This window comes from Lytechinus variegatus, chromosome 10 (assembly GCF_018143015.1).
Source record: "Lytechinus variegatus isolate NC3 chromosome 10, Lvar_3.0, whole genome shotgun sequence".
Classification (NCBI taxonomy): domain Eukaryota; kingdom Metazoa; phylum Echinodermata; class Echinoidea; order Temnopleuroida; family Toxopneustidae; genus Lytechinus; species Lytechinus variegatus.
The window spans coordinates 33,109,585-33,179,344 of NC_054749.1; the positions used below are offsets into that span (position 1 = coordinate 33,109,585).

The 69,760-nt window shown below is 35.4% G+C and overlaps 3 protein-coding genes and 2 long non-coding RNA genes across 7 annotated transcripts; all 5 read right to left on the bottom strand.

Annotated features, from left to right (window-relative positions):
• Positions 1–318: 318 nt before the first annotated feature.
• Positions 319–33,547, bottom strand: LOC121422674 (protein tweety homolog 1-B-like). 3 transcript variants are annotated; one of them, XM_041617836.1, is made up of 15 exons: positions 33,109–33,546; positions 29,578–29,753; positions 20,930–21,041; positions 18,271–18,515; positions 17,522–17,617; positions 16,840–16,912; positions 15,881–15,956; positions 13,308–13,363; positions 9,897–9,989; positions 8,902–9,035; positions 8,000–8,101; positions 6,664–6,837; positions 3,862–3,906; positions 2,441–2,564; positions 319–778 (listed from the first exon to the last, which is right to left on the bottom strand). In XM_041617836.1, the coding sequence occupies exons 1-15, from the start codon at positions 33,253–33,255 to the stop codon at positions 668–670; spliced, it is 1,764 nt and encodes a 587-aa protein (XP_041473770.1). In that variant the 5' UTR covers positions 33,256–33,546; the 3' UTR covers positions 319–667. The 3 variants fall into 3 exon arrangements, with proteins under 3 accessions (XP_041473770.1, XP_041473772.1, XP_041473773.1); XM_041617838.1 differs by lacking the exon at positions 3,862–3,906 and having other exon boundaries at positions 33,109–33,544; XM_041617839.1 differs by lacking the exon at positions 2,441–2,564 and having other exon boundaries at positions 625–778; positions 33,109–33,547.
• Positions 18,961–19,991, bottom strand: LOC121422676. The gene is made up of 2 exons (XR_005971178.1): positions 19,458–19,991; positions 18,961–19,421 (listed from the first exon to the last, which is right to left on the bottom strand). It is a non-coding gene; the product is annotated as an uncharacterized LOC121422676 (long non-coding RNA).
• A 4,459-nt stretch (positions 33,548–38,006) lies between the features above and the next one.
• LOC121422641 (mediator of RNA polymerase II transcription subunit 7-A-like) lies at positions 38,007–40,997 on the bottom strand. Its single transcript, XM_041617801.1, has 2 exons — positions 40,851–40,997; positions 38,007–38,961 (listed from the first exon to the last, which is right to left on the bottom strand). The coding sequence occupies exon 2, from the start codon at positions 38,954–38,956 to the stop codon at positions 38,252–38,254; it is 705 nt and encodes a 234-aa protein (XP_041473735.1). The 5' UTR covers positions 38,957–38,961; positions 40,851–40,997; the 3' UTR covers positions 38,007–38,251.
• Positions 40,998–43,960: 2,963 nt separating this feature from the next.
• LOC121423319 lies at positions 43,961–46,266 on the bottom strand. The gene is made up of 3 exons (XR_005971264.1): positions 46,230–46,266; positions 44,684–44,783; positions 43,961–44,071 (listed from the first exon to the last, which is right to left on the bottom strand). It is a non-coding gene; the product is annotated as an uncharacterized LOC121423319 (long non-coding RNA).
• Positions 46,267–54,845: 8,579 nt separating this feature from the next.
• Positions 54,846–63,476, bottom strand: LOC121422820 (ras-related C3 botulinum toxin substrate 1-like). Its single transcript, XM_041618030.1, has 6 exons — positions 63,277–63,476; positions 58,948–59,019; positions 58,126–58,243; positions 57,193–57,255; positions 55,809–55,943; positions 54,846–55,467 (listed from the first exon to the last, which is right to left on the bottom strand). Exons 1-6 carry the CDS (start codon positions 63,309–63,311, stop codon positions 55,309–55,311), a joined length of 582 nt encoding a protein of 193 aa, XP_041473964.1. The 5' UTR covers positions 63,312–63,476; the 3' UTR covers positions 54,846–55,308.
• Between the last annotated feature and the right edge of the window lie 6,284 nt (positions 63,477–69,760).

Genomic DNA, 69,760 nt, shown 5'->3' on the forward strand with positions numbered 1-69,760 from the left:
CTGATAAAAGGATGCTACCAGATACACATCCAATTCAATTGCTTCTTCTTTCAGACACATTGAAAAGATTTATCTTTGAAACAAATTAATTCTGTTGATGCAATTGTATAGGGATCTGAAGAAAATGCTTATGACTGCAATTGAAGTCTTTATCCCTAGACTCTACAGATGAGGAGACTTTTGTCTGTTATACAAAGCATTACCACATGAGTTTGAAGAAGAACAGACTTATGTCTGACAGACAAACTATCATACTGAAGTCTCGAGATTAGCAGGTACAGGTGTTTTATAAGAGCTTGCACATGAAAATTCTTATGTCTGCCGTAGAAACCACCGCCAATGGACTTGGAACATAGGCAGACAGTTCTAAAAACCCATTGTAACATGAGTTTAGAGATGATTGACTAATGTCTGCCACAGAAGAGAAAGATAAAGAGATGTAAGTTGACGCACAGATTCGCATCTGTTAAAGAACAGACTTTTGTCTGATGACAAACAGACTCATGTCTGAAATCATTGTCCTTGGAGTTGAACAGACTTATCTGTCGACACACAGACTTATGTCTTTTGAGGAGCAGACATTTATCTGATGACAAACAGACACATGTCTGAAATCAATTGTCCCTGTAGTTAGAGCAGACTTTTATGTCTGCCATAGAAGCCATTGTCAGACGAGACTTGCAGATCCAGCTGATAACCTATTTTGATTGGATGATTCTTCCCTTGATGATCTATCAGGTGTTCGTCTGTTCCCATCTCTCCTCATGGCCATGGTATACTGTAATATTAATTATAAATCACATTATCAAAGTCATCTAAAAATTCATGTCTTGAATAAAATACAATTCCCTGACTTGTAACAAGAACAAATTCAGCTTTTAGCTTAAAATTTCAATGATTTTTTAATCTCTATAAACCAATATATCTATCTTTACATGCAAATCGATCATTTAAAAATGTTAACTTCCTGCATGGTTGACGCAGTGTCAGAGTTTTGGTTACTTGAAAATCACAGACAAAAACTACAAATAAAAAAATTATTCATTTAAATCTCTCCCATTTAAGTCAAATATTACTGAAAACATAAAATTAAATTGATTAAATTGATTTGATTTCATACTAGTAGCGGTATCATTATTCAAATACTACTTGATTCATGTGGAGTTGCCGTTTCAGATGTAAATTTCCATTTTGATAACTACTTTACATTACTTTTAATTAAAACCTAACTTTCAAGAGAATAAACTTTGAAGAAGAAAAGTAGATCAAAAGTATGATCAAAACCATGAAACACCATAATTAAATAATGAAAGCAACTATAACAAAATTGAAATTAAAGAGAAACTAGTAATATTAATAAATTTAGATAAGACAGCAATATAGACACACACCACAAACAGACGAAGACATATATTAAATATGTAGAGTATACACAAAGCAAAGAAAAGACAAACATCAAACAATATGTAGGATACACTCTTCCAAAGAGCAATTACTATGCTCGATAGGTACCCTGGCCTAATTCGATCTCAACTACACTGCTTCAACAAAACAGCCATTGAGCTGAAACGAACTTCATCATATTTGGGTAAAATTCACAAGCGCACTCAATCCAAATAATCAACACACTCAGATTTCTGTAAATTTTGATTGCATGTTTCGTTTATTTAATTTGCCCTTACCTCAATTAAGATCTAAACTTAAATTATTTCAGTTCAATACATTTTGTGCTATTACCCCCAAAGTAGGGAGAAAACTATTGTAAATTCTCCACCAACTGCACGACAAAGAAATTAATATTTTCAAGATAGAATAATCCCAAAGCCCTAAGCGGAACCCTTCCAAAATGCTTATTGCTGTAAGGAATGAAATGAAGCCTATATCAATTTGGTATAACAGTGTTCTTATTTGCAGCCATCAGGTCTTTTGGTTAAATTGCCTCTTGATATCAGAAAATTATACATTGTCATGGTTTGAGGAATGCCACATTCACTTTCCTGTAATTATATCCCAACACATTTTGACTGGTCATGGTTTCAGATGAGGCTGATTTCTTAAATTACCTGGGGTGGTATTCTGAAAGTTGTCCTAAATATTCTTGTACCTTTTCTTGTAACTCAGCAAGTGAAGTAAGTGAAAGAAAGATGTTCTATTCAACTCGGCGTTATCTTGCACCATAATACCTATTCGCTATTGGTATACCATCAATCCATTACTGAAGGTGTGCATTATTTATATACTATCTCACCGGCCAAAAATAAGACTCGTGTACAGTGACGATACAGAAACAATTACACAACAGATAAAACAACACAATATAGGAATACTGAAGTTCACTGAGTAACATGCATACAACACACCCAAGATACAAGATAAAAAGACAAATATAAAGCTTAAGATTATGATAAAAAGGGTGTTTTGATGAAGGGATAGAACTCACAGTGGGAGGGGGTGTGTCATAGTTCCCTCTTGAAGGTGTTACTGTGTCTTCCAAATAACTATCTCTCTGATGTGATACGTAGGATGTACGGCCGGAGGGACGGGTGTTCACCATATCAAAGGGACTGTATGTAGACGAGAGATAAACGAGAGTCATCAAACCTACCCCATATGACCATGGTGATAATCATTCACAACTTTTGCAGATCGATATGTATCTGTTTTAGAGCATTTACAGACGCAGACAAAAAATTAGCAATTTGATGTCTAACCTTGCAAATATAACCTCGCTAGTATGATTTACTTTTCTGAAAAATAAGTCATTTTCTGATATTTTTCAGTGGACAAAAACTTTTCAACTCTTTACCTTTAAATCATAATGCAGTCAAGAACAAATGAATCATAAAATCTTGCAATCTTGGCACTTTCAATTGTATTATTAAATCATTATCAATACGTCATCTTGAGAAACTCTTCCCCTTTGAAATCATGATGCAGTTAAAGAGCAAAATCAATCATTGAATCACTGTACTTTCATTTTTAGTATTGAATAATAATAATCAATATATCTTTTTGAGTACTTTTATTCATTGCTCAAAATCATAATGCAGTCAAGAGCAAGCAAATTCAAGCACGAAATCACATCGTCATAATTCAGCACTTCAACTTTGAGAGCTGAACATTCTATTTGCAGTGTGCCATATTAGTTGTCAATGCATGATGGGGGATTAGTTAGTTATGTTGTGTTAATGATAATGATTAGTTATTCTTCGATCAGGGAGCCGCTATATCCTTTGATTGAAGGGTCGTTTGGTCCTGCGATGATTGGTTGCCACCTCCCATTGTGATATGAACAAGATGCAAAAATAAAATGATAAGCATGCACAAATATCACAATGACTAAGATTGCTACACCAATGGTAGAGTGGAATGAAAGATGAAATGAATAAAAGAAATAAGATGAATATCAAGAGGAACAAACAAGGTCTCACATTGCATCCATAATAAAACAAATCAAAACAGGAGACTAGATTGAAACTACTTGACTCTTGACATAATGATGATCAACTATCACCTTTCAACATCCATGTATCTTGTCGAAAGAATTGAAAAAGTTCCCTTAATTGTACGCACGTACAATATATCTAGTGAAAAGTTACTGACAGCATGATACAACTATGCAGTTTTTTTTCTTTGCACACTCTAAAATGTTAGGGTGAAATATTAAGTAAAAATCATGTACTGGGGGTAAATCTTCATGTGACAGTCATGCTGCATGCATGTTGCCCTCTTTTTTAAAATTTCTACTGCATCTTCAAAGGACCAAATAATAATCCTTTTTATTATTCCTACAGCCAAGAGCCAAGTAGTTTTGCTAGTCTGTGTGATGTCGGGATGCAACATTTTAACTGGGATACTTGCGGTTCGTATCTGTGATACCGGGGAGGGGATGGAATCGACCTGTTGCTGAATAGGGGGTTACAATACAATATCACAATGAAATGAATTATTTCATGTTTACACACCAATGATGACACTTATAATGTGGTTCTTGGTCAAGCTCTCCCAGTGGGCAACTCCACCGGTGACTGGCAAGTTAACCCTAAACATTCATGTTTGACGTTTGAGTTGTCCTCAGGAGAACTTGCCATATGGTGAGACTTGCCCTCCAGAAAGCTAGCCTCTGGGGTAGCTATGCTCCAGGAGGGGGGGGGGGTCTTAACTTGGAAATCTTATCTCAGGCCCCATGACCCACAGGCTTGTGATCAATTGCAAATATGAAGAGCAGTTTTAATTAGTTCCTGCTTTAATATTTTGAATGAATTGCACTGTAACAATGATCTTGCTATAAAGCCATTGCTATTTAGTGATCAATTGTGTCATGGATCCCAGGAGAAATTTACTGTTTATAAATTGTATACAGAAAGGGGAAATCCAATCTTGAAAGCAAACATCTAGCAAGATTCCAGAAAATTGTTTTGATTGCAAAACACTGGACTTTAAATTTACTTGGAGCAGATTCCTTGGTGAATGATATTTATGCAAGTATATAATAGCAGTAATTTTTTTTTCAAACTGACAGAATGGGTAGAGCCCGAGTGGTGAATTTAGTAATTTTTCTCAGGTTTCAAATAATACCAAGTTGGTCTCGAATAAAGCATGCATATCAAAATGAATCCATGTTTTTTAACTAGTTGAAATAAAATTCAAATGACAAATACTGAGATAGGTCAAACTCTAAAGGCAGTATGAATTGACACTCTAATCACCAATTTAATTTTTTCCATATATGAAAAAAGAGGACGAGGTCAAAACGCCATAAGATTTGCACAAAATTTGATCCAAACAATCGCAAGCTTTCTTAAATTTGAAATCATTTTCTTGAACCATTAACTATTCATTTTTGCTTTATGTTTTCCTGCTTTCACAAAAAAATTAAATCAACATGCTACCAAGATTGAATTCCCCAGCATGACAGCAATGGTACAAGACCTTTAAGTCTAGACAGAAATCAATATCTCATATGAAAACATTTGCCAACCTTCCACAAACACAGATGTTAGTCCCATATTCCAATGTCTACAATGATACATTGCCAAACTTGTTGTTCAAAATCAAAATTTAATCCGGTCACCGAATCTTGATTTAAGGTTTACTTTAATTTCAATTCTATTTTATAAAACAAGAGATATATCAAGTAGATGTTGGTTATGGGCCATCACACCCTAAACTTGTCCACCCCATGGCATAGCCATTTTCTATAACAAGATGGAAAGCATTTGTTAGTATGACATATCACAGCTGCGTTCACAAAACATTATTTGAATTTTCTGATTATTAATGTCAAATTATGCCTTGTCTTGAAATTTTGGTTAAAATTGTGAACAATTTCATAAAAATAAAGTTTCTTTTTCATTAAGAAGTCTCAGATTTACCACATGCACATATAACTTAATGAGCACTCATCTGTCACTTCATAGGAAAAAAATTCAGGCATATTTATTTTTACAAATCATCATGATCAAAGAATAAAGCATTTTATTTGTTGAAACTTTGTTAGATGAAAGATGTTCGAAAAAACAATGTCCGAAAATGGAGAAAAAAAAGAGAATGATTTGATTATATATCTGCTAATTCATGAAAAGAGTGACAGATATATTACATGTTGACCTATCAAGGTTAATTTGAGTTATGGCAATGATAAAACATAAATTCTCACAAAAACAATTTGTAATGGATAACTGAAATAACAAAAACGATGAATAATGGATTATTGCAATAATGGACACATGAATTATAGTAAGTATTATGTACACTGAGCATGGAAGTACTGAATTAAGGAAAATATATACGCGATATACTATGAAAATAACAGAGAAAGGAATAAAAATGGGGCAAAAATGGTTTCAGTTACTATACATCACATCAGATAAACAAAAATTTATAGATATGTGGCCAACTTTCTTTTCTTTTCTTTTTCTTACTAAAGCTGCAACCACAACAGATCTTTTCAAACTTGGTGATCAGACGAAGCAGTATTGTTCAATCTCTTTTCATTAGTCATGCCGTCCACTTATATAATAAATATTTTGTCATCCTTATTTATATGATCAGTCTCTTATTTAGCTTTGCTGGTGTATCGAGGGTAAATGATGCGATTTTTTCTATATTTTAAAAAAAATATCACATAAATACTTGCAATCACTAGCAATTAAGCAACTTCATAAGCTGAGGGGGGGAATTACATAGATTATGCAATAATTATAACAAGGGTCATATAATAATCAGAAGAGATATTCAAAGCAATGGATTAAAATGCTTTTTCCAAAACAAGCCTTGGGGTGTTAATTCAGATATCATCCATTTGAATATATGGTCTGGTGGTTGATATTGCAAAGAATATATGGAATTGCTAGGATATAATAAAAATACAATATCTAGCATCAATATATAAACATGGGCTTGATGTGAAGTATCAGGATCATTTGTAGTAGATTTGGTAATAATCATGACAGAAAGCAATGAATACATGACTATTGCAGTACTCAACATCAAATTATTTGGCCAAACAAACAAAAGAATATGGTTGCTATCTTTCTCAAATGCTGAGATACAACAGAGGTTTTGGTCGTCTGCCTGGTTTGGATTTGAACCTACAATCATTGAGGCAAACGATTTATCAACTGATGCCACTCCCAATAATGAGAATGATGAGATACCTACCCAAAACCATGTTGTGAATGGGGTCTGGTAGTGGTCGGTGAGATGGGGGCAAGAGGAGGGGGCGTGACCCTAGCCGGCTCATCTTGATTTCTTCTTCTAAATCTCTCCAACGTCGCCGTCGAGGTTGGTGGAGGAAGGAAAGGATCTTCCTGGTCTACCTCGTAATTGATCTTCCTGCAAATAGATTTATAAAATTCATAAAAATATCAAAACTATTTGATCACATGATGTTTGAAAGAATGCATGGTGGTATGAATAATCATGAAAGTTGTTTACGGTACAACGTGTGTTAGGTCCTGGTAAAGGACTTTGATGAGTGAATAGAGGTAGAAGTCTAATGGACAAGGGAGAAAGTGGAGGTTAGATCATAATAATATAATATACTCAGCAAGGTAGACACACAGGCCCGTATTCTGAAGTCTGAAGGTTTAACTTAAACTCACGCTTAAAGTTGTGGTTTAAGTATGGATAGCCAATTGTTAATACATATTCACTAACAGTAGAGATATAATATTTCAGCTCACTGGCTCTCAAATCATTCATAGTTGTCTAGGAAGTATAAATCGATGATTGTCTTTACCATTGAAGAATCAGGAAACAGCACAGTAAATATAAGTAACATACAACTTAATAAAATTTTGACACATTTGGCTTCCCATAATTTTAGCACAGAGTTAGACCATGGTCTAAGTTAAACCTGACTTCAGAATATGGGCCACGGGGTAGACATCTCCCATTTTAATATTAATAATACTTATATTCATGAAGGCTTTCTATAGATTTCCTATGGTTACCATGTTTGAAATACATTTATGATTTAATTGCCAAATAGAGTACCGAAGTGATGATGTCACAAAAACCCTTTTTTTTTTGCATTTCAGCGTTTTGATACCATGTATTGTTAGGCATGATGAAAAACCCCAACTTCCAAAATTTGGTGAGAATCGTTCCATGGGGGCATTAGATATGACCTCATGAATACAATGACTTCAATGGGGCTACTTATGTATTCATGAGGTAATTTCTTGGGGCCCAATGGACCAATTCCCACCATATTTGGTTTGTGGGGGGTTTTCATCATGCTCTATCAAAGTATGGTATAAAAAACGATGAAATGCAAATAGTGACAATTGAAGACGTCACATTTTGTTACTCTATACAGTAATTTCCACTAGTATTATACTCCTTAAATGTCTGGATGATATAAACTAAAACACACATGCATTGTGAAAAAAAAGTACATCAGTATATTAGTTTATTGTTAATCATTTTTTAATAGAGTTTTTGCTTTAGTAATATGGTGATAAATACAAACCAGAACCTTGAACGTACATACCTTCTTGCTATCCTGGCTGCTAATGTAGATGACATACACAGTATCAATGTCATCAGCAGGCCAAGGACTATGCCACTTATTAATAAGAATCCAACACCAGCTCTGTAACAATAGATAAGATAGAAAGGTACATAAAGATAAAGGCTGTACTGGGGCCTGTTGCACAAAACTTTTCACCTGAGAAAGCTCTGGTAAAAACTTAAAACTAAGGTTATTCTGATTTCTGCCGTTAACTTTAACACAGGGCAAAAACTCTGGTAAAAACAACCTGAGTTTTCTCTGGTAAAAAGTTTCATGCAACGGGCCCCTGGTCACAAGTAAGACAGTTCTTATTGGGCTTTTCCACAAAATAATCACACTTTTGCATACTTTTCCTTATATTTCAATAACTCATTACATTTTCAAGTTATGATAAGAGCATTACAACCTATCATTTGTACTAGAAAACAGAGAAATATATAGAATTTATAAGCGCCTCTTGAATGTAGATTGGTCAAACATAACAATATAATTTCCCTTTGAAATAAATAATTGATAAACCTGGCATGAAATAGTTCCCTAGTCATATGAATATCAGAGGATGGTTCCATTTCCAAGAGGGACTAGACACAACATTTTTGGTTTGTAACTTTCTACTTCCCTTTTGCAATTACAAACTTTCTACTTCCCTTTTGCAATTGCGATGAAAATGAATTGACCCGATTTCCTGATTAAAAGTTTGTTAGATAAATAGGCTTCCAAACCATCTCAATCACGTTCATTACAAACTCATCTTGTAGTATTAATGCTAAAAGGGGGTGCCAATGGTGAATATTTTGCTAACCACTGAACCATAAAAAAAGATGAGTTATTGGGCAGAACAGAGATTTCGAGAAATCCACCGACACATACAATGAACTCACATTGTATTGTAACATATGCCATGCAGGGCTGTAATGTAATCTTTGTGAATGCCAGTACAGTCCACCAGTGCTGTTACTTGCTGTGTATTCCCGGTTACATCAGTCAATGTTACTTCAATCGCATCAATATATGTCTGAAACAAAACAAACAGGCGAGTTATAATGAAAATATTTTGTATTTAGAGTCAAAGTTTATGCAGTGAATTGAAAAATAAACAGTGAGGACTAAGATTAAGATTAAAAATAATATTTTGGCCAGATGTGGCAAGGTCTAAATATACCCACTGCAAGTCACACAGAGAAGAGGCATGAAAATGAGGATTTTTCCTAAAATATAAAAATACTACAACTTCAATTCAATTTAATTCAAAATTTTTTTCAATCCATCAATCATAAAAATAGAGGTATATCATATGTAAATTTGATAAAAACATGGGATTGGGGAGTCCCTGGAATCATAAAAAAAAAAACTTGTGGGTGGGGCACCACCATGATACAATTAAATACAAATCAATACTAAGACATACATAAAGAGTAAACAACATTGAAATACAATGCAAAAAACAAAACAATGGGCTAATATAGGGAAAATAAAAACACAAGAAGTAATAATTATAAATGATAGTGACCTACAGTGTGCTATCATTAGAATATAAACAAATATGGGGAGTACCTATATCATCTTGGGCCCGTTGCAAAAAGAGTTGCAATCAATCGCAACTCTAAAAATCAATCGCAACTTGATTTTCAACCAATCAACAGCACGCATTTGGGACTTGCGATTGATTTTTTTACTTGCGTTTAAACGCAACTCTTTCTGCAACGGACCCCGGCCAACAATGAAGAATCAAAACATTAACAGAAACTTCACATATACAAGGAAACCCTAGCATGAAGGATGGCTAGTTCATCTCTGGATGAGGGTGATAGAGGCCCTCCGGGATCCAAGACCCGTTCTAAGACAGAGGACTGCCAGAGTACCAAATACTACATACCTGTGAAGATGGGGAATATTCTTTGACCATGTTTTCCAGTGATGTGACTGATTTATGAGCCGTGGCAAGATCATTGTTTGCTTCAGTGATTGACTGCATAGACAATATAAATAAAAATACATTTATTCTCTATTCTAGGAATATCTCAATCAAAATATCATGAGTTTATATACAAGATAAAATATAGAAATCATTCTAAGGAAAAAAGTTTGCTTCTGTGATTGACTGCATAGATAATAAAAATTAAAATACATTTTGCATTGTAAATACACTTTTTTTAAATATCTCAATTGAAATATTATGAGTTTATTTACAATATCAAAAATAGACATTATTCTTATTATTCTTAATAACAAGGAAATTATTTATCTACCAGTTCATCAATTCTCCCTTCAGTTGTTTTTAAACGGACATTCATCTTTGTATTATCTTAAGAACTATATTTCAAGCACACATAAGTACATATACTAACAGTAGTAACAACCATTGTGAAAAACAAACAATAGAAACCCCAAAGTGAAGATGAAATGTTCTATCAATAAATAGAATAAAATAAAAACTGTAAACCAAAGTTGTTTACAGTGATATATTGTAAACAAAATCAGGAAGGGTAAACTTGCTGGCATTCAATATCATTTACATGTAGTTGAGTTTTTATTCAGTTTTCATGTCACATATAGAGAACTCGCTATCATTTATCACACATTTAGTTCCTTATTTGTATCCCTGTTTAAAATGAAAATGAAACTAGCTGCTCTCCGAAACCAAGGTCATAACTGTCAGTTCCTTGTTTCATATTCAACAATAAATTTATTACAGATGAATGATATATAATGTATAGACAATGTTCAATTCTTTCAAAGGGCAATGAGTCTATGTCTTGAATCATATATTACTATACCTATAAAGCTGCTAATTCAGTTTTCATCATAGTCATTTAGGAAAGACAGATATGGTCAGAGCTTAGTCAGCCAAGAGGTTTATTTATCAAGATGTCTATAATCGCTAGAGGGTATTCATTTGTCTCGCAATCTACTATGGTCAACAAGGAAATTCGTGATCACTCTCGCAAAAAGTGTTCACTGGCTTTCTAGGAAATTCGTGATCACTCTCGCAAAAAGTGTTCACTAGCTTACAAGTTCACGAGCTTTCGAGTGCCGCTGCAACTCTTTATCAAGTGACACGGATTGTCCGATATCGTACTCTATTTATACTAACCTCCAAGACCGTACGCACAAACGCGAGAACAATAGGTGGGCACTGATCCGTTGTGTGATTGGACAGGAGTTATGCAAATAAGCCGGGGGTATATGCAAATACGCCGTGGGTCGGCAATATGCAGTAACGGTTACCCACGCCGTTTTATCAAGAATACTTTCAAGAAAAAACAACCACCAAGGGATCAGAAGGTTTTCAAGACTTGTACAGTCTTGCCATACATCGATGGCCTTTCACAACAACTTAAACGCCGATTAGAAGGTCACGATATCCGAACGGTTTTCCGCTCGGTCACCACCTTACGCAAACAGCTTGTACGCCCCAAAGACCCTATCCCTGATCACAGACGTGATGGCGTAGTATACAATATTCCTTGCCAGGGATGTGACGGGTCTTACATCGGAGAGACAGCCCGACCGATACTTGAAAGCATTTCTGAACACAAGCGCGATGTTTGGTTACAGCGAACCAATACATCCGCGGTGGCAGAACATGCTTGGGAGAAGCAACACCACCCAGATTGGGAGGGTGTACATTGCATTGCCAAAGAAAGACATTGGTATACACGCAGGATTAAGGAGGCTATTAGTATACGTCTTTGTCCTAACAATTTCAACAGAGACAGCGGGATCGACATCCCCGATTTCTGGATGCGAACCATCCGACAGCACAATACCCCCTTACCTGGCAGTGCACGCCGACCCGATCGTTCCCGGCCCTGATCGAGGGACCGCTCAGCCAGTCAACCCCCGCCCACGGGAAACTAGCGAGCCCGCCAATTTTGGTCTCATTTGCATATTGCCGACCCACGGCGTATTTGCATATACCCCCGGCTTATTTGCATAACTCCTGACCAATCACACAACGGATCAGTGCCCACCTATTGTTCTCGCGTTTGTGCGTACGGTCTTGGAGGTTAGTATAAATAGAGTACGATATCGCACAATCCGTGTCACTTGATAAAGAGTTGCAGCGGCACTCGAAAGCTCATGAACTTGTAAGCTAGTGAACACTTTTTGTGAGAGTGATCACGAATTTCCTAGAAAGCCAGTGAACACTTTTTGCGAGAGTGATCACGAATTTCCTTGTTGACCATAGTAGATTGCGAGACAAATGAATACCCTCTAGCGATTATTTCAATCCGCAATAATGAACCTATTTAGTAAGATGTCTATACTTGTGTAAATAATAAATCATCCCTAATATCCAAACAATGATATCATATGAACCTCTTCAAAGAATATATCTACCAAAACTTAAACAGGCTTTTTTGTCAACTTTCTTTATGGCATATTTTACAAACTTGTACATATATCGTATTAAATTACATATAGCAATATTCAACCTGTGTGAGCTATAGTAACATGATACTTTGTAAACAAAGTACGGGTTTTCCCACTTGTGTGAACTATCTCTATGCCATTACAATGTGATACTAAGCTATGAACAATAGCAGGATACATGAACAACCTTCCTCTTCCTTCTGTGAAACGTGTAACCCTGATTACCTTTCTATTTTCTATGAAACCGTTATTGTTTCTTCTAATACTAACCACTTGAAGCATCAATGTGAAGAATGACGCACAAGTGTCTTGACTCTACTGTAACTACATATATGTATGTACACTAGATAAAGTCAATTGTATTTAATGTCTTCTTGGAATTATACAATTGCATTAATGTCATCTTGGAATCTTAAAAAAAAATGTTGGTATCATAAATCATTTTTATGTATACCTCTGATGGCCTATCAAAAATCTCTTTTGATTACGTGAGATATTGGAATACTTCATGGAAATCGACGTTTATGTTAATATCAAAGCAAGTATTAGCACCTACATGTACTCAAGAAAAGTTACATCAATGGTTTCCTCGCATACAGGATTCCAGAGTGGCTTTCCTGTATCCCCCATGGAATGAAAGATAGTGGTGTATTATCACTATCTGGGGTCAGTCTGGAAATCTCCCTCTCTCTCTTTATTTTGATGTACGGTTCTGCTTGAAAAAAATATTGGGCCAAACCACAAAATAAAGACAAACTCAAAGCCATGTTTTGCTCCAAAACAGAATAATCTCTCATGTTATTCAAAGAACTCTGTGTTTCTTTGATGTAAGATGCTGTTGTTGGAAATACATTTTTTATGCATTGTGAGAAATAAATCAGACAAAAATTTATCCTGAATGTATACTTACTGAGCTAAATGGATTAATGATGTTATCTGTGCACTTCAAGTAGTAATCAAGAACATCTAAAAAAAAAAGAAATATGAAAACATGTATAATATAATCAATCAATTAGTGAACAGGATGTTTCATGATTCCAGGGGGAAAATAAAGCAGTGCCAGGTTATTTAGATAGAGGGAGGGAAGACATACATTAAATTTTGTTGTGGTTGTTCTCAATTGAATTATAAGGGTATATCCTTCACCTCTTCTTTCCCCCCTCTCTTTCTCTTTTTTCCTCTCCCACCCCCACCCCCTCTCATTTTCACTACATGAAAAATCTCAGGGGGACCACCTTCCTCCATGGTGCTGCTGCCCCTGGCTGCTATTACAACACTGTGTTCTGTTATACTTATGCAGCCAAGAACATAAAATGTATAAAAATCTTATCATTTGAAAAAATAGGTGAATGATAAACCTAAAATGGAAAAGCCTCAATATTTGAGCTATCACTAAACTGCGACAAATCACACAATCTAGCTGCATGCATAACGATTTTCTATTATATAGTTCAATTTCTGGTTCAATAAACTCTTGATTATAAATCAGTTCCAAGGGTGATATTTGTCTACACAAGCTGACATCATACACCAAACTAATAAAAACAAGAGACAGGAAAAAAGCTGCAATGGTTTGTCTAATCAGGGTGTATCAAAACAGACCATGGTAACTACCTGTAGTTGTATTAACCGAGATCAAATAACAAGTACAGCTATTATAGCCTCATAAAGGATCATTTCACGTACACAATTTTTGTCACAAAGTACTTTTAAAGGGGTACTCCATGCCTAGTACTGTTCACCAAAATAATGCAAAACCTTAAAGTGATATAACTTGGTTATTCCTTGTTTGATTTTATTCAAATTTTCATTTATTTTGTTTGTCTGATTTCCTCATATTAAAGCTATAATTCAAATCAGGAGAAATGTTTGGGCCAAACATTTGTGTGTAGTCCCATTCATTTTTGATACAGCACACTCTAATTCTTTGGTGTATTACACATTCTACATGTATAAGTAACATGTCAATAGCTCTGAAGCATTTGAAATCTCATGACCAAGGTTCCAATAACACACAATGCAATTGCTTAGCAATTATTCCTATGCTTGATCATCATGATTGATGGTCAAATTTATCCTGGAATCATTGCTGAGCTTTGTGTTACAGGCTCCAAGAAAAGATTAATCGTTTATCTTAAAAAAAAAAGATAATTAAAAAATGATGAACAAGACAAATAATAGCAGATGAAGTGACACGAGAAGATTGAAAACACTGAACAATACATATATGTGTAATTACACCCACATAGAACTTTCCTTTCTATTACATACATGGAGGGACTGTCATCATGTATTCCCACTTGAATAGAAACTAGGCCTATTTCATTTCTAATAGATCACACAAAATGTCTCATGACCATTTCTCATTCACATGTAAATCAGTATAACACGTTACTGTGAAGGCTTTCACTCCACACAATAGAAATGACTATTGTTAACCACAATAATAGAAGAGATAATATACATTGTATGAGTCACATCCTAAAGGAGGGGGGGGGGGTGCAGTGCAATAAAAACAGTCTGAATGTATCCGGATTAAATCATCACATTAATCTTGGGAATTTTCATCAATAACATCATATGAAACTTATTTGTTAACCAATCTAATCACGAGTCACCTCAATTACTATTTGAATGTCTTTTTTTTCAGTATAAAACCTTGGATTCACTTGAACCCTAACCCACTAGCTGGTGTGCTTCAATAGCTGCTGAGCACACTCAAGACCATACACATTTTCAAGTAGATATGAAGAAATCTCATCATCAGGGGGACATTTCACAAAAATTATAACAAATTTGCATTAACAGTTAAAAGCTACTGAAATATTTCGATCTGATTGGCTGATAGTAAACTTGTTACAGAATAGTGCCAGGACTTTAGACATGAGCACAAACATCAACGACGGGGCATCCAATAAAATAATTGATCTCTAAAACATTGGACTTCTCTGTTGTTGAACTGCTGGAGCCATTATAGCATTACAACATTCTACATGTGGGGGCGTCATGGTATAGTGGTTGCGAATCTCATCTTTCAACAAAAGGGGCATGGGTTCGACTCTCAGCCACGGCGTGTTTTACCTTCAACAAGAAATTTATCCATATTGTGCTGCACTCAACCTGGGTAAAGTGAATGGATACCGGGCAGGATTGATTCCTTGAATGCACCAAGCACCTTTAGCAGCTGGAGCTACAGCCGGGGTAATATATAGTGCGCAATTCAATAGGAAAGTATATAAATCGGTGCCTCATAAATGCTACATGTATTTATTATTATATGAACTAGAAAACAAAGACATATCAAAGTCCACAATATGGGGGCCGGATACATATATCTTATGGACTTGCAGTTCAACGGGGAAACATGAAAACTAATAAAAATGCATGGCATCAAGCACAAGATAAAAAAAATCAATTACCGGTACGTGGACGACTGACAAATGAAATAACATAAATCATGAGCACTAAAATGATATTACTCACCAGGTGATATTAGTGATGTCTTACCAGCTTCTGTCATGATATACTGATCAGGAGCAACACAGAGGTCACCAAGACCCTAGTAAATAACAAGAATCATTGGAAAACTTATAGTTGCAGAATCAAATATCAAAATTCGTTAAATTATTTTATTGTAGGATCTATTAATTATATTGCACAATGCATAGTCATACATATATTTCTGTTGGGTATCTTTTGTGGTGAATGTATAACATTAAAGGTAAATGCTAGTTTTGGTAACGATATCAAAATGAGTTCGTACAGAATCCAATGAAATGACCACAAAAGTGTCTGTATAAATAAAACGCATGTGCCAAAGGATTCTGGAAGAAATTGTGTAATTTCTGAGAAATCAGCAAATAAGCACAGGATTCGGGTAGAGCGTCGGGCCAGACGCTCTAAGCAATAATTATACATTGTCCCACGTGCGCATATCTGTGTTGGGGATCTTCGGTGTGAACACTTTTCAGCATAGATTTCAAGATTTCACAAAGTTCAGTTAATGTAACTGTACCAGATCTAGATCCTCAATGATATACTGACAATTAAGCCTTGTTTTAGACTTTCTCATGAAATCAGTGTTTACTGCAACTACTGGAATTTCTCTTTAAGAAGTTTGAACTACATTGTACTGAGAAATGAGCAAATAAGCATAGCATTCTAGTCAGTTGTAGGGTCTTTATTCAGGCAATAAAAGTCCCACGTGTACTTATCTGTGTTGGCAATCTTTACTTTGATCGCCTTCAGCTTTGATAGTTTTCAGGAATTTATAAAATTAGGTTTATTGCAATATGTACATGCACCAGAACATGATTTCTAATCGTATGCTGACTACTGACAATAGTTCTAAAGACTTTCTCATAAAATAAAGGTTTGATGCATCTACATTGCTTTACCTTTAATTATAACTGAATTAAAATTTGGATGAAAGCAATACTTACCACTTCGATGAAGAGTTCAGCTCCGACCAAACACCAGATCATTAAGATACACACGATGCTTAAGATACTGGACCTGTCATCAACAAATTATCCAAATAGATTCTAAGTAAATACATGTATCTGCATTTTTAATAATAATTTTTACAAATAAAACAAAGTAAGAAACTTCAGAAGAACTTCAGTAGAACTTGTGATTCCTCTGCATACTTTGCTTGCCTGCAAACTAAAGTACATGTATCTTCTTATTTTATAATCAACTGCCTTAGTACTTGGCACTGGCAAAGTATAGAACCCATTGATATTACAGAATTCAGTAGGACTCAGAAACAAAGGCTTAACCCTAAATTAACTGGGATATTTCATACCAGGGGCCTGTTTCATAAAGGACTTGCAACTGTTGTAACTTTGCCATTATGGCAACTACCATAACCTTGATTCTGATTGGCTGCTGAGCCCTGTTACCATGGTAGTTGCCATTATGGCAAAGTTACAACAGTTGCAAGTCCTTTATGAAGCGGGCCCCTGGATATACTGAGGGGGGTCAATTCGGAACTGAGTACACGGGCGTCGTAAATTTGGTCTAAAAATGCACAAGACTAGACAGTAAAAGGTCACGGAGCCCCCCCCCCCCCCCCCGTTAAATAAAGATTAATCTAAGGAACATGTAAATAGGTTTACTTACAAGACTAATAGATATCTAGATGACCTGGATGCTGCCCACAGGACAAAGAGACAGGTCACAAGTTGAAAGGTCAATAAGAGGACCATTCCCATCCACCTGTAACATAGATCATAGAATACTGTCTCATTTATCAAAACGATTTCCATTACTAGTACATGTAAATCTACGTAGATTTGAATGACTTGTACAAAAAATCAAATTCAGTTCAAGTTGAAATGATTATAAAGCCAGTCAAAACTGGTTATCAATCGCTGACATTGAGCCCTGGTACAAGTTCGGATGCTGGTTTCATGAGAATGGGAATGCAAAGAAAAGATATGGTCCAAACAAAGATGGGCAGAACTCTCTTGAACTAGAGATGTTATATTACATAAAGTGTGACAAATTGTTTGCGATGCATATTCAAATTAATTTGAAGTTTATTTTGATCCATGTTTGAACCTTATCCTGATATCTGATATTTTCTCCATTCAATTTGAGACATATGCAGCTTGTTTTCATGAACAAACTTGACTTTATAATGTGTACATGTATGTCATCAATCGTGCGCGCACCATGTGCTTCCTCAGCCAGAGACAAGATTGTGTGGGAGAAAAATCAACACCAAAGTAATCGCAGGATTAATCTTTCTACACCAATACTGCCGAAATGCTTGTTACTCTAACAGTATATTTAATGAAACATGTGTAATTTACATTACAAAGCTTTAAAAATAAAATCCTCCAGTTGGCATGGAGTAGTATACATACCTGAAATAGTCATAGTAATCAATTCTACTAATGAGCAGACTGGTATCCAATCCATTAAGTGATATCTTCTCTGTGATTTCACTCAGATTACCAGCTGCCATCTTAGATGATTGAGTTAAGGAATCCGTCATCTCAAGCATGATGTCTAGAGCAGTCTGATTGGTCACTGTCGAACGCAGATCACTTTCTAACGATGCCACCTCAGATGGAATGATGTTCTCAAGATCATCTTCAATTTTACTGATCTAAGAAAACAATACAAAATCACACAAAAATGTTGTGTTTAACGCAGAAACCATTGAACACTCATTTGATCAGTCACTGTCAACCGGAGATCACTTTCTAACAGTTCAAACTCAGATGGAATAATATTAGATTATCAAGATCAACTTCTAATTTTACTGATCTAAAAAAAAAAATCAACAAGCACATTTGTTAAAAATAAAGAACGATTATTTAAAAGAATAAGAAAATATAACACCCGAGCAAGATATCTAGAGCTCTTTGATGTCATCTCAGACAAATAAAGGTTTAGATTCGTAATTATTCATCCAAGGAACAATCTAAAATCTTATTATAATGTAGGATATGAAAACAAACTTCAACACTTGAATGAAAGATATAACACTTAAAGTTGAATTAAGAAGGGGGTGAGTTTCCATAAATATGGTTTCCACACATAATATAAAGTATATATCAGTTGTTCAAACAAATAGCATGTCACAAAAATCTTCTGCCTTCTCGATATTTTGCTTTGAAAGTCTATGAAATTAGCCACCTGTCAGAGCCCGAGAGACGAGTGTACAGAAAAATCACTCTGAGTGTGACGTCACCGGAGGGAATTTAGTGTAAGAGGTGCCTGGGTGTAATACAGAAATGCTATGCAGAGAGTGAAAGATGATTTTACAATTTTTTGTCAAAGCAACTCAAATCAAACAAATAGGAATCATATGTACAAATCTTTACTTTACCTGTATAAAGAACAGTATGAATAACTATCATGAACTCTTAAATCATGATGAAAGATTGAAAACAGTGAGTTATTGAATGATATTTTCACTATTTCTCATTTATTTTATCACGATGTTCCATCAAGTGAGTAGCTGGAAAGTAATTCCGGCGGCTAGCTCAGCTCTGCGCGCGCTGCATGCCTATATGCTATATACATGTACAATACACTCAAGTACACCCAGGCATTGAGTGTGTACTGCACTGTAGTGGGGAAGTGTTCTGGTATGTCGACCCCCAGACCATCCCCATATATATCTCTATGGTCGAACCGCAGTTCATGACCATGCAGCAATCCCCTAACGTCTTTTTCTTCTTTCCTTTTGTCTTTGACACCATTTTTATATCCTGTGGATCATTTCCACTCATGGCTCATTCCACAGAACAATCTTGAATCAACTTACTATTCTTCTCGGCCTCCCGAGTTGTTTTCTACCTGTATATTTAATTACGCTAGAGGTCACCGTCAAACATACAAATGCAATTCGCAAGTGAGTTCAAGACAGCATGAAAGGTATGCGGTCCGGCAGCTCGACAGCTAGCTGCCCCGGAGCGGGTGGCCGGTCGGCACAAAGCAATTCCGCAACCAACTGTGTTTTTTGCAAGAGCCGCGTCACACGCGGATAAATATATCATGATAACACGTCTGCTACGTTATCGACTGGTGAGAAGATCTTGGTCAAATTTCATATTATTCGTCTTGAAATTATTCCTTTAGGATCTATGGTATCATTATGAGGGAATTTACATATTTGGAATAATAGTATGGCCATAAATATAATTTTAATCATTTCCTTTTTGCAAGTTCTCCGGCTCGAAATACAACTTCAACTGCAGTTTATTCAATTGTTTCGCCACGGACACAGTCCGGAACGAAAACAAGGCATTAAAATCGTCTAAAATTGCTACAAAGAAGAACAGTTTTAACAATGTAGGGTCATATTATTGACAATATGTCTTATGATAATTATTACTTCCTTTCAACATCGTTCACATAAAATCAATAGCGATAAAATGAAGTTTTGACACAAAAGTAAATATGAAGGCGTACGTGCATAGTACACAAAACAGCACTGCCTTGTTTACTACGATACCCCCGGTGACGTCACAGTCAAAGAACACCCGTCTCGGTAGGCATTGCAGGAACGAACTCGAGGAAAATGAGTAGGGATAAATCGTTCAAATTCACTATTTTGAAAAAAGAAAATGGGGGGTCGAATCACCTCTTAGTGTTTGGTGGGTTGTAAGGTTGCTATTAATGTAGATATCTCAATATTTTGAATCGTCTTCTTAATTCAACTTTAATCAACTACTTAGTTATATTATCAATAACCAGAAAAGTTGACATTGGCTGCAAAATGAATTAATAAATAAACAAATAAACAAACAAGCAAATGAATAAATTAATACAAAAATATCAATTTTCAATTGTATTTTCAAATCTAAAAGCAAACTGATGTCTTAATTGAACACTGATCCTTTTAAAAAATCATCTCGGTCAAAACCAATATCAATTATCATTCCATAGGTACCTAACATGCTACACATACATGTACAGCACTATTAAAATGTAAATCCTTTGGGTGAAACTTATATATTTAATCTCATAATGCCTTGAATCTCCCAGGGAAAGATCATGAAGATAACCTACCTTGTAATCCACAGTAGTAACAGTTTCGTTTATCCCATTGGCTGAGTTGACAAAATGATGGATTCCAATGGCAGCTGTCTCATTGCCATAGTAACCAACTCCTAATATCCCTCTGCATGAGAATAATGAGATCAGACAGATGAATAAATACAAAATAATGGTTTGTACTTGTAGGATTTATGTATCGGACAGGTTTGTAATTAGGTAATGACAATTCAACAACATAAAACACATGAAAGGGAAAGCTGACATTCTACATTGCAACTTGGATATTTCATCCAAATACACTTCAGCTACTATGTCGTCAAAAATGTTCCCAGTGCCTTAAAATATATCAGTTAAATAATTGAAAAATTAATTAATTTCAAATTTAGCGAATTCATAATTTGTGGATTTCACATTATCGGGATTTAAATGAACATCCAAGGCCATCAAGGTCATGGTCGTGGATGAACTATTTATTGGACTAGACAGAAAATACCTTCTCACTAGCCGTTGAGATTGGTTTGTGCCCCTCCCTTTTTAAAAAACTTTCCCGTAATTTGTGTTTAATCTAGTTCAATAATATGTCCTTAAAAAAAAGAACATGCCTTGCCCTCAACATATTGAAGTGACCTATACTACATGTATGATATAGATTTTTGTGATCATGGACTTACAACACCCATGTTGTAATATACAGTACATATATTAGTGTAATCCAAAGGGCATCATTTCCAAGACATATGTCATATATGCAAGTCTGAATTGATAAGACTAGACTGAAAATCTGCTGTTACTATGGCAACAACAAGGGCAAAGTGTTCAAGGTTGCTTTATTTGTGTACCTGAACTGACAAAGATATTTTGCTATGAAATGACGAGCCTCGAGGGAGTGGTATAGAAATAGTTCCATTGAAAGAGGCTAAGCATAACACACTCAAGGGAGAAGCATAGAAACTAGCTAAAGTCTGTGTGACTGTGATATTAAAGATTTAAAGGGGTAGTCTACAGAAAACAGACAAAACAGAAAAATGTGAATAAATGTGGCTTACACGTACATAAATGGTTAGTGATGTTTTGGGGCCTTATTGGAACTAGGAAGTAAGGCTTGTGGGTGTTGCCCTCTAGAATAGGTGTACATGTAGGCCTACCTGTACATGCACATACTAAACTATATCTTTTTTATTTTAAGGTGGGAAACAAACTGATAAAATTTATTCTTTCTTCCCCCTTCCTAAATAACTAAGAGCATATAGCCAACAGTTAGATGTTAGCGGGGGACGATCTTATTGTACATGTAAGCTGTAGAGTTATATTTGATTACTTTTATTTGTGTAATTATTTTCATTTTTTTAACAAAGAATGTTGTTCAGAATTGCAATGCTACATGTAAGTTCTTCTCATTACAATTAGGCTGCCTTTTTTATCACATTTTTTTTCATTCTTTCTGCTTCTATGAGGTAACTAAGATTCAAACTTCTATCAAGGCTCTGCTCTAGCTTCTCATCTTTTTTTTTTTTGGGGGGGGGGTGTTTTCTCAATAAACTTCAATATCATTTTTTGGATGACCTTCCCCTTTAAAGATCATACCAACCATCCAGTCTATTGAGTTAAATACCACTATAGAGATTGACCTACTAATACTATTCAATAAGCCAAATCATATGTGATCTACGGTGAATGGAGCAACAGGAGGGCCCAAGGTCTCAAATACCCTGGTTTGATATGCGGGTGACACCATGGACCTGCTACTACACTGATAACAATATAATTTCTAAAGATACTGAATTTCAGATGGTTATGAAAGATTTTGAATTATGTGGCCATTTGAAGTGAATAATTTAATATAACCCTCATGACCATTTTTGTGGCTTCCGAGAGCTTCACACATTTTCAAGAAAGTCTGAGGTTATAATGAAAAATGTGAAAAGCTCTACATGTACATACATGTACACTAGAATGCAACTTGCTGGTGCTGCATTGTATTTACATGTTTGCACTCGACCAAAAAAGTGGTAGGGGTGTGCCGCGGGCGAGACAAAAAACGGGGGCCTTGGAGCAGGCTTATTGTAAAAAGGAGCGTCCTCGGAACGGGCTTCTGAACTACAATTTTGTGAAAACGGGGGTCCTTGGAACGGATTGCGAGCGTGTGAGTACGTACGTATGCACCTCTATGGAACGGGCATGCGTGCATGATGCAGCTAGCGTGGTCTCCGCCGGGTGCACTCGCGCAGAGACAAGGGTCGGACAGTGCTAGGCGGCCACTTTTCACCAAAATTGCAGCAAATCAATGCGACCAGAACGGCGTAACGCAAAAATATGCGAAGCTTCGGGGCGGAGTTATTTCTTCTTTTTTCTTGATAAGAACAAAATGCTATGCCTTGGAGCGGCTTTCATTTTTTTTTCTCAATAAGACAAAAATGCTATGCCTTGGAACGGAAATTTGGGTGTAAAAATGGGGGTTCCCTCCGCGGCACATACCCGCTATGCATTATATACTGAGTGCCCCCTCCCCCCCCTCCGGATTTCTGCTCAACTCCATGAGGAGTAAAATGCTTTTAAAAGAAATGGGACCCTTCATGACTCAATCGCGAGTAGCTGCAAGATGCGACCCATACAAGATTTATTAGGATTACTCATAACTATGAAGACTTGCCAGATAGTATAACTCCCCATGTGTGGATGTTGCATCCGTAACGGTATGCATCTACATGTATTCCACCCATCTCCCCATAGTGGGATAAATCAAGAGAATGTCAACAGCGCTAATTGATGAGACCAGTGGGGGCAGTCAACCTTAACGCATCCAATTAATAACTTTATAGTTTAAACCCAGAATGACTCATACAAGATGGGAACAAAGACAAAGATGGCACAAACAACACAGATGGTTAATAGACTAGTGTCATTAGGTGATAAACCTATCTGAATATGTTAATTGCTTGGGTTTGTCCACATCCCATGATGGAGAGAGGGAGAGAGAATGCTGGCTGTGTTGAATGTTTGCATGCTGAGTTCTTGTATCAATTGAATGCTGAGAATGATTACATGCTGTGCATGTCAATATGGGATGGTTATTGACAAGGGAGTTTTCCCACCCCTTCAAGCAGATCAATAGACACCTTTAGTGTTGTGTAGTTGTACATGTACATGTACGTGTACTTGTCATGATTGATTGCTACAGTATTGGGTTATACACTCAAATACGTACATGTACTGTACACATATATATCAAAGCCCAATTCAGGATTTAGTGCAGGCCCTTAACTGAATTTTTTTAAACACCAGGTTTATTCACATACTGTTACTTGTTTTCAAATGGTCATTAACATACCTGTACTGTACATTTACAATATGCTTGAATATACTGTATTTCTGAGCACACACATAAAAATTATGAACACAAATATTGTGCAAGGAGGACTACACCTGTATGGGTGCCTTCAGTTTTATGTACCACAAATAGAATCACAAATTGAAATGCATTTTGGAATGCATTCCATTCAATCATACTGTTACCACTCTTTTCCAACCAAATCCACTATCCATGCATTAGTGAATTTGACCCAGGAAGTCTATGAGGCGCCATTTGTAACAAAATTATAACGACCAATCATTATACCGGTAATACCAAATATTTCAATATAATTTACATTTTATTTTGTAAACAATTACTATTATATAAATCAACAAATCTAATCATTTATATTTAACTCCAAGTCATACTTCATTATTAAATAATAACAATTCAACATTCCATTATGTGTATTTATTAATAATGAAAAACAAAAAATCATTATTCATAAATAGCAAAAAACAAAAATAATTACTAAAAAAATAATGGAATGTCGAACTGTTATTGATGATGAGTGAATACCACGCATGACCATGGGGTTTCGAAAAGCAACCTAAACAGGTATTTACCATGTTCTGAAAATGCACCCCTTAACAAGTATTGGCATGTGAAACCCTTAACAAGTATTGGAAACAAAACGGTACCCATGACAAGTATTCCCTGAATTGCCCCCCTAAATATGTACAACGATATCTTAATTGTTATGTCACAGACGTGATCACAGACGTGATCACAGACGTCAGCTGAACTTTCATTTTTATAGGGTTTTGTACCACCCCACACACCTCACTCAAATCTGACACATGGAGTGTTGGGGCAAAAAGATATAGTCATTTCATACCCTCGCAAAATGGACCGCAAACACATTGTTTTCCTAGCAAAATATATACCCTTTTTTCACTAGTTTAGTGTTTTTGACACCCTTATTATGTTACGTATGTAACGTGCCCTATCTTGAAAAAGAGATCCTTTTTACATGTTTTTTTTTTGTCATGCATGGTATCCACTCATCAATGGAACTGCCCCCACCCCCCTTGACCAATTGCTATGTATTGCGCTTTGGAAGAAGTTCTTTTTTTACAACCGACAAAAAAAAATTTAATTAAACGCAACACTGGTTTAGTTTGAAGTACATGTACACTGTATAATGTTGAAAACGACAACACACTCCTCTCTTGACAGTTCTTTATCCGAATTTTTGGCCATTTCTAGATACATGTACATACATGTAATCATATGATATTGAGCAAAGTGTAGTAAGTATAATTTTGTTGTCGTACAGACAGGCTATTCTATGACAGCCAGCCACGTTCATACTCCAGTACTATTGAAGTGAAATGAGCGTAGTAAAGTAAGATGACAGGTGATATTAGGCTGCTGATAGCTGATAAACTGGTAATCCCATTTGAGTCGGAGTTCACAGCCTCTCCTAATCATAATATCTTCATTCAACACAGATTCTTCACATACGCCGCCATCGTCTGCATCACGGCGCTCATAGGATTGATGTCTCTCTCAACTAGATGCTAAATAAAATACCCTCGAACGTTCATGGCTTCAATTTGGGGAAGTCAGTCTTCAATGATTACTCCAATAGATTTCAATTAGAGCTCGAGCTTTCCTTATCATATCGACAGTGTACTCATATGGCCTATCGTACCAAATACTGAATAGACCAAGGCCAATATGTTTGAATCCCCCCCCCCCCAATTTATGTTGGTTGTTTTCTGTTTTCATTATGTACAAATCAACTGCATGTACATGTACTTGCACTTTAGGCATACATGTAGCCCAGAATATTGATCACTTGAACAGTCTTCGTTCAGTTTGTTGCTCAAGATGAAAAGTGCATCTTTCTTTAATACCAATACACTGTACCAAGGTCAAATTTTTATGGAGGTCAAATCTTACAGGTCATGACAAAGTCAATTAAAATATTTTTGGCTCAGCAGCCAAGCTGTAATACCAAGTTTGTATTAAAGAGGTCATTCTAAAAAAAATAGTTCCTGCAAGTCTAATATGTTCAGCACCCTGAAGGCCTACATGTACATCTAAAGTATGCATCACAATATTCAATGAGATCTAGATACAAACATCACTAAAATTATTCAGAAAGGTCAGTATCCACATGAAGTGTTTACAGTGTATCAATCAACCAATTATTCTGTATTGGGGCTGTATTTAGAAGCGATACAGGATTCTATTAGATTACAGTTTTACGAAAAAAGTATATGTACTACCGGTACTCTAAGGGATAGTGCACATCTAATGACTCAAAAGTTAGCAGTTCTGTAATCTCTTCAAGCCTTTCTCCACTTTTAACATACATGTATTCTGAATTAATATCAACAGGCCTTCATTAGTTCTATCTACACACACAGCACTTGAATTGAGATGAACTTCAAGACAATAGGCCTAAAGTACATGTATGCTTTTAATAATATGTCTCCTCTTCACATTATTGCATTAGGCCTGTACATCAGAAAAGGAAAGGAAGAACCAAAGGGGGGGGGGGGGTACATAAGCAGACAGAGGCAGCTTAGACAGTCTTACTCACTTTCCTGTTGGCTCAAACGATAATTATGACCCCTTATACCATTCTCAATTCCCCAGTCTAAACTAGACTACGAGTCATTCTACAAGTGTGACAACTCAAATTTCCATCTATAAATACCCGACTCAAGTACAAATCAAAATGTCAAATTCATTATTTGGCTCATGAATGTAGAGAATAGCCTACACTCTAGGCCTACAATACAGAGTTGGGGAGAGGATTTAAACACACCTGTGCATACAAATATAATGTACACACTATTAAAAACATGAAGAACATGTACATGTAAAAATGTACATGTAGTTCAGGACAACAACAAGTGTAGTACAGGTGCAACTTTGTATCTACATGTACAGTACATGTACATAGCCTGTACAGTACTGTATGTACATGTACATAAACTTTAAACACGTGTTATACAGGCCTACATGTACATGTATGTACAGTGTAATATCTAGAACAATAACAATACATGTGCATGTACAGTTCTGTCAAATATTAAATATTATTGAGGCCATGGTCACCAAACTACATCTTGTACAGTTTTGAAAGATACCATATGGAAATCAGACAATTAGAAGCTTCGGTACCATCGGACGGCTTACCACTGATCGACATCAACACGGGCATGTGATGCTAAAATCAATACATTCAATACCAACATATGTATCTCGTAATTGCATGCATTTCATGTATGCATTCCTTGTACTGTATGGTTACACTTGTTCTTAATATTTCTTATAAAAGAATGTCATTTTTGTTCAAATTTTATTACATTTGACAATAAAGAGAGTCTTGATTATAAAACAGTAATATTTCATGGAGGAATCAAGCCAAATTATACTGAATAAAATATAAAAATTACAATATTTCTGAAGAAACATTGGTGAGAAGGTGACTCTATATTTGCAAGCAGTATAAAAAGGTATTGGAAAAATACTTTTTTGTGGAATTAAGCAATTTTGTAAAGTGTCATCTGCGACTCAAAGCTTAATTAGCGTGTGTTTTTTGTAAGATCTGCTTTTGATGAAATTTCTGGCATTATTTGATTTTTCTCTATTCAAATCAATTTGTTGTTGATGTGAACTTGACCAGCATTCAAATGAAATTGCACAGCTCTCTGCGGTAATTCTATGTACATGTATGGTGCAAATTGGTAGGTTGAGACTTTAAGAGTTAATCTTATTATGATGATGAAGAATGCCCTGGTACTTTTACGAGTATCACGGATGTATCTTCGAGAGCATAATTAGCATCATGCATCTCCACCAGCGATGTGCAGCACGGACCTGTGCATTGAATCTATTATGCATAGAACTGGAAATTTAATATGACTGCTTCTCTGAATAACCACCAACTTGTGTATGCATTCAGGCTGCGGCTGTGAAGGCTCAACAATATGTGAGAATGTATGAATACAGGTACCTGTACAATTCTGCATACAAAAAACTTATAAGTGCATACATGTATTTTTCTCGTCTCTGGTAGTGGCACGAACGACTACATTTGTAAGTTGCTTGCTAACAATGTCATACTGTACATTTTTATTGTTCTTTGAATATTTTGAGCTAGAAAGGCCTGTTGCAGTATGGTGTTGGTGATAGTGATGAAACCATGAAAGAAAATAATAAAAAACAACATAGTACTTACCAATCTGTATAAAGCCTACTACCGGTACTTGTAAGATATTACCAAAATTTGGTATGGTTTGTAAACATGTATTTGGTGACTTCTATTCTTTAAGTTTTTACAGGTCTACACAAAACTTTCTGTATTCCAAATATAGCTTCAGTATGAAAAATTATGTGCCATAAACATCCATATTCCTCTTTTCTTCTTCATAGCACAAATTCTACAGTGTACATTTAATGAAGATTAAAATCAAGGTTTTCCATAGTATTCCAAAAATGCCAAATTTACAATTACATTCACAAAATACATCATATTCTTTATTACATCATGATCCTTTGGTTTATTGATAATACATGACTGTCTGCCTTACATGTTTGTAGAACATAATAGAGAATTCATTCTCAAGAATTGCGTCAATGTCAAGATATGCTTTAAACCCCAGATGGTTTTCAAATAGGTCTAATATGATTCCTGAATGATCTGATTAGGCCAAGTCGAATGACATGCGTCAGCTCACCTGCACCCCTAAATTGCATTTTAGGATGACATGCATGTCATGTACTGAACGTTCATGGAAAGTTCAGTAACAATCAATAAATTGAGACTGGAGACTGCTAATCTGACAAGTTTCCTACATGTAAATGTACTGTGTATGCACACCTACATAAGCATAGGCCTATGTATACAAAAAATAAAATACCAAAAAGAAAAAAAAATACACCCTGGGTGCTTTCAAATTCAGACCCACTCTAAACCCCAAAATACTTAGTATGTAGTATTTGATCAGGGGGCATTTCATCAATATTTTCGTCCAACAAGTTGTCAGATCTGACAACTTTCCTGGATTCTGATTGGTTGAGAAGCACTGTTACTATAGTAACTGTCGGATAAAACAGGACTTGTCAGATAAAACGTCTGACAAGTCTTTTCATGAAACGCTCCCCAGAAATATTACCTGGTCTATTCCCGTCAGCAAATGTCCCCCAAAGAAAGGTATTTTGAAGCATGAACAAGTTCTTGTAATACGTGTATTATGGGTATTTAATTTTGATGATCAAGTTGGTCCCTCAAAGAACAAATAGAGAGAGAGAAAATAAATCAAGTACATCTATCACTGATACTTACAGGCAAATAAACCCTGCTATGATGAGAAATCTCTGCGGACACTTGACCGATGGTCTAGGCTGGCTGGGATCAACTGACCGTCGTCTCTTACAGCATAAGCAACAGCTGAAGAACAGTGAAACAACCAGTGTCAGGAGAAGCCATAGAATTGGTATGGCAGCCCAGAAGATCAAACTCTGTTAAGAAATAATTCAGAATTTATTTTATCAATATTGAATCAGTTTTTATTTAGATATTTTCCTCACTTTTTCCCCTCCATAGACCTACAATACCAAGTAGCTGATCAAGCAAGAATCCTCTGCAATTCATGAATTTCCTTGCAGAGAGTAGCCATGATAATAAACATCAATTAGAAATGTGCACTGTGATAACATTCATGACATTATTTGTAAATAATGTGCATTTATATAATAAAAACTTACTCTCTAGTCTCTACATGCAGTTCTTGCTTGGTGTCATTCTTTTTGTCTGTTAATTTGTTCAACTTCTTTTTAAACCTGCTGAGCTATACTTGTTCAGATTTTGTGTTTCATTTTTTTGGGGTGGTCTGGTTTGGTAAATTTTTACAGTTTGTACTACATGTATACCTGTATGAGCAATCACAAGGTATTTTTAATCATTCTTATTTTCAAGGGACTTTCAAGGGCTAGATGGGCAAATGGCCATAATTACCCCACCCTCTCTCTATTTCACTTTAACATGTAAACAATGACCTCCATTCCTGTAGGAAAGTGGGTGTAACCGTATCCTATATCAGATAGCATCCTTTATGACATTAGCCTTGTTCAGACGAGGGTTCCTGTTCCTAGTCAGAGTAAAATATTATTCTGGATGAAGATTCCATCACGTGACATACATACATGTACATGTAGGCTATTTTGGTTGCTATGTACATGTTTTTATTCATCCTTTGGCTGCGAGGCATGTTTTTGTTAAACCATTTTTTAATTGAATTGAAAACGGTAGGCAAAGCCCAGTCAGAGGAAAGTTTGGAGTGAACTGATATTCCTCCGACCAGGAGTATCTCAGAGGTACAGTAGGTCGGAGCACACCTCTGTCCAGAAGGCACTACTCTGACCTTTCCTCCTACCAACACAGCCTACATGTATGTCTTCGTCTGGTCATAATATAAATACATGTATCGACAATGTATGGCATTTTAATCCATGCATCAGAGAATTTTACTCCAATTAGGAGCCCCCACCTGAACAGCCTTGTACAGTAGGCTACATGTATTACTAAAAATTGGGAATTCCCAAGACACAATTGGTCCTATATCTTCCTGGTTGGCATTGATGACATTCAAATACAGTTCATTCTATTCAATTTCAACTCTATAAAGCTGTATTATCTAACTGTACATTATCCCCTCTGATTAGTACACTTCCTCAATTGTATGGTTTATTTGAATACCTGCTGAAATACAGGTGTACACAATAGACCCAAGACTGAAGGGAGTGCACTCACCTTCCTTTGTGAGTCAATACACAAGGCTATTCACTAGATTCTTTTGATGCTCACTGGATCATTTCTTTTTGTACAAGTTTGGGTTTAATCGTTTAAAGGACAATAGTTATAAACTTGGAGGTGGTGGGGTATTATTTTTTTACTCACTTTATAAAGTCTAAAAATAAATGCTAACCAAAAAAAGTATACATAATCAAAGCAATCACAATCACAAGAATAACTATAATTTAATTCGTCATGCAGACGAATTAGGTGGTCTGTCTTTATTCTCGGCATCATGATTACTATTACCATGTTCATGCATATCAATCTGATCTTCATGAACACAACGGAATGCTCATTATGGATTGAATACTTGTGAAAGACGGGAGATGATAAAGCACTGTGAAAAGGGTCTTTTTGATGTATGACAATACTCCAGCTCACAGCCATGTGATATGAAAAAAAGTAATAAAAATCTGTTTTATCTTGCTAAATTTTAACTTTTATACCATTAAATTATCATAAAGGATCATGTACGAGGTGGTAAAAAGAAAAAAAAATGGAAAAAAAATCTTGTTCACCCTAGGACTCGAACCTGCGCCCTTTAGAAAGCGAGTCAAATGCGTTATCCATTTAGCCACGATATTCCCCATAGAGAATACACATAAGCAATTTTGAGAATTACAATTCCAATTTTGCAAGTGAAAAACGGGCATGATCCCGGCATCTGATCAAAAAATGGAGGGCACATTCACGAAAGCTCAGAATCTCAGCTACAACATACTAAAAGCTCAGGGAAAACTGACAAGAAACAATGGAGATATGGCTCACGAAATAGAGGAATGTCAAATCCAGTTTTGAGAAAAAGTCATGTCCCATAGAGATTACACGCAAAATGAGGAAAAATGACATGCCTCTTTTCATCGCTGTTTTTCGCCATGATATGTTTTTCAAAATGAAAATTCATGCTAACTCAGGAGAAAGAAAAAATTTTATAGGCCATTTGGAGAATTTTTTTACCTTTGATGCGCGTGTACGCGCGCATCATGACCTTTACATGACCTTTGATGACATTGACAGTTGACCTTTGACCTGAAGTTAATGTCATGTAAATATTGTTAATTTTTGATAATTGATAATGAAGATATAATCAAATGAAGAATTTTACAAAATGGCATGTAGATGATGTCATCATAACCATATGACCTTGAAAAGCTTAGTATGCCGTCTCTATGATAGATTCTATGTATGATGAAAAAATCAGCAAAATTGATTCCGCCAATTCCGAGAAGTTGGCGACAAACATAGGTGACAAGAATAAAGAAAGAAATAAAGAAATAAAGAAAATTCTGACGAAATCAATAGGTGCTCTGTCATTAACAGACCACCTAATAAAGATCATATCACACACTTCTCAAAACTGCAAAATAAATGTGTTTTTGCACAATCAAAGGAGCAAACAAGATACCACAAAAACAGAAAAATAATTTTACCAATTTTTTTTGTATCTTGTGTTTTCTTCCAATTTCATTGTCTCTTGTTGAAAGGTAGCCATAATTATTAAAGAGTATGGACCATACAGAGTCTCAAATAGATGTCTAGACTGACATATAACAGAGACAGAGTCAGACTGACTCAGAGGTGAAATATGAAGAGAAGACATTCACCCATCTCTCTTAAGGCTAAAACTAAAAGGCCTATAAACATGCAGAGTTGCAGACTGACCTTAACTTAAAGATATTTTTATTACGGTACTTAACCCAGTTTCATTTCACCTGCATTTTTTTCCATTTGCGGATTTTGTGTTTCTTGTCAATTTCACTCAGTGATTTTCTAGCAGATTATTTGATGTTTTTATGTAGATCTAGATTCTAGACTAGTTAATAGAAATACCTTTCAATCATCTCTCAATTCATCAATCAATGTCAATGACAAGTCAAATGTTTGACTTTGATCGACTGAGACTTCCCTGCTCTCTAGTGTCAGTGTCAAACATGAAAAACTTGAACTTTAGTTAGGATAAGCAGAGGTCTTCATTTTACTCATATCAATCATGCTTGAAAGTTTATAATCATACTGTACCTCAACATATTTCTTATTTGAAGGATCAAATGTGGAGTCTTGTTTCTTGAGTCCGTTGTACGAGATGTGCGGCCAGCTGTGGAAGAACTCTGCCAGCCAAAAAACTGAGTAGTTTTGCGAATATGAATGTTCTATTAATTGCCACATGATCACTCAATCAAATAATACTGCAATAGACAATTGTCAAATAATATCCATGGATCCTATTAGAGAAGAAGTAGTAGTTCCTATCTGTTGCTTTAGTAGCTTCAACAAGTTCGAATTAGAGTCAACGAAAGGCGACGTGACCCGCTTATGATGAAATGGCAATGAACGTTTAACACGGGCGATCAGAGCGGGGACTCGACTGTGTTTTTGTGGGAAATCATCGGGGGCCGAAAAGCAAAGCCACTAGATCGATGCGAAAATGCCGATGAATTGACTCACCGCGTGTATGAGCGTGGGTGTGTGCTAAAAAGCTGTAAAAAGAATAGGAAAAAAAAGATATCCCTCATATCATTAACTGTAGATGGCGCCCATGCAGATTTTCTCAAAAGTCAATTGATCCCAACAAATGGGGGGGGGGGGGGGGATCGAATGATTGATGATGAAGATGATGATGAAGATGATGATGGTGGTGGTGGTGGTGATGATGATGATGATGGTGATACACAATTTTATGTCTCGAGACCTTTTTTTTGTATCAAAATGAGATACATGTACCTTTGATTTTTGTCATTTCAACATTGCAGGAGTGAACTTACTTATCATATCTTTACAAATAGCAAACTTTATAATTAAAAAAAAATAAAAATAGTTATTCACTGAGCAATTTGCAAAAAAATCATCAATTCTTATAATAAATAATGAAAGTATTGAAATTCAGAAATAGTTTGTGAAATTAGTTATATGCACATCATTATGAATATTCAATAGGTAAGTTAGAAATGTGACATTTTCATAAATTTATATTTTCATACATGTGTGTATGATACGTCTCCCTTATAATAAAATAAGATGCAGCAATGAATATCTAATGCACTAAATCAGCCATCCATCCGATTTTTAAAGTTCTTGAGGACAAATATTTTGAATTACCAAGTTCATAAAAAAAATAATACAAAAGAACAAGTTAGGATATGACATCAGTTTGCTCATTGAATATCCATGAAGACAAGCATAGAACTGTTTCTCTGGAAAAGTGGAATATCTAAAATGTCATAACTCCGTTATTCCTTGTCTGATTTTGATGACATTTTCAGCATTTCGTTTGTATGACTTTTGTTTGTCTATTCAAATCATATTATATTTCAGCATTGCAACTAAACTAGAAAATGAAAGCTCTGGATGAAGCTCTATGATGCACCAGCCAGGAATCTGCACAACATCATGGTAATGTTTTGGAGTTGTAGCTACCTACACTAGGGCCCCATTTCATCGAGACTTACAATGGTTATTTGGCCATTATTCTAACTACCAAGGTAATAGGGCCCAGCAGCCAATGCACAGTCGGGCAAGTAAATTTTCAAATACTTGCCCAAAAATCTATTTTAATTGCCCCCCAGAAAAAATCCTTGAAAAAAGTTTCTCTTCAAAAGAACATTTTCGCGGTTTTATAAACCATTGACCTTTTCTCTCTTTTGACATGAACTGAGTGATCTACCTGCCATGACTAAAATTAGGGTCAATATCACATCATATCGACCCTAATTTTGGTCATTCTACTGTGAGAATTTTGCTTGCCCAATTCAGGCAAGTAGTTTTGGTCTTTACTTCAAAACACTTGCCCGACTCTCAACTTTTACTTGCCCCGGGCAATCGGGCAAGTGCTTATGTAGCACCCTGCAATTAGGTTTCCAACTTCCCATGGTACATGTAGTTAAAATAATGACATAGATAACATAGTTGTAAGTTTTTATTAATGCTTAAAGTTGTCAACGTAGCATTGATTTACAATTAAAACCAGAGGAAATATAGAGTACATATTAACAATTAACCACTAAACAACAACAAATGCTAAACATAGAAATTGAGACATGAGGGTTAGATTTTTCATCAAAATGGTGAAGTTTATTCATTCATTATCATTTTCCACAGGTACAAGTACATACATAGTCGAAACAGGATTTGAGACAATGTGATATCAATGAGGGCTTTACTCCGTATATTATATGCTTGTTATTCTAAAAATTTGTTATTATACGTGTATACTGACACACACAATTTGCAAATACCAAGATATTCATTAGTCAAAAAATGAAACAGGGTTAATTAATGTGAATGTTTACGGCATTATCCTTACGCTCTTTTTTCTCAAGATCATTCAGAAAAAACAATAACATGGTTGGGTTTGTTATTCTGATAGTTTGTTTCAAACAATTTAAGATAAGGTTTGTTATTCCAATGGTTTGATAGTGCCAGTACTACATGTAAGTTATGCAAACATTACTTCATTTTTTCTGAATATTTTCTGATCATTTTGATTTACAACTTGAAAAGGCTAATTTCAATAATTTACTGATTAATGGACCTTCAGACTTAAACCATGTTTAATTTTCAGATTGACGAACATTCTGAATATTGAACCGTTTAATTTTCAGAATTATAAATCTTCCGATGAACAAAGTATATTACCCCAAATTCATGTATTCAATTGGCAAGAAAAATCATCATCTCTCATCGTGCCCCTTCCCACATACATGCATCTATTAAGAACCTGTGTTGCCCCGGCAAGGGCCGGCATAAAAATAAACCAACTACATGTACAAATCTGAAAGTGAAGACTTTTTTTTTTGGCTTGTCAAATTTTTTTGTGGACAAAATCCCCTTCATTCTTCATTTTGGTTAAAACCCCCTTTTTTCCTCAGGAAAATGTGCCTCCCTTTCGAAAAATCCTGGATCCGCCTCTTAGCTACTCATGAGCGCTTACCTCTGGTTGTGAGTGACTCTTAACCCTGGATTTTCACATGCTTAACATTGCCATTGCTTGTCTTACCCCTGCTACATGTACATGTATTTTGCAGGGCCAAATAATCCCATACTATATAGGTAGGGCTAGCCCACTTTGCAAATATCCTGAAAGAAAAGAAAGTGGGCTTAGCTTAACCCAGCGGGTCTAACTTGCCATTTAGCCTCACCTACAGTACAGGGGTAAAGAAAATTTTGCCTGAGAGAAAAGCATTATAAGGTCTACCAAAAATGTCATCAATGGAATGTGAATAAATTCCTCCAAAAATATCAGTAATAACATACATTCAAATGAAAGTATTTACTTACAGAATTCTGTATTCTTACTTGTCTATAAAGGTCACATTTTTTGTTTTCCCTTGTGTGGTCACTACAGACAGGTTTTATGGTACTTTTTCCTTTTTATTTCAGGAGTAAATTGTATTTTGCCTTTTGCACACACGTTTACTCACTGAACAAGGCCTGTAAATCTATATCTTTGCAAACGTCATCATAATAACTTCTGTGCTCATAAATATCTAAGGCCAAATATTTAAAGGTCAAGTCCACCTCAGAAAAATGTTGATTTTAATCAATAGAGAAAAATCAGACAAGCACAATGTTGAAAATTTCATCAAAATCGGATGTAATATAAGAAAGTTATGACATTTCAAAGTTTCGCTTATTTTCAACAAAATAGTTATATGAACGAGTTTGACGATTAGGACCTCCTTGCCTGAAGCACAAAATGATAAAATAATGGAATTCCACGTGTTCAGGAAGGAAAGAAACTTAATTTCACATGACAATGACGAGAAAATAAAAATATTTCATATAACAAAATACAAAAGAAATAGTGAGTGATGTCATCAACTCTCTCATTTGGATGTAACTGGCTCGTTCATAAAACTGTTTTGTTAAAAATAAGCGAAACTTTAAAATGTCATAACTTTCTTATATTACACCCGATTTTGATGAAATTTTTAGTGTTATGCTTGTTTAATTTTTCTTTTTTTATTCAAATCAAGTTTTTGTTGGGGTGGACTTGTCCTTTAAGGCCAGTGAGGCCAGAGTCTTAACCCTAAAAAGACTGGGGGGGGGGCTGATTCAGTCCCCCCCTCGACATTTTGATTTTGAAATTTTTTAAAAATCAATTTGATCAGATGCCTATCTAGAGTATGTGAAACAAAAATTAGCATTTCAGGGACATTATTATATTAATTAGAGCAAACTTATGATTTTACGCATAAATTAGCATAATTAATGAGACATGAGATTTTTTGCCGAATTTGATGTTATAGTTTTGTAGATAATGCCATGGGTAACGCGTGTACCAACAGCCGAGATCATAAGGGGGGGGGGCTGAATCAGCCCCCCCCCCAGTCTTTTTAGGCGTCGAAATAGCCCAGTCTATTTAGGGTTAAGGGTGTGTGTAAAGACTGAGTATTCTTTCACACTCAACAATTTACATTCAGGAATTACAACATAGCATGCACCTGTTGACTACATCATAGCAAAATTCAATGTTGCACTGACAGCATTTGAAACTGTCAGGTGAATAAACAATACATCATACATACGTAACCACCCAGTGGAAATTGCATTATTTGATCAGTCAAGATATGATCCCTAAACTAGTGTTATGATATAGTATGATTTCTGACTCTTCACATTCAGAGGGCCATGGGTTCAAATCCAAGCCATTGTGCTGATTCTTTCAGCAAAACAAAAAGCTTTCACATCCTGGAGTTGAAAAAATGAAAAAAAAAATGAAAATCCATAATTTATTGTTCGAAATAGACATGAAATACTCCCAAAATTTGCTTTGCCCAATTGATCGTGGGCCCGGCAGCCACTGTGCAGCGCCAGATCGACGAGGCTCTATCCCTTTAATTGTTGAACGCCAAACAGGGTAGCAGCAACTCCCATCTTTTAACGTCTTTTGGTCTGACGCGGCCGGGTTTGAACCCCCGACCTCCCGGTTGTGAGACGGACGCTCTACCAACTGAGCCAACACACCGGCCAACACACCGAGTTGACCCAGAAAATGGGAACTAGAAAAGTAAGAAAACTAGAAGATACCCAAGCATCTGAAAACACTACTGGAGTCGAAGAAATGCCCTTTGGAACAGCATAAATATTATGCACTCCTATCATGCACTGTACAAAACAAAATATTCAAATATGTATCTTTGTCCAACAAAAAAAATGTCTATATTCAGAGTGCATCAATAAGATCACACATGAGTTTATCCTTGTAGCGAGATCCTTCATTCTTTTCTTTTTCAACCTTATCTTCAACTTCTCTCTTGACAACAACATCATCTCCTTTTACTCTGGCCATCATCTCAGCTGCCTCTGGTTCTATCTTGACAGCAACTTTGCTATCAATGTTCTCAACGTTATCAGGTAACGACATAAAACACCCCTGAAGAATCTCTGTCACCTTCTCCAAGTGTTTTTGGAAACGTTCTGCTGTATCAAGTCTCTGTCGTTTCTGCACCTCCATCATGACACGCAGTGTTTCCCTGGCTTGGTGTGGACGAAATTCATTGATCAAATGATGCATGTGAATGAAGAGGAGATTCATATCGTCCAACTTTTCCTCTCTCCTTGGTCCATTCGGACAGACAATAAGTGTGTCTATGAGGTCAAGGAAGTTCACAAGAATGGAATGGTTGATTTTCTTTAGCTCCTTCTTGTGGTCGAACCGCTGCGGATGAAGACGCTTCAAACCCTGCGACTCAAGAGGACGAATGATATCATCATTGGAAACGAATGTGGCTCCAAACATTCCATACGCTTCTTGTACGGGTAGAGGAGGTTTAGGCGTTGTCTTGTTGAGTACTCGCTCATCAGTGTAGTTAGCAATATACATCATTGGAGGGAGAGGGAGAGAGCTTACTCCCTGTGGTTCATTCATGTTGTCTGCAGAAAAATAAAAGGGAAAACAAATTAACAATATTATGAAGAAAGTGCCAATTACGTGTATCTTATAGTGTGGAATTGTTTTAAATCTTATTTGATTAATTTCTTCCATCTTATTTCCTTTCAATTTCTGTTGCCGGTACATGATTAATGTATTTGGCATAATAAAAATACTTTCATAGCCAGCCCAATTCAAATGCCTATTTTTAGCAAACTAAATTTGAGATAAATATTTGCAATGCTTTTCTCTGAAAGAATGCATTAATCACCTGAATTTTAGCCACACAGGGAAAAGTTATATTCTTGCTTTGATCTCAATGCTGATTGTTTTAATATTCAGTCACAGTTACATGTATGATGGGGGGACCTAAAGCTACGCACTTTGTTTACAAGCGATGTAAAATATGCCAATTTTTATATTTGAACAAATCATCTTTAACTAATTTGTGGCAAATATTCTAAAGATCCTCAACCAAAAAGAAAATATCACAAAACTCACTAATACGAAAATCCCGTCGTGTTTTCCGAACACCTCTTGAATTCGCCGCCCGATGTAGAAGGGGTCCTAAAGCTACGCACTCGATTTATCATGCAAAAAATAGTATTTCATGTGCCTCAAATTTTAAAATTTGCTCAAATTATGATAGGATAATATGAAATTAAATCGAATGTAACTCCAAAATTCCAAACAATTTTGGGTTTTCTCTGCATTTAGAGATTTACTTCAGCCCATGTAGAAAAAATTGAAAAGGAATCGTTCGTCACACTGCAGTCACAGTTCCACACACAGAGTGCGCATTTGCCAATAAAACTGCATGCGCGATGAGTAGTGCGTAGCTTTGGGACCCGCGTAGCTTTAGGACCCCCGACCATACATGTAGTTCTTTGCCAAATGCCTGGCCTAAGTTGCTATGAAAATTGAATTGAAAATAAAAAGATCGAATTTCCATTTGAACTTTTTTAAGAATCCTGGGGAGGGGGGGGGGGTGGTGTTTCACAAAGATTTAATCGTACAACTTAAAAGTTAAAGTCGCAATGAAACACACAATCCTATTGATTAATAGACAATCAAAGACCTAGGCTAGACCTGATGACCACCTGATGATGACCGCATGTGACCACTTAGAGTTAGACCAAAAGCAAAAGCTTGGTCTCTTGTTATATGGCAGAGACTGATGGTGATGCAGGCAGCCTAAAATGCCAGCCAGATTTTACTTGCACCTGTGATTTGATTTTTGTTCAACTGCACCGTCAAGCACAAGCACCAGACACACAAATCGCCTGTATTAATCTACAAGTATGAAGGACACAGGTCTACCCTGAAGAAGATATTGGTTGTTCCGCTGAACTCCATTGGCTCCACTCATAATTGCAGCGACCAAAGTTCTAACTCGATCTGTACAGGGACTCAATGCCAAACCAGGGTAGTGGGAGTTGTGCGACAGCTTAACGACACTCACTGTTTTTATTTTTTTTCCTTTCAAGTTCATTTTTTTCCTGTTTTGGTGCATTTCAGGCCACAACGGAATATAATTATAAATAGCATCGAGGAGAAATAATATTAATAAAACAAAAATTAAATGTAAAAAAAAAGTTGACAAAACAGATGGCTGCCAGCTGTCTAGTGACGACTTAAATGCGACTCTAGTCTAAGTTAGTCATACTTAACTCGTGACCCCCTGAACTAAGTTATTTAAGGCACAATTGCAACACTAGTTCACGCAGGCAGCTGCCTTTGTCTAGCCTTCACAAGCCAGACTCCTCCCCGGAAGTTCAGGCAGGCGATGGAATAAAATACCGTACAGTCTACAGACTTGCCTCACAGTGATCGATCACTGGCAAGTCATAAAAAACACTTAAATAAGCGTAAAATTTAAGTATGAACTCACATTAGCTTCGATCGATGTTTGAGCCACTCGAAGACTGCAAATTTGAAACAAATTTCGAACAGTTCAGCACTAGAAATAGGCAAGGAAAAACAAAAAATTTCTCTTCAGCAGTGCCTCTTCGGCTAATTTAAGCTACTTAGATAGGTTGTATGACACTCGTCTAAAGATGGCGCTATAATGCATGCACACCAGGGGGTGGAAACTCCGCTTCTGCATCCGGTCAGACATGGGGAAATTTTGGAAGGTCAAAAGTGCACACTGCTCCCATTTTTTCGCGTACAAGGCTATGGACACCGCAACTTCATGGCACACCAGCGAAACAGAGGCGTGGTCATAAATTGGCCTGCGCGCACAGCGTAAAAATATGCAAACAAGCAAATTGTCACAAATTAGCATAATACGCGAGGTGATTGAATATGAAATGACCGGTATTCATAGAGCTGCGCGTCTTTGGTAAATTCATATCATTGATCATTCCCCCGTTCACCCCCCCCCCCAAGGTATTCAGTTGTTTATTCATCTTATATTTTTAATTCTTTCGCGCTTATTACTACATCAATTAATTCACTTATTTATTTGCTAGATATTTCCCTGGAAGACATTTTGGAAGCTTATAAGAGATTCATTAGTAGGATTGAATTTAGGGATCTGCTTGCTCTATTCATCAGGTGTTCATCACTACCCATTATTTTCATTACACATCATGAATAGCCACAAATATTTGTTTATTTTGGGGGGTGGGGTAAATACTTAAAATGATTAGAAAAATCTGAGCAAGAGAGCAATCAGGTCATTTTGTCTTTATTTTGAAATTGAAATGAACAATCTGGTGCAAATCTTATGAAGATTTTTTTTTAAAAGTCTGAGTTTGGGATGGGAGCAAAAGAGAGCCCAGTACCCCCCCCCCATGTATTTGCTCTCATCAAGGCTATCTTAAAGGTCACTTCCAAATAAAATAAAAATTTTGTACCTGCCCACCCCCTATATTTCTCTATCGATTCCACCCCCCTCTCTCTTCCACACACACACATTCCACATAATCATGCGAGCAAACAATCATTCTCATTTCATTTTTATTTCTATCCCACTTTTAAATCAAACTCATTCATGTCTTTAATTCGGCTGCACCTGAATGTCACAGTATGCCATGTTGCAATGGCTTTTATGGGCTATCTTGCCACGCATGTTATTTTGATACTAAATACCTGTTGTACTAGTATTATACCCATGGATACCCGACATACAGAATCAATCAATCAATCAATCAGTAGCACCATCATATTCCAGTCATATAGAAGTAATCTTCAGTGCCATTTCATCACAACACAGTTTGGTAGCAATAACATCATCACCACATATCTTTCACGCAATATAAATTGGTGGATTAAGTAAATCACGAATATCAAGATTAGAAAGTAATATTTCAAATTAAAATGTTTATTAATTAATAAATTTTTGAATACATGATAAAAATATTTTTTTCTCTGTTTTCTCACCAAAGCATCAAATTACATCGGCAAAATGCCTATAATGAGTGCAACAGAAATTGCAAGGATATTACATGAGAGGGGATGTATTTTTTTTGTAAAATCTAGAGAAAAAAAATGAAAAAAATAAGTATGTATATTCACTTACATAGTTATTGATAAGCCTTACATAGTCAATATAAGGGGGGCATCAAGGATGCCATTAATAAAAAGATTATCGATATACCTCTCTCTCAAAGTCAGTTACTCAAATATCAAATAATTTTTTTCAGCATTTGCTGACAAGAAATAGCATGCTAATCTAATCGGGGACACTTCATAAAAAAAGGGGAGCACATTGCCACATTTCTCTAAAGAGTGCCTTCCCAAATCTGCACATTAGAAAATTAGTAATAAAGTTGCTTATTGTCTATTGTTGTGAAGTGCTGCTAGAGCTGTGTTCTATTTCCAGCAAATTCTTTTATTTGCAGAGCTAATCTAATTCATTATATGGGACATCGACAATACAGTGTTACAAAAACAAAGAGATTAAAAACAAAAAAAAATAGTGCAACTTTTCACTTCCCCCAGAAAATGAATTCAACAGAATGTCCAGCAATACATAGAGGTTCTTGTTTCATAAGGACTTCAATTATGGTAAATTGGCCCCAAATGTAACTAGCAACTAGCATGGGAACCCCAATTTTGATCTGTTGCTTTAATGTTTCCATAGTAATTACCAGAATTTCAAAGTTAGAATAGTGGTTAGTCTTAAAGGGGAAGTTTACCCTGACCAAAAGTTTATTGTAAAAATAGCAGAAAAAATAATAAAAAATATTGCCAAAGGTTTGAGAAAAATTCATCAAATAATTAAAAGTTATTAGAATTTCAATTATTTGATTTGTGACGACATATGCGAGCAGCATTCACACATAGCGAATGGTAAAAAATCAAATAAATGTCATTTTCTCAGAAAATTGAAAATGGTTTTCACCCTACCTTTTGTGTATCAATAGACAAATCATTTCATGCCCAATCATGAATAGAAAACAAAATTAAGTCATCAGGAACCATACAAAATTTGAAATTCATGCATGTTATATCACATAACACATGGGGCAGCTGCTCGTCTATGACATCACAAATACAAAACTTTGAACTCTAATAACTTTCTTACTTTTTAACGGATTTTCCTGAAAAGTTTTCTTCTGGGTGAACTTCCCCTTTAATGAATTGGGGTCCAGGACTGAGAGTGATTTCTTCGCCCTTTGTTCTGTCACATTGTTTTTTATTATGCACATTTTATTCAATGAAAATCCATTATTTCTTATCACCATTTATATGTCTGTAGGCATGTATGTTACATAGCCAAGACCTCAGTAAAGGCACATTCTGCATTGTTTAGATTACCAGAATACAACCTATCCCTTTCAAACTACTAATATTATTCAAAGTGCTTTCACTACTATAATTACTACATGTAGATGATTAGAACACTAATAAGGGGGATAAGTGTGCCCTTTGAAAAATATTTTAATCTTGTGTGAAACCTATGGACCTAAATATCTATACTCCAATTATTTTTTTTTTCAACAGATGTGTAGTTTAAGCAGCATTCAATATGTATTGACACATTTATTTAAATTCATTCAAGTTTTTAAATCTGTAATTGCAATGAAGAAACTGCTTGTTATGAACCTGGCCTTCATATTTCTTCTTGATCTGCCCTGGTGATACTCAAACAGCTTGTGAAACCTGCATAGTAAACAAAAAGAGAAAGGAACAAAATGAGCTGCTGATATAAATTATTCTTACTCATCTAGTCCAGTTAATTTAGAAGTTTTAAACTTTTTATGAGCCCCTACTCTTCCATGCAATATTATTTAGAAAATGCACATGTAGTAACTTATGTTGCCAGATAAAAATCATAGATCACTATTATAGATCATTATTCATATAACTTTTTTTTATTAAGTGTGAAAACCCATTCAAATATATATCGAAATATTTTGTCCTTTTTTATTTCTGTCTTCAGAGTAACTGAGTTTTAAAGTGATTTTATGTATGATTAATATAGCTAAGAGACATGGACAATAAGTATGCATTGATATTAATGGAAATACTGGTGAATTTGAATCCAAAAGAATACACTCTAAAAAATGAAGTGCTAATTTAGCTCTTAAAGAGCGTGTATAGTGACTGCACTTCGGAGTGCTGATTTGTCTAGTTCAAATTTGAACTAGACAAATCAGCACTCCGAAGTGCAGTCACTATACACGCTCTTTATCTCATCATGGAGCTTTACTTTATGGGATAACATGATTCAGAAAAAATAGGTTTTTTATATTTTTATGAAAACAAGCATACCTGGCAAGCTTTTAGATCAGATATCCTGTTACTCATCAGATTGTACCTCTTGGTGATGTGCAAATGGTATTTGACTTTGTACTTCTGACTCCCACTGGATCTGCAATTCGATATACATACAATACTTTACAGTTAAAAATTTCAAAAGTGATAAACAAAATTCCTCTCTTAAAACAATTTTTTCAGAGTTTCCAGCTTTCACAAATCCAAACTAGAAAAAAGCAGGTCTTGACCAAAAACTAAATGGTTCAAGCATACATGTCCTACTATAGTGAGGTCTTTTGTCAATCTTCAATATATATATATACACCAAGCCAGCTTTTGACAGATGTAGGATAATTATCATTTGTGTGATAATATGGCTTTCGCTCATTCATCAGTGCGAGACAATCATTAAATTTTTTGCACTCGTCTATAAACATGTCTGATTTGAATCTCTACGTTAAGTGAGATCCTCTTTAAGTTTGATTTTTATTTTAAAAAAGGGTTAGCTCACTTGCTGGCAGGTTTAAATGACCCTTTGCCTTTCACCACAAATAACATCAAGTGAGGACAATAAAGATAAATCAATTAGATCAGCTGCTCTCTCTGCTTAGCCTTATACTTAAACAATTCAAAATAGGGCACTATAAATTTTCTCAACCCTTCCAAAAAACAATTGAGCAGTTTGAACCCTGACAAAGAAATGTTCCCCCCCCCCCCCCGAAAAAAAAGAATCATTAAACTCCGTTGCTAGGCTAATTACATTTTAGTCCAATGGCAATGGTCCAGCCAGGAACTAAAATAAAGTTAACTTAAATCTTTGTAGAAAAGAAGTCAAACCAGACAGATCTAGAATTTTATTTTTTTAAATCTATATCTAAGTTAGACCTATCCTAGGGCCTTACTTTTATTTAAAAAAAGAAAAACATTAACATCTGTCTCAAATCATTCCATGACAGAGCATGGAAAAATCTACCAATATCATTCCAAACAGATTCAGTTCATTTAGATTTAATTTCATTTCATTTTAAATGCAGATAATTATATTGAAATAGCGGTGTCGAAAAGTCAGTACTAGGCCCATGGCCTATAACTTCAAATTTCAACTCAAGCTTGTCTGACAATTAATTTCCAACACCTAATGACCTAGCCTACATCGGCAATTTCGCAGCCGGCTGGCACCGGCGATATCAAAGTCCGCATCCCGCTCTGGCTATATACGGTAATCGGTATTTGGCTTAATTTTGATGTAGCTTTGCCGTTAAACAAGTCCACATCTACCCCTGATATTTGACAATTAGAACTGAAATACAGATTTAATAAGGGCGGACATGAAGCATCCCAATTAACCAACTTAGTTCTACGAAAACTATGTTATTTTCTGAGAAAATATGTCAGTCATATTTCAGACTTATTTAGGATCAGGACAGGAAAAAGAAATGGAAATATGGAAATTGTGGTTTGCGTTGTAAACTGCACATAAAGCCATGCATGCGACGCCGAACCCCAGCAAACACATTACAATTTCAACTAAGATCAAAGTAAGGAATTGAACTTAACTTACTTTTATTCCTATGGAATGTCATTAGATTGATATTAATGTTTCCTCCAAGATTTTCTGCTCCTTTGAAGTTCACTCAGAAATCATGTTTTCAAACATCAATTCTAAAAACAGATAATTAGACTTGCTATTGTATTTCAAAAAGTTGAAATTCGCAGAATCAAAAAGAACGACACTTCGCACAGATATCGTAGGGAATTGTGGGACGGAAAAAAATGTTTAATGCATGAGGACATGAATAAAACATTAGCGTTTTATCCAATCATACAAGTGCATTGTGCGTATTTTGACGTCATTACTCATGAATTAAACATTGACCTTCCAAAATCAACCTTCAAATTGGACAAATGGCAGCCATGTTTGTTATGTACAAAACCTATGGAAAATCAAAAACGCGCGAAAAGAGTTGCCTCTCTAGCTCCCTTCGGGAGCTTACGTATAGTAAGATCGTATCTCTGTGATGCACACAAAATTATCATTTATAATTTTTCAAAAGCTGTAATCTGTATACTGCAAGAACATGACTTTAGCTAACTTAATAGTATTTAATGATATATGATCGATCCTATACAAGTATCCAACCCTATCACTTTATTTCCTTTCTTTATTTCTTTTTCTTGACTTTATCTGGGGGTTGTGGCATGCGCCTGTAATCCAAGCTGTGGGGAAGTTACAAATTGATGCAGAGGTTCGAGGTTCGAGCCCTGGTCACGTCTTTCGGATGGTGACGTTAACGGTCGGTCCCAGACGTAAATAATCATATCTGATTGATACACCTCTGACAAAAACTCAAATACACACATCTTGAAAATCATGTTTTTGTGTACTTTTCTAGATTGTCCCCTCCCAAAAGTAACAAAATAAGAAAACACCGGTGCAGCCCAAGGTGCAACTAGTCCGGGCAACTAACCAAAGTTTACTCCTCTGCTCTTGTCTAGCTTCACCCGGGGGGGGGGGGGGGGCACTCGACCAAAAAAGTGGTGAGGGTGTGCCGCGGGCGAGACAAAAAACAGGGGCCTTGGAGCGGGCTTATTGTAAAAAGGAGGCTCCTCGGAACGGGCTTCGGAACGACAAATGTTTGTGAAAACGGGGGTCCTTGGAACGGATCGGTTATCCCTGTTGTCTCAATTTCACCTCCATAGGCCAGTAAATGAGCGTTGAGCCAAGGACGAAATGGTAAACAACAGCTGTGCTATTACGTAAGACTTCTCTTCCTGTAGTAGGACCTTCGGAATACAATTATTGTATTTGATATTTCATCACGTTTTCAAAGGCACATTGTATTCAGAAATCCAATGTTAGTCCATTTTCAATTTCGAACGAAGAAAATCGACCTCGAAATAATGAAAGTAAGTAAATAAAATGACAGCATGCTTTGCACGTTCGGACCGTGCTCGGGCTGTGTGTTATCTTCGTCCAAGGTCAAGAAACAAGAAACAGGTGTTTTGATACTTAAATATTATTGCTTGCTTGGGGCATGGATAGGTCCATGCTTGGGGCAGTGGGTTTGTCATACTTAGAGAAGAGAATTGATTAAGGGATATTGGGGTATAGTGCTCCCCAATGGAGGTTTTCATCATGTCAATGTAACATGTACAGTGTGCTAAAAAGTTAGTGAACCCCACCAGAAAATGAATGTATTTAAAGGGTTCAAGTTCTGCCATGTATTAGATATAATAATAATTGTGAAGACAGGTGATAAAATATTACATTCAATAAAGTTGGCTTATCTGGGCTTGCCAAACATTGTAGTGTTGTTGTCTCCATTGTTTGTTAGTTGTTTTTTAAATTTATTTTCTGATTTATCAAAAACACAATACAAAAATATAACATACATAAATAACATGTATGGCATTAATTGAAATCAACAAAATGAATTGCAAATATGTTGAAAAGATAAAATAATCAAAAGGACTGACAACTGAACACTCAGCATAAAGAAGTGCATTTTCTGGCGGGGTTCACTAACTTTTTAGCACCACTGTACACTTTACCCTCTGAACTCTTCAAAGCCAACACAGACACAGAATGGGGAGAAATACACCATGCAAATGAACTTCATTTGTGAGAGACATGGAAGATTTTTAATTTATCATTGGCCCAATGATCATACAAAATATGGTACACATATTATCGGGAACATTTTTAAAGTAAAAAAAAGGGTCGAGTTTCACTGTGCCTTAGAAGTTTAGAAAGAGATGCATTGAACAATATAACTTCACATACAATCAATCATCTTTGTAATAAACTAATGTATGTCATATCACAGGGCTAAAATCAAATCTATTAAGATAAAAAAAACCTCCTGATTTGAAACGAAGAATACATTTGCTAATCAATTCCATTGCACTTATAATAAGAATTTTAAACCCCAGATAACTTTGATTAAATTAATCCCGTCACCCACAAAAATAAATAAAACACATATTTGAAATGTGTAGGCAGTAAAAGACATAACAAGTACTTACGAACATATTTCTATCAAATAAGAAATATTGTTGGAAGTACATAAGAGTAGACTTAGAATAATAACTGTAAAATCTACTGTACAACAATTAATATTCATAGGGAGGTTTTTGTTTTTGTAAATATTCATTAAGATAAAGAAAGTCAGTTCTCTTTAAAATATGCACATAAAAAATGCAAATGAAATATTTGTATTTTGACATGAGTAGGCACATTACTATTCATGATAAATATCGTTTAAAAATGAATATTCATAGTCATATTACTGGATGTATAGCAATGGTAATTATATGAATATTCATATTTCAAAATTGTACTGATCAGAAAACAATATCCAGTCTTTACATAGATGGATAATGGATAGGTACTGTTAAATGAATGTTGATATTCATAATTGGTACTATGAAAAATGAAAAAAATCATATGTAAGGGCAATTAAGATGTACATTTACACAAACTTGAAATATCATCCTAGGCCATTGAATTTTCCCCCTTTTCACTTTTGTGATCCAGTTAGTAATTCTTGGAAATTTATGATTAGTATTGAATATATTTGCTAAATGAGTAATAAATGGAATTACAGTATTTAATATTTTTTTCACAAATGAAAAGAAGGCCCATAATACTAATTGCACAACTTGTCAGCCAGACATACATAGGTTTCAAAGTTACAATAGTGAGTACATGACATCCCAATGAAAGAAATTTTTGGATAAAAGTATAGCAAATACAATTGCAGATGAGGAATTTCTAAGCAAATAAAACTTTTCAATAACCCTTTTCAATTTATTCGGGGAGGAGGGGGTAGATAAAGAGTGTGAAATATGGAATATTTTGTATGGGTGTAACCTCATCAATTTTTGCAACTAAACAGCTGCACAGAATTCAATTAATTTATCAATACAAAAAATTGAGACAAATTTTTAAAAAGATGTGTAAAAATATGTCTTATGATGAATACAGTACATCATAACACATAGGTTGATTTACAAATAATTTAGATACTGATCCTTATCTACCAATTAATACAAGGGGTTAAAAAGGCAGCATCTAGTTTTTCTTCTTGTGAAAGAAGTGAAAACAGCAAATAACACAAGAACAAAGTTTGCAGTCCATTCAATTTTTAAAAAAAGTTGTGGAATATAAATTATCCCATATCAAGTATCATGACAAGCGCAGTCTAATCCCAAGTCAAGAGGTATGGTTCAGGAATGAAAGTGGGAATAAATTATTCATTCATGCTATTCCAATGATACTGTTCACACCGATCATTCACTATGTCTGTTATGTAAGATATTATGCAACCATTCTGCAAGTGATAGGATGCATTTTGGGACAGTTACCCGGATTGGATGCAATGTATAGGTACCTTTAATCTATAACAATGCACATGTATATTCTATATCAAGGAGATAATAATCTAGGCATCTACACAGTACTGCTATAAGAAGTTGAGAAGTTATGTTTAGAATATACACAACATCCCGAACTCACAAAAGAACACAAAAGTAGGAAGTCCACCCCATAAAGGTCAATCAGTAACTGACAATAGCATAAGGTTGGGCAAATACTTAGTACATCAAAATCAAATGAGTTTGTAGATAGATTATGTGAAATTATGTGTGAGCAGCACTTTCATGTCATGATGAATAGGATAGAAACAAGTATGAAATCAAAGTGTTTGATTACACATTGAATGCACACATAGAACCTTTCAATTTGTCTGAAAAAATTGTATAGAATTGACATTAAATGTACATGGCTAATGGGACAGATGCCCACATGTGATTTCACAACATTCTATGATTTAAAAAAAAAAGGAATATATGTAATTCTCTGATGGATATTACAAAACCTTTAACAAGATTTGCCATTATTTTTCTGATTTTATTTAAACCAGAATGAAGCCAGGGTGGACTCCCCTTTTAACTGTTTAAGGATATTCAGGAATGCAACGCCTTGACTTTAAACAAATTTCTTTCATCATAAAAAAGAGGTGCAAGACACAACTTTCATCAAAAAGAAATTTGCTGGGGGGGGGGAGGGTTAATTTCCTCCCAACCTGCATACCACATGGACATCTACTACGCTATCAATCTCCACAAAAACTGACATGAATATTTCTGCATGAATCACAGGACAGTGATTGTTATTTGATTTTTAAAAGTATTCACCATCTTTATCATAGATATGTCACATAATTATTTAACCATGTACACCATAATTTTATTTCTGAAAAAAAAGCCTCTCAAGTAAAAAGCCGACAATGAATAAAATTAATCCAGTTGGAACAATTCCGTTCCATTCTTTAAACTTGGGTGTTCATTTCTACGAGATAAAAACATTCAGAAAGCCAGGACAACAAAATAGTATTTTAATGTACAACATTCACAAGTAGAACATTCAATAGTCTCTAACAAACAAGGGACAAGGGTGAATCCTAAAATAAAAAAAAATAAAGTCATTGATTGCTCCCTGCCCCAATATTTGTGCTCTAGCTATTACTACAGAGTTGATATCAGACAACTACAAGAGTATCATATTCAGTCATTTTGTTAAACCTATCTAATAGATGCCAGTAAAGATTGGCAAAATGACATTCAAGAATAATATAGGAACATCAAAATCATATTATAAGATATCAAGCATTATACAAGATTTATATCAGAACAGAGAAAGAAACACACTGATGAATGAAAAGCTTTCATATGAGAAATAATTCATACAGGATGGTCTGTTTCCTCTCAGTACTATCACAGATCTATACAACTATATACATGATCTATGTACACATTCAAGACAGTACTCTTTTTTTTTCTTTACAAATACGGGAAATCTTTGCAAGATAGAAATGTTTACAAATTATGGCACTATTGAGACTGGCGCAATAAACATACCTGTGCATTGAATGAAGGCAAAGATTTTAAAAATTTTTTCACATACTCCATCCCATCAATAATTTTTTTTATCTCTTCAATAAAGAGACTTTGCATTCCATTTCTATACAAATCCATGTATTCCAGAGCTGCCAACCTGAAAAAGAAAATTTCAGTATTTAAAAAGATGAAAATCAGCATTTTGGTGAGGAAATCAGTATTTTCAAAGAAATACCATAGGACAACACATAAAACTGAAACTTTAGAAATCAGTATTTTGCATGAAACTTATTATTCTCATTTTTCAGTACTAAATACAGAAAATCAATACGACTTGGCAGCTCTGGTATCCCCATCATTTGGCACATTCACCTTGATCTATCAAGACTTCCTTTCCAAACGTGATACATGTTGTTTGCAATTTGTGCATTTCATAATACATGTATTCAAGATGCGCCCTTACTATGACATCACCCCCTTCTGTGAGTCCTGCAAGATTCAATGACGACAGTGTACACAACATCATGCAATAATGAAAATGCTCCTCTCCCAACGTAATTTCAAACCTCATTTAAGTGGTTTTCCTTCGACTCTTTTAGTTCTACAGACACTTTTCTTCCGTGTTTGCGATTCACTTGCTCAGTTAAATATTTTTATAACTGATCAATTCTAATTTGTGGAAGAGGTTCTCTAAGAAAAAGAAGTTGACCCAGAATGAAAAGTAGATGTCTGATCGCATACATTCGTAATTCTGAAGCTTTGTTATTCCGAAGGTTCATTATTGCGAAGGTTCGTATTTCCGAAGATTCGTAATTCCAAAGGTTCGTTAGTCTGAAAACGAAATAAGGTTCGTAATTCCGAAGGTTCGTTAGTCCGAAAACGAAATGAAGTTCGTAATTCCGAAGGTTCATTAATCCGAAAACGAAATGAGGTTCGTAATTCCGAAAGTTTGTTAGTCCGATAACTAAATGCTTAACGAACCTTATTTCGTTTTCGGACTATCGAACTTTCAGAACAACGAACCTTATGTTGTTTTCGGATTGACGAACCTTCCCAACAACGAATCTTAATTCGTTTTCGGATTAACAAACCTTCTGAACATCGAACCTTATTTCGTTTTCGGATTATCGAACCTTCGGAATAACGCCACAAATGTTCGGCTCAACGAACCCTTTTACGTTTTCGGATTAACGAACATCGAGGTATCGGCAATTTACGCGTTTCTGAATTACGAAGTGTAACCATCTCTGGTGACAATGAACGATGGTAATGTATGTACATGTATTAGGAAACACACAAATTAAGACGAATAGATCGAATAAAATGCTGACCTATAATCTGACCTCATGAAAATAGAATAGACATAAAGGAAGATGAACAAAGATGATTTTAGTCAGTAAGAGAAAGAGTAAGAATATTAAAGCAGAAGAAGTATGAAAAGGAAAAAAATATCTAAAACAAGTAAAAGGACATTTTATAGAACCAATTATCTTTGTTGGAGGGGGATCGGTTAAGGTCTGTATGTTCAGAAAAGGAATTAATGACTCAAAGTTTGAGTTGACTTTAAATTGATTAAAATCATTGCCAATTCATGATCAAATTAATTTTTTCAAGGGATGAAACAAAATGTTACAAATGAAATCATCGATGAAAAAGCGATATACGTTTATCACAAATCATTAAATATAAAGTAGCTTAGTCACTAAGAGGAATACAATTTCAATGAATACACCAACAGGATAATAAATAATGTATGATAAATACTGAACGAAAAGTGAAGAAAAATACAAGATAAAATACATCATTTGGCAAAGAAATTACCCTCTTTTATCCAATCATTTTTGTTTAGTCCAACAGCCTAATTAACCAAAATACTCTAGCAATGGCTTAACATGGTGGTGAAACCTAGGGTAGTCAAACAATGCACAGCTATTTCACAATCTGATTTTTGGTAATTGAAAACTATCTAGGAATGATTGATCACTAAAGCATGTAGTCTAGTAGACATTAAGGAATAGAACTAGCAGCATAGATAGCCTCAATGCATTCAACTATTCATGGTTGAGCCATAGATATCACACAGGCAAAAAATAATAATAAAAACAATAATAATACACAATCTTATGTGTATGATACTAATAACATGCCATATCGTTTCTACTTTGCATTCCACCAGTTTTTCATACACATCACATTCATGATGGTCCAAATGGTAACCTGTTAATATAACACTGCATCGAGTCACACATGCACCCCAAGACTTATCGAGTACTGAATTCTGTGATATTAACAGACTTCAAAATGACATCACCTATTTTCTGTAGACAGTTTTGTCACCAATGACATTTTTGGTGGTTTATCAGATAAAGTTCAAATTCTTTAGTACCGTCCATTTAAAAAGAAAAGATTGCCCAGAAAATGGTGCTTGGGACAGGTGCCCTCATACTCCGACACTGAAACACACATGCCCTGGAATCAAATAACTAATTTATAGTATACCCTGTACTATATATTCTAAATCACCCTAACCGTACTACAACATACAGTCACAAAAAAACCTATCTCATTGAGGTTTCATAGTTACAAACTGAATCTGATGTTGTCACATGACCAATCACGATCACATGACCTGTGTCATACCACTGTTTGTAACAGCCATGCACATAATTATGCACTACATAATCTTTTGTCTAAGAACAATGAAACTCTCTGTTTATTACCACTTCTTAAAAACATGACAGCAAAAAAGTATGTACAAACATACACACCAAGCTTAGCTGAAATAAGTTTAGAAACTGGCCAATATTGCAATTATTTTCTTTTCCATTACATCAGGGCAAGATTGTTGATCAAAAATGTTCATACGATTACACACAATTACACACACATGCAATTTAAAAACAAATGTATGTACTTTTGAATTCTACCTCTATTTCAGGTTTTAGTTCAAATATTTTTTTGAAGCAATAATGCTTTGTCAAAGTAAAAATCAAATAAAGGAGTACAAGTATAAGTAATACTTATATAAATACAAGTATAGTATTGGAGTATAAACATAATAAATACAGCATAACTTATAAAATGATTAAAAATCAAACCAGTTTACAGAACAAATACCGACAAAAAACATAAACCAAAACAAATAAACAAGCATGCATCTAACTAAAAAGCATCTAAATGCAAAGACACATTGCTATTTGTTTGACTATCAACTTGTTTTGGGTTGTAATGCAAATACCACATTTTCAATCATACAGTGTCTTGTTGATTTTTTTTAATAGAAAGAACTACATCCTTCCAATTTATGCAAAACCTGCACAGTACGCTAACATAATAGTACATAACTTTCTATACAGTGTCATAATGAGTTGATGTATAAGAGGAAACCAGATACATATACAATCAAGTTGTTTTTCCTCATACCTAGATTCATGTACTGAGTATATCTACATGTAGGCCCGTCTTGAAAAGGGTTACAATCGATTCAATAGATCAGAGCTATGGAAAGCCAACAATGTCATAATTCACCACAAAGAAAAATACATGACTGGGTATCGTCACATTAAGAGATGAAGAATGTTCATGCGCATGTCAGTTTGACCAATAAGCTTGCTGCTTTTCAAAGAATCAGGCCTGGTGCCTTCTAAAGAATAAATCATCACATCACTGGCTTTCCATAGTTAAGATTAATTCTAATCAATTGCAGCTCTTTATGAGAGGTAGCCCTGATGTATACAAACTCATAAAACTGCACATTGATGTCTACGCTTCTTGGGAGCTTTTGGAGGATAGAGAAAGACTCTGATGGCTTCCTCAAAGACCATCTTCAGTCCTTTTTGCGTCAATGCTGAACATTCTAGGTATTTCACAGCGTTGATTTCCTTGTGCATCTGTATTCCCTATAAAACAAACACACAAAAAACAAAGCAAAACTTAATGAAATATAAACAAATTACACAGAATCAAATAGTGAACAGTATAAAATATTTTTTATCTCATGCATAGTTCTTAGAATTTGAGTAGTTTCTTGGCTGATACACATCTTATCACTAGAATAACTTGATGGAAGTCTAATTTCTATGACTGATTTTTTTTTAAAGTACCCTGAACTGAAGATCTGATAATAAAAAATATCTGAGGCTTGATTCACAAAGCTTGTCCACTATTGTCAGTTATAATCACCGTTACTGTAAGCTCCTGGAACTTGTAATCTGATTGGATAAATGTAAAAGATTATTACCTGTTGATATCTGATTGGATACTGATTTCTATCTTTGAGTTTATTGACGGTATCTGGATCATCTCTCAGATCTAACTTAGTTCCTACTAGGATGATGGGTGTGTTTGGACAATGATGTCTCACTTCTGGGGCCCACTGAAAGAGGAGAAAAAATATCAATTATAACAAGATATTAATAAATTCTGCCTCATTAAGTCACAAGTTCACAACAAAATAACAAGTCACTCATATTATATCATACCATATTGTACAGAAAGACAGATTATGGTACATTCAAATGTGTTTTTGAACTAATGTTTTTAATACTTGCAACTTTGCTGATTTAATTTTGACGATGATAGTTTTACAATGTTATAATTTCAATCAATTTCAAAGATAAATTCCAGTATTGGTAACGATCTCAAAATGACTTGGTTGAAGGCATACTTTACAGAATCTAATATAATGACCACCCAAGTGTCTGTTTGTATGAATAAAAAATATGTGCCAAAGGATTCTGGAAGAAATTGTGTAATTGCTGAGAAATAAGCAAAATAAGCGCGGATTTGGTCACTTCCGTCGGGTCTTTATTCCAGCAATAATAGTACACTGTCCCACGTGTGCCTATCTGTGTTGGTGATCTTCAGTGTGAATATTTTTCGGTGTAGATTTCAAGATTTCACAAAGTTCAGTTTATGTAACTGTACCAGATCTAGATCCTCGATGATATACTGACAATTAAGCCTGGTTTTACAGACTTTCTCATGAAATCAGTGTTTATTGCAACTACTGGAATTTGTCTTTAATCTTTTTTGAGATTGTCCAAAATTATTTTTTCTGGCTTTATTTGTTGATTATTTGTCTAGCACTAGAATTGTGATATATTGCAATCTTTTAATAATATACATGTACATTTTTACTTTGTAAATATGATGAGTCTTTGGACTTTTGTCATGTACCATTTTCACAATAAAACCAGAATTGAATTGAATTGAATTAATAACAAGGTTCAGAAAGAACTACAATGATTTGATTCCTAAGAAACCTATATGCTAGTAATTACAAAGTCCAATTGCAAATTTCCATTTGATAGAACTTCTTATTTAAATAGACTATTTGGAGATGTAATAGCTTAGTCAGTAGAACAGGATTTTTCTATTACGGTGACCCACTTGGTGCGCTAGTGCCATTTGGAAGAGCATTTTCGTCATTACAAGGTCCCTTGGAAAAGACCTTAAGCTGTTGGTCTTCTGGTTGCTTGCTTACAAGCATCAATGCTTTCTTAACAATCAGGTTAAATAACATTACCATTTACCAAATTATTTCATACTTTCAGTTGGGGTTGTTATCATACATTATACAAAGATATATGAATGCTATTCCATGTTATATATTTAGATCTTACCTTTGCTCTGACGTTCTCATATGATACTGGACTCACCACAGAAAAACAGATCAAAAATACATCCTGAAATGACACAAAGAAATCAGAAAACATTTCATCTTTGTCCTTTTTTCCATGCTTAATTATGTGTACATTTTACATAGCGAGTTTTCGTAATTGCAACAGAGATAAATTCTACAACATATTAACTATATTGAAAATGCCTGTAGAGACAGATTTTCCATTTCAAAAAATGGACTTTTCACATTTCTAAAAATTTGTAATTCTGTTCCAACTTGATCTGAAAATGGAAATTCCGTTTTGTCACTGAAAGTGTACAGAACAAAAACCTGATTTCCATTTTGCAAAGGTGAATTAATTTTTTTACCTGAACAGTGAAAGAACCAAACAGAATTTCAGTTTCATTTACCGGTAAAACGGAAAATCACTGTCCCTTTGACTGTCAAATCAATATGAACAGCTGAGAAGTCTTTGTCGAAAAATTGATGAACCGGGACCACTGATCATCATAAAGTTCAGAGCTGACGAAAAAATGAAACTATGTCGTTTGTCCAGAGTCATGGACAACATTGCTGTTTTGATTTAACAATTTTCAACAAAGACTGCTAGATTACCTACGTTTCAGAAAGCATCTGTGTAGTGTAAGACAGTGGTTGAGAAAACTTCCTATTGACACCCACAGCAACTCTTTGGTTCACAATTTGGTGACAAATTACTGCATGCACTGCATTTTAGTAGATGGTTTTTCTTGAAAGTAATGAACCGAAATATACTTCACATCTTTTACAAGTTTTAAGACACCAACAAATCTTACTATGAAAAATCAGGTATCATTGCAAAGATATTATGTTAAAAGTTTGGCATAAGAAAATGTGAATATCTACAGAATAACATGAGACAAAAGAAGAGGAAGATAAAGACTAGATTACTTACTGTTTGGGGGTATGACAAAGGTCGTAACCTATCATAGTCTTCCTGTCCAGCAGTATCCCATAATCCTAAGTTGACAGGCTTACCATCTACCATTACGTTAGCAGAGTAATTGTCAAAGCTGCAGAAAACAAAATATAGAATAAATTTCCTGAATATTTTCATTTTACATGAACGGTCTGCAGGGTGGGAAAAACTACCTTCTGGACAGCAGCAGTTGGTTTGTCTGTCTGGGCCTTACATCACAAAGGTTTAAACTTTTTTAACAACCCAAGATATAGAAATTCAATGTCCCTTGTGGTGATCATGAATAATTGTAAAGTTTTTCAGCTAAATGTTGAGATCAGGTGGAAACAATAATGTAAACTGGGATTACATGTTTTTGTTTACCCTTTCCTGGGACCTTGGTAACAGGGATTCAGCCAATTTGGATGTCATAGCATTTCAAGACAGATTTATACACAATAACTGGAACGAATATTGTTCATTTATCCAAGTTACAATGTCACCTACAGTGGGAGAGTATTTCTATGGTAATGTTATATCATACTTTCACAGTGGAATGAATTCTGCTATCCTACACAATATTCTGTTGTAAATGTAATGTACCGGTATTCATATTTTACACAGTGGAATGTATTCTATTTCAATGTTTTGTATTCTATTGTAATGTGTTGTATTCTATTGTATTGTATTCATATTTTACACAGTGGAATGTATTCTATTTCAATGTATTCATACTTACACAGTAGGAATTAATATATTCTGTTGTAATGTGTTTAAACACAGTGGAAATTTATTCTATTGTATTGTATTCATACTTACACGGTGGGAATGTATTCTCCAGGGAAAGCATTTGTGGTGTAACTGATGAGAAGACATGTCTTACCAACAGCTCTGCAAAGAAGATTGATATTAAACAAACTATTATAGCTCTGATTTAAGTGGAACTATCAATTTAGGAGCTGCTCAATCACTCAAATTTTTTTTCCATAGACCATGGACCAAAAAATTAGATGGACAATTAATGTGAGCATTCCCTTGATCATGGACCTATTAGAGTTGGACATTGATTCAACATGATTCTTTCTTTGATTGAACAAGATCCATCTCCTAATGATTATACATGTGCATCTTAATAAGAACATACATGCACAGATGTCTTGGCCAGAATGGCCACAACCATGTTGTATTTGTTCATACAAAGGGACAGTTCTCCTGATCTTGGTCTTTGATTTTTCCTTTAAATCACTGCTTCATCACTGCTGGCGCTGCTTTCGGGGACCGATTGCACGAAAGGGTCTTTGCAAGGACCGTCTTTTGTGTTGCCCATCTTTTATGATGCGCCATGTGAAACGCATTTTAAATAAATCATCTGCAAACATATTTCATTCGTCCATTAAAATAAACAAAATATTTGTTTATAAAATGATGTGATATATCATGAAATTGTATAAAATTTGATTTAAAAGCAAGCTAACGAATCTTATTCTTTATCATAAATTTCAGAAACACCCCGCTTATAGCGTATCATAAAAGATGGGCGACACGAAAGACGGTCCTTGGAAAGACCATTTCGTGCAATCGGCCCCAGATCTCTTTCACAGAGCTTAGATCAGAAAGATTGATTTTGTAACCTTCTTTTCTCTCCTTGTTGAAATGGGAACCAGCATGGAAAATTCTCCATAGAAATGGGCATACTGGTTCCCATTTTAAAGAGCATAAGCGGTGTAAAAACAATCATATATTAAAAGAAAGTCAATGATTCATACAATACAAATATACCAAAAATATTCTATACATCTCCTTCCATTTTTAAGAAATATTAGATAAAAATCAAAGAAACTGCTCCTCCAAAGTACGCTTCGATTGAGCACCCCACCTCGCCTGGAAAGGATGACGTCATGTTGTGTCTGGAGGGTTGCGATTCCATAGGTTTGTGTACAAAAGCATTGGGTATTTTTTCCATTTCTATATTATGAATCCAATTTTTTTTTCCGTTTTCAGATGAAAATGGCACTCACAATTATTCACTGTTGAAATTGATGGAAACCTACAACTATTCACTGCCTTTTTTGTGACTTCTTTGTTTGGCTCTTATTGGGCCTAAATTGCTATGTCAGGAAAAGTTGTGATACATAATCTGAATGCAGATAGATTTGAAATCTACGCCAAATAAGCAGGAAATAAAATATGGCAAAAACTAGTTCAAAACTGTAGATTTCATAATTTAAGCATGTAGGAAAAAATATATGTGATATCACTCTGTGATGGAAGTGAAGAAAATGAAATGCGTAATCTGGAAAGCAAAAAAATAACCCAGTTTTTCTGTGTACAAACCTATGGAATCGCGACGCTTCTTACACAACGTGACGTCACGGTCTTGAGGCATTTGAAAAGCACAATAAAGCCTGTATTCTAAGCCGGGTTCGAAGCCCGATAATTGGAATATTCTTAAGCAAAATACTCAGCTGGGAAGGGTGAAAATGAATAAAGCTCACAATGCTGTATTAAGTAGCTTATAAGCTTTCGATTGGTATATAATTTGTCAATTTCATTTTTGGGTCCGGTCTGGGTCTTTAAAGAGTAAATAAAGACAGGAAAGGTTTAAACCAAATTGTGGCAATTCTACTAGTAGTACTTATTGTGTAATGGCTGGTGCTTGTCAAGGAACACTGAACATGCACAATAAGACAAAGATAGGGCTTAATGAGGTCCTTTTGAAAAAAAAAAAGGAAACCCCCCAAAAAATTGGCCTTCGATGCCCTTTTATGAAAAAGATTTTGGCCTTGGTGCCCTCAAAAATATGTGGCATCTTAAGGCCAAACTGGCCTTGCCCTAAAAATGATGAAATTTAAGGCCTGACAGATTACTAGTGAGATTTATTTTGTCAGTGATGACAGATGATTCTGATGAAAATCTCACAACATGTCTTTATTTACCAGTGGAAATGAGAACCAGCATGGACAATTCTATTGAGAATTCTCCAGAGATGTCATTGCTGGTTTTAACGATAGCTGGTTTCCATATTGAAATAGGAAGCAGCGTGTCTAACTCTAGCATGGAGGATTATAAACACTGGTTCCCATTTTGAAGGGTATTTGAGAATATTTATTTATCTTATTTCTGATTAATTCAATGAAATCGGTTTTGTAATCCTAATTTTTTACCGGGGGCGGGCCTCTTCCATTTATAAGTGGATACCAGGCGCATCCATGGGGTTTCCAAAAGCACAAGTATTTTCCATATTTTGAAAATGCACCCCTTAACAAGTCATGTAAAACACAAATGATTTTGAATTTCATTGAATATAAAAAATATCAAAATATGAGGTGAGATTAGTTAGTATCATACTATTCCTAGCATCGCCAGATCAGTCGGTGCAAAACTGCATCCAAATTACAGTACCGGTACCATACTTAGCGCCTGAAGAGCTGCAGCTGCTCAGCTTCGCATTATTTGTAAACAAAGCATTTCGCATTATGAATCATGATTAATCTAAGTTATTAGAAGTCTAACATTAGGCCTACTAGATCTTTTATTGTTGAAGCAGGGATTTTTCTTCACAACTGGGCTCAACCACTTGTTCTCTGCTACCATCCTGCCTGTGGGGAATCTTCAGGTAGGACTATGGTATGCCAATGTTGTATGATGGGGTGTCCAAACTTCGCGCACTTTTCATAAATATTCATCAGGCTTAATTTTGTCCACAAATTATTCATAATTTATACAAAACCAATTCAAGAAATAGTTGCCACATTGACGGCAAGATCGTAAACTATAAAAAATGGACGAAAATGTAAAGCAGGTCACGGGGTTTCGCCGGTATCGCGATCTCAAAATTCTATTCCGATCGGCGAATGCGGGCTGTGCTGGAAAACCGTTCAGAAAAAGTGTGACCTAACTTCGCGCACCAAAGCTTTTGTGGAGATTTAAACATAGATTCAAGCTCAAAAAGTGAAATATTTATATCAGATTGATGGCAAAATGCTATGGAATCGGTTAGTACCACATTTAACTCACATTTTTTATGATTTCTGCTTGTAAAATGGTAATATCGTGATGCTTGTTGCTTTCTTCAAAACGGGCGCTAACAGTGACAAATTTGCTGATCTTTTGCCAATATTTTCATGAATACTGGACTAATCCTAAAGAAACTTTCAGCAAAGGGTAATTTTAGGTCGCTTTTCACATTGATGATGTCAAATTTTAAGGATATTGGCTAGTTTTGGAGATAATGACCGTCCGCGAAGTTTGGACTCACTGCCATACAGAACACACACTTTAAAAAAATCATTAAAATATCACTTTTGTGACCAAAATTACTAATTTCCATACAGTTGCAATTTATTTTACATTAGTAACTTGGGAATAATTTTTGTATTCACTAGAGCACTCAAAAACTTGAATTTTGGGCATACTTTTGTGTACGCCCTCTATTGGTGGAAAGTAATATGGCAAAAAATTTTCCATTTTTGATCTCTATTTTTAATTAAGAAAAAAATTATTTAAAGTGTCAAATTTAAATAAGAGCCAAGTTGTATGAATAATATAGGTGTAATGGAAACTGTCAATGTCAGCGTAAAAAATCAGGCATTTGCCCCAAACAAAAAGAGAAAATAAGCCAAACATTGCCACCCTTATTTTGCCACACATGGAGATATATCCTATAAACTGAGAACAAGGATATAACCTTGTTCATTGAATGAGTGGGCTCAACAACAGTTGGCCTACCGGTATCGTAGTCTCTTAGATCTAGACTAACGACACATCATCAATGCGAGTTTGTGCTGAAAAAAGTGAATGAAACTTAGGCCTAGTAATTGAAAGAAACTACAGATTCGACCAGTTCCCAAATTAATGGCCAATTCTGAACATCATAGTCATGATAGTAATAACGGCGCACGCAATAATAAATTCGGAATGCATTCTCCGAACTGGCATTCAATCAGTCTCAGTCTTGTGTAATTCAGACTTTCAATAGCCTGCCCCAGTCGTTTTCATTGCATTGTAAACAGCCATGACTGTACTCGGGAGTGAGTCTCTGAGCTGACTGAGTCAGTGAGTGAAAAATGATTTGACATTGTCAGTCACACGAATAAGATTAGAACAAACATCAGTGAACATTGACAAATTAGTTACTCTTTAACTTACCCATCGCCTACAACAACACATTTAATGGATTGCATTCTTTCAAATACAATCTCGTAGACAGTAGGAATGCAAGTCCCTTCAATCCAAAAACAAAAGGAGAACAAGAAAGAGTTGATTTCCAGAGGTAGAAATTACCGGACGCGAGCACGAAAACACATCACATCATCACACAGCAGCAGCTCAAGATCGCCCAGATAAAGAGTGAACTGTCGAAGAGTAGCGTATATCTGGTGTAAGCAAGTGAGTGTACTGTGGTACGGGAGTTACTGTTTGCTTCTTCTATTATAATTTCGATGGGTTCTTCCCGGGGTTCTTCTAGTTTTCTTCTATAATTTCTCCCAATATGACTCTGACAACTCAAGTCAACCTCTATTTTCCCAAAATTCAGTAAATATATTAAAGCATCTATGGAAAGGGTAAAATTGAGATGTTATTGTTTTCTTTTCTTTCCAAATAATCATGCAGATGAAAAGAAATGGGTCAGGAGGAGAATTTTAAAAGGCCCGGAATGGGTTGATTTCAGCTCGCAAAATGTACTACGGGAGTTGGTGACAGTATATGGTCTCATAAAGAGTTGGTCCCTTTATTGATACAAACCGCATCGACTGAATGAAGTTTCCGGGAACTGCGGGATGCAGTTTTATCTTCGTGGTGTTGGGATTATTGGGATGAGGCCATTTAATAGGGTGAGGGGGGGGGGGGTGGTTGAAGAAGAAAGATAAACTAGGCATTTCTTCACTATTCTACCTTTTTGTAACTATTTTGCCATATTCCTCTATCATTCTTCGTCTCTATTAAATGAATAGTCCACAAACCACGCCCCACTTTAAATGCCCTTTTTTGTATTGAGTTTTTGAAAGTGTGACATCGATCTTTCTGTCTATAAATTATTTACCCCGATCGATCTCTTATTCCTTTAATGCGTCATTATCTAAAAATTCTTCCCTTCTCTCTCACCTTCTTTTTCTTTCTATCTCCTCTCCCTCCCTTCCTTAATCTCACTCAAACCCAATCAGAGTTTGGGGTAGCACACACTGGCATCTGCTGGGGGGGGGGGGGGGTGGGGGGCCATGACCCCCCCCAAAAAAAAATTACATGTAAGAAAAAAGAGAAGAAAGAGAAGGAAAGGAAAAAAGTGAAATACGATTATCTGACAATGATGCCAAAATCTATCACAAAATTAGATTTTCAATTAAAAAGATCAAAATCTTTGCTCACTAACTTTGCTCACTAGCAACTTCAGAAAATTTTGGCTCTTTATGCCACTGCAACACAATATCCAATGTTCAAATCTCTTTCTCTTTATTATATCTATTTCTTTGAATATATTTACCACCCCCCCCCCCCATCACTCTTTCCTTCCAATCAAGGTTCTCTCAAATGTAGAGATGGATAGCAAGTTACCTATATCATTACCCCCCTTCTCTCTCTCCGCACTCTCTCACTTTCAACTAATACTGGCTTTTTCAATTTGGCAATGGTTATAAAAGCATAACCTTAAATGTCTCAGTTGAAATTCATGAATGGGATCAATTTATTGCTCTACAATGCACTAACACAGTGTGTCAATATGTTCACACAATGAAGGAATTGGACCAGAAATCATTCAGATGTCTGTATTTATTATAAAACGTTCATATTTTGCATCAATACATGATATCACTCTCCTGAATATAACATTTCCATCTCAATAACATCTGAAAAACACAAAGGTCTAAAAATGCCCTGTCCTTATACTCCTTCTGTGTGTGCCAAGTAAGTGGCCTTTTTTGACCTTCTCAATGAACTTGGCATTAATATGATGAAGGCTTCCAAGAAAGCATTGTTCAAGAATTTTTAAAATTTAGAATCAACTCTTTATTATTTTCAATAACCGACACAAATTAAAACTCTGGATGTGGTGTCCTTCACATTTGACCTTGACCTTAAATAGCAGAATAACGGCATGAGGGTATCCATGAGGTTATATCCATCACCATCAACAATAGTGTTCAGATTAATGTTTATGTCTGATACTGCAAATTATCCTGATAAATCTTGAGCCCAAGCATGAGTTCAGACCAATTGAAATACCTAATGTCACTAGAACCTGGAAAGAGCTAGTCAGGCTGGTATCTTGTGATCAGGGAATGGTGTATCCTGTGAACCTCGTCAGAGGGGACATAAATTTTTAAATAGGTCAAAAGGTCATCATTTTCGGAAAAACTTTCCTATAGAAAAAAATCTTAAAAGCCAAGAAAAAAAAAAAAAAAAAAAGGGATTGGAGTCAAGGGTCATCACCACTTTAGGAAATCCCTGGGAAAATGTTCTGCTAAGCAAGAAAAAAAGAGGTCAAAGCCATCACTAACTTCTAGTAGTTTCTCATCCAAAACATTCTGACAAGCCCCCCTCCCCAAGGTCATCACTTTCACTTTCAGTGGCTTTAATATCATATTTCAGCTTTTTTGGGGGGGGGGGTGAATGGGAACATTCTGCTTTCAGGTAGGCTAGAAAAGCATGGGCTTATGAATACCCTAGGGGCTCAATCAACTAAACGTTTGCATACAATTGCAAACACATTTTTAAAACTATCCCTGTACACATTTTATTCACTAATGTACTTTTGTTCACATGTTTCCTCATCATACTTTATCTCAACAACTGCTACCCTCATAAATTTAGGAGAACTTCATAAAAAAAATTGTTGTTTTCACAAACAGTCCCAAGCTGGTTTCACCAAGGGAAAAATACACAAGGGTTTGGGACTGATCAACCCTAAAATGCTCCCAATAGCCAAGAGGGAAAAATTAGAAAGAGCCCCTAAAATTGCCAAAGATGCATGCGATTACCAATAAATATATTGAGTATATGATTGCTTTTCTTATCACACTGTATTCACTTACACATTCCACTGCAATAAAACTTTTCACGATTTATTCTGACAAGGGTGGCTGCACCTTGACATTCTTTAGTGTGTGAATCAGACTTACATGTCTGTATTGTCTTTAATAGTAATGGTTGTTAGTATCAGAGCGAGAAAATGTATATCAATTCATTGCAGTGGAATGACAATGTGAAATCAGTGTGATCACTATGAAATACAGTGTTTCACACTATGTGTGTTTCTTCTGGCATGGGTGGCTGTGCCTTAAAACAAATGGCACACAGTGGCTATCTTCTTCATAGGAGATTATTTATGTTCACTGGATACACACAATGGCCAGTACTCTGTTGGCAGAGTTAACTTAAACTCAGGTTTAAATTTGTGGTTTAAGTATGGATAGCCAATTGTTAAATAAATCACTAACAATAGAGATATCATACTTCAGCTCATTTGGCTCTCAAATCATTCATAATTGTCTAGGAAGTATAAATAGATGATTGTCTTCACCATCATTGAATCAGGAAAGATCACAGTTAACATAAGAAACATACAACTTAATAAAAATTTTGATACTTTTGGCTTTCCATACTTAAACCACAACTTTAAACCTGAGTTTAAGTTAAACCTGCTATCAGAATACAGGCATATGTGAACACATTGTGACAAATGAATTTCAGAGTTGCAAGATTCTTAAAGGGATGTTCCAGGCTGAAGATATTTATATCTCAATAAATAGAGTAAAATTCACAGAGCAAAATGCTAAAAATTTGATCAAAATCGAATAACAGATATTAAAGTTATTGAATTTTAATATTTGCATTATTACGGTGAAACAACTCTAAGCATGTCTTTATGAATATTCATCAGGTGGGCTGATGTCATATCCCCACACTTTTTTTGTATTTTATGTTATGAATTAGGTGTATTTAAAAAAAATTCTACCAAGAACTAAAACAATTGGATTGAAAATTTGATAAAGTGCATTATTTATTTATTGATGCAACTTATTTCTTCATAATGGAGACACATCATTTATGAAAAAATGAAACAATTATGATTGCATGTAATAACATAAGAAAAACTAAAGTGGGGATGAGACATCATCAGTCCACCTAATGAATATTCATGAAGACATGCCTTGAACTATATTTCTGGAATAATACAAATCTTAACAAGTGGAATGCCTCTGGCCGTCTCACCTGCATCACGCGGTTCCATATAGCAGCAGTGCTGACTTTGAATACTACTCTAACTCGCACAAGATGTTCAGTGATACATGGTTACTCTTATGTCCACTTTTTATGAACTAGACCAATAAACTTACAGAGATATGATGGTTATTCAACAAAAAACCCCAACATGGCCAAAGTTCATTGACCTTACATGACCTTTGACCTTGATCATGTGACCTGAAACTCGCACAGGATGTTCAGTGATACTTGATTTCTCTTATGTACAAGTTTCATGAATCAGATCCATAAACTTTCAAAGTTTTGATGGTAATTCAACTGATACACCCACTTCGGCCAAAGTTCATTGACCTTTGACCTTGGTCATGTGACCTGAAACGCGCACAGGATGTTTAGTGATATTTGATTACTCATATGTCCAAGTTTAATGAACTAGACTAATAAACTTTCAAAGTTATGATGGTAATTCAACAGATACCCCCGATTTGGCCAAAGTTCATTGACCCTAAATGACCTTTGACCTTAATCATGAGACCTGAAACTTGCACAAAATATTCAGTGATGCTTGATTACTATTATGTCCAAGTTTCATGAATCAGATCCATAAACTTTCAAAGTTATGATGGGAATTCAACAGATATCCCCAATTCGGCCAAAGTTCATTGACCCTAAATGACCTTTGACCTTGGTCATGTGACGTGAAACTCATGCAGGATGTTCAGTGATACTTGATTAACCTTATGTCCAAGTTTCATCAACTAGGTCCATATATTTTCTAAGTTATGATGACATTTCAAAAACTTAACCTCAGGTTAAGATTTCAATGTTGATTCCTCCAACATGGTCTAAGTTCATTGACCCTAAATGACCTTTGACCTTGGTCATGTGACATGAAACTTTAATAGGATGTTCAGTAATACTTGATTAACCTTATGGCCAAGTTTCATGAACTAGGTCCATATACTTTCTAAGTTATGATGTCATTTCAAAAACTTAACCTCAGGTTAAGATTTGATGTTGACGCCGCCGTCGGAAAAGCGGCGCCTATAGTCTCACTCTGCTTCGCAGGTGAGACAAAAATTCAATAAATTTTCAGCATTTTGCTTCAAGATAATTTTACTATATTTACTTAGATATAAAATCTTCAGCCCAGAGTATTCCCTTTAATATGTGTTGACTAAGTGCAGTGGCGGACTGTGACCTGGTAGAGACAAAGCATTGGAGGGGCACAGCATTGTTCACAAACAATACAGTGCCCCTCCAATCAATTGTCTCCTCCGGGTCATGGTCCGCCACTGACTATGTGGACACAGTATGTATATGTTGTTATCACACAGGAGGAGTTAGATCACAAAGTATGAACTGTTTCACTGTGTGGCAACTATGTGTCATTTCAATGTAATACACACATCACATCGAGCCAACATTGTGTTCACATTGTGTTAATACATTTGACATAGAAGTGTTGACTATTTTAGCATACTGTGTTGACTATACATCCTTTCCAGCATGATTTAGACATTTGTTTGGTAAAACTGTCAAATATAAAAACAAAAAGTTTTTTTTCTTATTATGGCCACTTGGGACACCGTAAAAAAAACAAGTGGAATGCCTCTGGCCGTCTCACCTGCATCACGTGATTCAACATGGCAGCAGTGCTGACTTTGAAAACTACTATAACTCGAACAAGATGTTCAGTGATACTTGGTTACTCTTATTTCCATGTTTTATGAACTAGACCAATACACTTTACAGAGATAGGATGGTAATTCAACAAATACACCCAATGTGGCCAAAGTTCATTGACCTTACATGACCTTTGACCTTGATCATGTGACCTAAAACTCGCACAGGATGTTCAGTGATACTTGATTACTCTTATGTTCAAGTTTCATGAATCAGATCCATAAACTTTCAAAGTTATGATGGTAATTCAACAGATACACCCAATTCGGCCAAAGTTCATTGACCTTTGACCTTGGTCATGTGACCTGAAATGCGCACAGGATGTTCAGTGATACTTGATTACTCTAATGTCCAAGTTTAACGAACTAGACCAATAAACTTTCAAAGTTATGATGGTAATTCAACAGATACCCCCAATTCGGCCAAAGTTCATTGACCCTAAATGACCTTTGACCTCAATCATGAGACCTGAAACTTGCACAAAATGTTTAGTGATGCTTGATTACTATTATGTCCAAGTTTCATGAATCAGATCCATAAACTTTCAAAGTTATGATGGGAATTCAACAGATACCCCAATTCGGCCAAAGTTCATTGACCCTAAATGACCTTTGACCTTGGTCATGTGACATGAAACTCATGCAGGTTATTCATTGATACTTGATTACTATTATGTCCAAGTTTCATGAATCAGATCCATAAACTTTCAAAGTTATGATGGTAATTCAACAGATACACCCAATTC

Bases quoted from the DNA above. Each gene is read 5' to 3' on its own strand.
- LOC121422674 (XM_041617836.1), bottom strand. From the start codon at position 33,255: ATGTGGCAATTAATAGAACATTCATATTCGCAAAACTACTCAGTTTTT. The intron at 16,913-17,521 runs GTAAGTAAACCT...TGTTGATGACAG, and splicing joins TCTAGATATCTATTAGTCTT to GTCCAGTATCTTAAGCATCG. The intron at 9,036-9,896 runs GTATGTAGTATT...GTTTTGTTTCAG, and splicing joins AATATTCCCCATCTTCACAG to ACATATATTGATGCGATTGA.
- LOC121422641 (XM_041617801.1), bottom strand. From the start codon at position 38,956: ATGAATGAACCACAGGGAGTAAGCTCTCTCCCTCTCCCTCCAATGATG.
- LOC121422820 (XM_041618030.1), bottom strand. From the start codon at position 63,311: ATGCAATCCATTAAATGTGTTGTTGTAGGCGATGG. The intron at 59,020-63,276 runs GTAAGTTAAAGA...TCTTCTTTGCAG, and splicing joins TGTGTTGTTGTAGGCGATGG to AGCTGTTGGTAAGACATGTC. The intron at 55,944-57,192 runs GTAAGATCTAAA...CTCCTCTTTCAG, and splicing joins ATGAGAACGTCAGAGCAAAG to TGGGCCCCAGAAGTGAGACA.